The sequence below is a fragment of the Lepisma saccharinum genome, chromosome 1 (genome assembly GCF_977018435.1).
Source record: "Lepisma saccharinum chromosome 1, izLepSacc3.1, whole genome shotgun sequence".
NCBI lineage: Eukaryota > Metazoa > Arthropoda > Insecta > Zygentoma > Lepismatidae > Lepisma > Lepisma saccharinum.
Window position 1 is genome coordinate 131,444,713 of NC_139229.1, and position 72,089 is coordinate 131,516,801.

The window sequence follows — 72,089 nt, forward strand, 5'->3', positions numbered from 1 at the left end:
TTGAATTGAGATATTTCTAAATATAGGTGATCTGTAGTCTACATAGGTAGATTGCTGTTTATTTGGGCTGGACTGACATGAAATTTTTTGCCAATACCAAAAAACTACCATGTAAAATTAGCCCATGTCCTACTATCTATTATAAAATTGCAAATGTTCTTGAAGAACCTTTTCGATGTCTGTCACCAGGTCACGGGAGTGTGTTTTGTATTGAAATACAAGAGTAGATCATTAAGTACCGCACAACAATTTTTTAAAAAAGAAGTTTAATAGGTAAGACAACATAAATTATTCACAATGATACCACATCTTTTAGCTATTTTTCTACATAGCAGCCAAGTCTTTGAACACATTTTTACCCATCGTGCCACTAGTTTCAGTATACCCTGTTCATGGAACTCCGTCATTTGGGAATACAGCCCATCTGAGTAAAACCGATTCCACTTCTTCATCGGAATTGAAGCGTTGGCCACCTAGGAATATCTCCTATTGTACCATAAGAAATGTTAACCGCTCTGACAAGGTTCTCAGATCGATCCACCGGTCTCTCCACATTCTGTTCCGTTGGAGCTGTTACTGGTTGCCCAGAACGTAACAAGTCAACAAGGTTCACACGGCCTCCTTGAAAGAATGTGCACCACCTGGAGATGTTGCTATGGTCTAAACAGTCTTCCCCATACATGGCCAACATTTCCCTGTGAATTTCACTAGGGTTTTGTCCTGTCGCCCACAAAAAACGAACTACAGCTCTTTGCTCTTCACACATTGACAACAATAACATGCACGCCACCTTTGCTAAGAAGTTCACGCTTCTGCCATATGAGTTTTACCTGATCGAACAAATGATGTCCCTAGCACGAACTTCAAACTATACGTCTGTAAAATATCAATGTTCCAGCCACAATAACATCGAGGGAAATAATTGTTGTGCGATACTTATTGATCCACCCTCGTATAAACTGGATATTAAGACACTTACGAAAGTGGGGCATATAAATTATACATTTATATTCATTAAATTAACAATGAGGCAAAATTTTGCACTAAATTTCAGGCTATATTTACAGACTAAATCAGTAAAATTATTGTTGATTTTAAAAATATGCCTTTATCAGATGATATCAAGCACTGATTTACCAGGGTGGTGACAAACCTGGAAAACTGGGAAAAGTTAGGGAATTTCAGAGGTCAAAAAAAAGTCTGAGAATTTTGCCTTGATAAGTATTTCTTTGTTGCAGTGTGATGCAATGAATCTGCGAGTCTTTTGCCTTTAAAGAAGTCATTGTGAAGCACTGCATGGGAACACAAAATCTAATCTCAAATTTATAATAATAATTGAAGGGCTCTGGTGTAAAACATGGTAACCAACATTTTGGTTATTTCTGAGTTCATTAAGAAAAAATCTTATTAGAAGCTATACTGTAGATAAATTGTTTTCGTGTTGTGTTTACCAATTTCAGAAGACTTCACAGAGTCCAATTCAAATTGTATGACATGGCAATTTCACTCAAAAATTGAAGGATGACACATTTTACTTTGTAACTCAAAAATGACCAAAATGTCACTTACCATGTTTTACACCTGAGCCCTTCAATTGTTGTTATATCCTTTGAGAGATTTTTCGACTTGCTTTACCAAATGAGTGAATATCCAGCACAACATCTTTTCATTATTTTTTTTAAATTTCGCACAGTGTACTAAAATGGATAGTTATTCTGGTTTGTTATTAACTTTTACATACCTTGTTCAAGAATAAGCTTAAAACTTGGTAAATTTTAGTCATAAATTTCATGCTGTTTAACATCTCACATAAAACTCTTATGTTTTTGGAATTTGGAAAACTGTGGAACCATTTATTATACGAATTAATTTTAAATGGTAGAATATGATAAAACTTAACCTGATTCCTGTATTTTACACTCAGTTTTTTCAATCTAAGGCAGTTTTTACGTCTGAATTTGAGTACAAACTAAGGAAACTTTATTTCTGGTATTAACAATAAAAATAACAAGTTTTCTTCTTTTTGTAACTTGAAATAAACTGTCCAACTTCCTGGGGAGGGGTTAGTTCCAGTTTTCTTCAACCTCCAGAAGGCCTATGACATGACATGGTGATTCCTTATAATGAAGCAGCTCCACTCGTGGGGAATTCGTGGCCACATGGTGTACTTCATCGAGAACTTCTTATGCCATCTTTATTTCTGCGTACATGTTGGGAACTCCTTTTCAGATCTACATCCATAAGAGAACGAGGCCTCCCGATGGCACAGTGGTAGCGTCTAGAGGCACATTGTTCCCCCTGTACATGGTCTCTTCTAAGGGAACGACCTTACAATCTTTTGTTGCTCACAGAATATCTCGTCAGGTCCAACTGACGATAAACTGTTTGGAGATGGTTTCACCTCATCTGGGAAATCTGTGTGCGTCTGCTTTTGTTGTCTGCTTTTGTCGTCAAACGTACATGCCATGTTGACCCTGACTTGTACATGAGGAGATCTTCCGTGCGCTTCATGAATGAGGTTCGATTTCTCAGCCTCATTTTTGATAAGAAATTGACCTGGCAACCTCACCTTCGCCAGCTAAACTTCTCTTGTCTAAGGGTTCTTAATCTTCTTCACGTTTTAAGTCATACATCTTTGAATGCTGACCGAACTATACTGCTCCGCCTGTACAGTTCCACTTATCAGGTTGAAGCTCGATTACGGATGTGTGTCTATATGTCCACCCATCCCACCCATCCGTCTCAGTTTTGAATTCTTGACACTGTTCATCATACTGGTATTCAGGTATGTACCAGTGCTTTCCGTACCAGTCCCGTCAAAAGTTAGTATGTGGAGGTATCTGAGCCATTGCTGTCTGTGCAAAGACAGTGGCTTATACTAAATTATTTCCTTCATCTTCGCATCTTCGCTCAATGCTCTTCCATCCATCTTATCATACTGTCTCCGACGAGAGAAGGCTGGCTTTGTACTGGCTACATCCTCGTGCCATTCATTGTCCGTGCAGACTAGATCCTGTCAGCACTTGGTGCCGACAGTGATCTGCCTGGCGTTTCTCCACTCATTTTGCCTCTCCCCACTTGGGAATTTCCTTTCCCCGTCATTAACATGTCTGACTGCTCTCCAAAAGGTGGAAACACTGATGGTCGTATACCAGCAGAGGTTTTTATAGTTTTGATATCAGTACTCCAATTTTAACATGTTTTATACGGATGGATCCAAGTCAGCCAAATCAGTTAGTTGTGACTTCATCCTAGACTCTCGGAAGTTCCAGTTACTCCTTACATCCTGCCTGTACCGTCTATATGGCAGAGCTGTACGCCATCCTCAAGGTACTGTACTTTGCTGACATCAATGGCCTGAAGAAAGTCCTTGTCTGCAGTGATTCGACCAGTGTGTTGCAGACTCTGGATACGCCGAATTCCCGGCATCCAGTAGTGCAGTGCATCTTTCGATGGTTCATGTCCTTATCTGCCAATGCTGATGTCCGCTTCTGTTGAGTCCCTAGCCACATGGGCGTAAAAGAAAACGAAGCTGCCGATGCTACCGCTAAGCCTGCTGATTAAGATGGCGACGTTCTCGTCCACCTTATTCCAACTAGGGATCTGCAGAAGGTTTTTCATTGTTCTGTTCTTGAAACATGGCAGGCAGAGTGGGATGAGATAAGGGGGAACAAGCTTCGAGCTATCAAGCCCATCATTGGTGTTTGGCATTCCTTGTCTCATCCCTCCCGCAGAGAAGAAAACATCTTGATGTGACTCCAACTAGGGCACAGCCGACTCACACATCGTCACTTGCTGCAAGGACTGGACACTCCATTGTGTCCTACTTGTAACGTTGTTTTAAATGTCCAGCACATTCTTCTTGAATGTACCGATTTTAATGACCTCAGACAGAGTTTTAAACTTCCCAACACTTTGTCATCTATCTTGGAAGACGATGACATTGTTTTACCCAATGTTTTTGGATTTTTGAAAAGACCAGGCCTCTTGCACTGTTTCTGAGGTAGGTTTTCAATATCCTTACCTTTTTAATGTGTTGTGTTTGTCCTATGCAGGTCCATTTACAACCTGTATTTTTAACCTTTTAAAGGGGCCTTTTAAACCACTCTTTTATTTTTTTTAAAATTTTGAGGTAAGGGCTTTAGACAATTGGATCCTTCCCCGCATAATTGAAGGGTGCAAAATGGCCTAATGTGCCGACACACCCAAAATTTCAGTTCAATCAATCAATCCAGGGACAGACCTGTTCGATCCACCCCTCCCAATACCCATGGCAATGGGTGAGATGGCTGTATGATGACTTCTTGATGGGAGGGGTGGTATGGGTAACGTTGTGCACCAATGGTGGGCTTAATAGCATGAAACATGTTTCCCTTTATCTCATCCCACTCTTCCTGCCAAGTGTAGAGAATGAGAGCAACGCTGGCTGGCAGAAGATGAACAAGAACATTGTCGTCTGCATCAGCAGACTTGTGGCAGCATCAGCTGCTTTGTTTCCCTTTATGCCAATGTGACTGAGGACCCAGCAGAAGCAGACCAGTACTGGCAGATAATACAATTCATACCTTGAAGCAGTATGAGTTTATTATTTCCATCTAAAAAAAAGAACGTGTTGTATTTAAATATGGAGAAAATGCAAAATATGTCTTGGAAAACTCTGGGAATAATTTTTCTGCTTGTCTGTAACCACTCTGTTTATGTCCTATCTGTAATAATTACTGTTTACAGAGGTTATTTTTTAATGCATAACATTCAGTTTTGACCATAAAAACTGAACATGCAACCTATGCATATTTTACATACAAATGTGGGCCTAAAATACAATGTCTTGCATTCTTCTTTTGACTGCTTTTCAAGTACAAAGAAGGGGCCTCCCCGATGGCGCAGTGGTAGGGTCGTAGTTGTTCGGATCCCACTTTAAACTGTGGGTTCAGCCCCGATTAGCCTTTCTGTGCATAAAGTGGACTTAAAACAATAATTCAATCAACCATTACAATGAAATAGAGAAGTTCTAATAACGGATGCAATTGTGCCATACTTCTAGATATTAGATCAGAGTAGTTACACTGTGAAAACAAGGGGAATACAGGATCTATTACTCGATGGCAAAATAGTTACATAAATTTATGCAAAAATTCAAAGGATCTAATTTATAGACCTATCATCGATCATTCACAAAATTACTAAATTACAAATTAACCTTATATATAATGCTGAGGAGCATTCTTTGGTATCTGTTCTCCCTTTATAAAATAATTACATGTTAATGAAAGTAATTAGGCATTCTAGAATTTCTTAATGTATTCAGAGAGTGCAATAGTTAATTTAAGCCCCTCATATCATGTGGAAATGTATGGTGTAGGTGTGAGCTGCATGGTGAATACACTACATGCACAGTGAGTACACTACATGCATGGTGAATACACTACATGCACGATGAATACACTACAGCAAGTGCACATTTGACTCAAGCAATCTATTCGAAGATAACAGTTGCAGCTAATCTTGTGAGTGCAGTGTTATTGAGGCTATTTAGAAGAGGTTAAGGAAATGTAGAATAGGAAGTCTGGTAAAAAAATACGCACGTCTAAAGGTGCATATTTGGTTTCCAAGTCTTGTATAAAAATGGATAAGTTAACTGTATTTCCATGTAGAGTGCAGTAGATACGAGGGGCGATCAGGTTGCTCTGACCCTAACATAGAAAGAGCGGCAATAGGGTATCAACTTTTTTTTTATTTTTCAACATACTCCCCTGCAACTCCAATGCACTTATCCCATCGGTGCTCCAACGCCTGGATACCTTGCAAAAAAAAATCTTCCGACTGGTCCTCCAACCATGAGTCCACAGCCCTTATCACCTCAGAATCATCAGAAAATTTTTGCCCACGAATGTCATTCTTCAAATGTTTGAACAAATGGAAATCACTGGGGTCCAAATCTGAGGAATAGGGTGGATGGGGCAACAATTCGAACTATGCATCTGCGATAGCGGCCCTCGCAATGCGTGAGGTGTGGACAGGAGCATTGTCCTGGTGAAGGAGCACACCACGGGTCAACATCCCACGCCTCTCTTTCTTGATGGAATCCCGTAATTTCTTGATTAGGTCACTGGAGTATGTGCCAGTGATGGTTTGGCCTCTTTGTAGATAGTCCACAAGAAGGACACCCTTGCAGTCCCAGTAATTGAGGCCATCACCTTCTTGACTGACGTTTGCACCTTGAACTTCTTCGTTGGTGGAGAATGTGGGTGTTTCCACTCCATGCTTTGCGATTTTGTTTCTGGGTCGAAGTGATGGACCCATGTTTCATCCATAGTTACAAATCGGGCAAGGAAATCGTCTATATCAGCACGAAAGTTGTCAAGAAGTTCTTGACTGATAAATACTCGGATGCGCTTCTAATCCGGGGTGAGGTTTCAAGGGACCCATCTTGCAGCATTTTTTTTCATTTGCAATTCCTGGGTAATTATGTTTTGCATAGTGCCATATGAGAGGCCACACATCTCAGCAACATGACGGATAGTGACTCGACGATCCTTCAGCACGATATGTGGACTTTGTGAATGTTTTCGGTCGTCATGACAGTTTTTGGTGCTCCACCTGCATGTTCATCCTCACAGGACTCTCTCCCACAATTAAACTCACGACACCATCTCTTCACCATACTGTATGAAGGAGCAGGGTCCCCTAGTGTATCCACCAAGTCCTCATGAATTTTGGATACCATCCACTTTTTCTTCACAAAATATTTGATCACCGCTCTCACCTCTGTTTTCTCCATTCTGGCACATTGACACAACTTCACTCAGTTAAACCCCTGTAAAAAGAAAACTGTATGTTACTCAGACTTGCAATTCAGAATGAAAGCATATAAAGGATCACTAAACAATAACAAAATAAAAAATCAATCGTAACGTCATTCCTTCTATGTTAGGGTCGGAGCAACCTGATCGCCCCTCGTAGATGTGTGTGTGCTCCCCAGGTGATGCTTCAAGACAGAGGATGCTTGTGCTTTCCATGGTGTTCTCAAGTTGTCAACCAGAGTGAAATATCTGTGTCACACACTGTGAGCAGAACTTATTAAAAATATTCACTGACACCTTACCCAACTTTTTGTTTGAGAGTAGTGGCTTACAAACTGTAAATCCCTATGTGCTGTATCATATGTTTTAAAATACATTTTTGAGTCTAAAGTTTACATCATTTTCGTTTTGTACTTTGCAGCTCAGGACAATGGATGTGTTGCATATGTTCTACGCACAGGATTCAATACGTCACAAGGAAAGCTTCTGAGAACCATTTTGTTTGGAGTTAAGAGAGTAACTGCAAATAATTTGGAGACTTTCTGCTTCATATTGTTCTTGCTTGTATTTGCTATTGCTGCTGCAAGTTATGTATGGATAAAAGGTAAAGTTTAATTTCAAGATTATATTACAATAAAATTGTATTTATTTTTAATTTATGAATGTGGTGTTTATCAATACTAGGATTTAATTAACGTGAAATTTTTACTGATTATCTGCGGATCCAATATAAATTTAACAAATGTTCCTTAAAGACTTTGAATGGACCATGTATCTCCTAAAGTGATCAGTTTTTGACATAGAAAATATATTTGAATGGCTTATTGCAGAAAGGGACCTGAGTCACTTTTGCACAATTCTGAGAAAAACAAGAAAAATCGTATAATATTGAGAGTGTAAGAAAGAAATGTGCTGTTGTTGGCTCAAATTTTTAGCATAATGAATAGTTAATTTTGCAACCCTCAATGTGCCCTCCTGCAGTATGCTGCTAGAGTTTTTCTTGTATGTACGCATTGCTTGCATTATAGAATTATTTTCTTGTAGTTTACGGTTATTACAAGCATAAGAAAACAGTTTTTCTTTGTGACGTTTCAGGAGAACACACGCTCCTTTCAGAGAAAGAAAGAAAACTGTTTTCTTATGCTTGTAATAACCGTAAACTACAAGAAAATAATGCTGCTAGAGACAGAGGAGATGAAAAAGTTGTGACTCCGATACCTCAAAAATGTGACTCAGGTCCCTTTCTGCAATAAGCCATTCATTTATAAAACCAGGGTGTATGAATTATAACTTTTTATTGAGAAAAATAGATTGGTGAAATTATCTGCACTGGAGAGTTACACCGACCGATAACAATTAACATTCCGATAACAATTAACTGATTAATGTGACCAGAATTACTAATCAGTATATTATAATTTTTTTTTTTTTTTTTGCATTATAAGTCTATTTTAATTTTTTCTTGTTTGTAGTGTTGTTAATATCAGAATTTCAAGCCATCCCATTGAGGAACTTTTCTCTGGTTTGCTTAAAATTTGAAATTGAAATTATTTTCCTATCACTGATATTTTATCCTTTTTATCCTGAAATATTCACCACCTCAAGTAAGAACATTTTATTTTCTAAATATTTCAATATTGAATTTTTCATATTAAGTAATTTTGTGTGGATCTTAATCTTTCTTTGAATTAGCATTTGCTAATTTTCTGCTGTAACAAATAATTTTTGTTTCTCGGTTGCAGTAATTTTTATAGAAATGTCATTAACAGAACCACACTTCAGTGCAATAAAATGTATTATTGTTCTTTTATTTCTTAGGTTCAGAAGATCCAAACCGTAACCGCTATAAACTATTTTTGGAGTGTGCTTTGATTCTAACATCTGTGGTTCCTCCAGAACTTCCTATTGAATTATCATTAGCGGTGAACACTTCACTTCTTTCATTATCCAAATTAGGTAAGTTTTTGTGTTTGTTTCCTTTGTGTGGGATAATCAGTTAATTTGCAAAAGGCACTATTTTCATTCGAATGAGTTCACATTTCATTTCCCTGTGTACTTTTTCTTCACAATCAATTTTGCCACCTATCTGGTGACTTCGTCAGGCATGTACTATTTTCATCATTAGCCAGATGTTTGTGGTGAAAATACAAGGTTGACAGTAAAAACTGTGAATTTGTCATGGTGAAATGGTATGTACCTCATCAAAGAATATCATTACTGTTGCCTCAAAGTATTTTCCTTGGAAGCTATGTTCTGATGGCAGCACCTACCAATCTTCAAAGGAGTTTTGAAAATAGTTTTGTGCAATTACCATCATCACTCCTAGAGTTTCCAGATATTTGAGGGGAAAATACTCATCCTTGTGCATGCAAATTATTTTTCAAAATTCCATTTTTAAAGGTCCAACAAATGTTTACCACAAAAAACACATTGAAAAATATTTGATTTCCAAAATGTTAAAAGAAATAAAAATATGAATTTTCTTAATTCCTTTAAGTGTGGAATTTTCGGAACAAGTCATTGCTGAAAAACTGATTTTTTAATTCAGTTTCACTCTTCCTTCTGCTTCATTTTCCAATTCAGATTCACTGTCATTGCAATTGAAACTCGGGCTTCCCAAAAGTGTAGTGGAAACGTCATCCTTGGAATCAAGGGGTGTCGGATTCGATACCCAGTGGAGGCACGTTGCACAATGGTTCATATCCCACCTTAAACAAAGTCCAGTTTCGATTAGCTTATATGCTCATAAAGTGGACTTGTGCAACTCAATGGTCACATCATATAAGCTTTGTTTTTGAGCCATATTTTGGTTTTCTATTATGCACGATCTACACTGCACAACAGCAGACAACTTTCCTTACATCTAACTTATATTATCTTTCTTCTTTTTTTTCATCTTCTTCCTCTTCTGCTACTGTTTTTGTTTTTACTACAGCTAGCATAATATCACCTGACGTGATTGCTTTGTTCTCATGTCTGAGTGGATATATGTGCCAATCGTATTATATATTGTGGATATATACACCTGCAATCGAATCTATTCGAAGCAGATGCAAAACGTATATGTATACCTATCACACTTATATACATCATCCACACTTAGGGGTTAAATACAGTGTTAGGTACTAGGAGGAAGGAACCTTCTTTTCAACAACTTCATTTGAATTAACCAATTATGAGAGGAAATACGTTTATACACTCAAACGTACTTAGTACTATACAGCAAGACAGGTGATAAAGGGGGTTCTCTAATTAGACCAGTGGCATGGCCATCAGATTTAGTAGAATGCATTGTTGGGTGAAGCAAGACTGTAATGTGATGTTCTTTATATGGGTCATAATTTCCAACTGCTCGTACCTGTATCAGAATTGCAAGTGGATATACATTATGTTCAGCATGCAGATTCTCTTGAAGCATATAAGATCCAATATGTATTTGAGATCAGTACACAATTTTAAATTTTGCAGCTAATATGATGCTGTGGAAACCAGCCTCTGCATCTAAGATTGAAACTTGCCCCCCCCCCCCTTTTTTTTAAAGAAAAAGTTCTGGCTTTATTGAGAGAACTAGTCTTTGTTGACCCATGTTAACAGATTTGTCGTCTTGCACCTGGATGTAAGAGTTCTTGTGCAAAAATTAGCTAGGACTTTTTGGCACATCCTATTATTCCTTCTTTACATTATGCAGTGTAGAATTATAAAATTCATAAAATATGTAATTATTTTTTTTTTCAGCTGTTTTCTGTACTGAGCCATTCAGAATTCCATTTGCTGGTAAAGTGGAAATATGTTGTTTTGATAAGACAGGGACATTAACAAGTGATAACCTTGTGGTGGAAGGCATAGTGGGCTTGAAGTAAGTAGTAGTCTTTTTTTCACCTCATTTGCTTCAGATTATGCATTGTATAGAATGAAATTGATAGTGCTTCGTAATTTTGCAGGTCTGTTAAGTTGAAATTTCACAAACTGTATATTTTGTTGTGAAATTGATTTTGAACTGTTGCATGAAAGATAATGTGGATCTAGTGAAAGAAACCATTTGGAAATGCATTAACTTCTATACATTTCAAAAGAAAATATGTGCTACCTTTTTATATTTGTCTTTGTCTTCGATAACATGTAAAAGCATAAAAGAGAAATGCTTCAAAGAAATGTTTATTTTCAGGAACCAGAGTAAGATAGTTTCTTTATCAGAAGCCCCACTTGAGAGTGTTCAAGTCTTGGCCACCTGTCACGCTTTAGCACAATTAGAAGATGGCTTAGTTGGTGATCCACTTGAGAAAGCTACTCTCACAGCAGTGGACTGGAATCTTACCAAAGGTACAGTTTCAGTAAAGAAATACACATTCTCTCTCTCTCTCTCTCTCTCTCTCTCTCTTTTTCCCTCCCCTCCCCCTTCTTCATTTCGTTCAGTGTGTGCTCACATATGAGCCTTGATGTCAATCATGCCCTCCTGCTCTGAATATGTAAAACATATCGGTACAAAAAATGGTGGTTGAAGTTAACCCATTCATATTGCATAATTTATTTCTGAGAAAGACTTTGACATTTTCAAAATTCAGTTGTTAAAAATAGTAACAATAAATATATTGCTTTGTCATTCCAGTATGTCATACCTTAATATGAATAGAAATTCTTTGCATGCACTTTATATTTTAACACTTTTACATTTTGCAAAAAAATTATGCAAATTAATTATGCAAAACATGTTTGAGTAGATGAAAATGCCTACGCCATTACTCTACCGTTATAAGTGAGAGAATAAGTCAACTTTGCTTTTAAGTGCCACATGTATAAAACTATTGTGTATTCAGTAAAATTATTTAGTGCAAAGAATGTAACCATTTCTTCCCTGTTTTCAGGTGATGCTGTTATACCCAAGAAAGGTAAAGCTCCAGGCATGAAAATATTTCACAGGCATCACTTCTCGTCAGCTTTGAAAAGGATGTCAGTTCTTGCTGGCTATACTTTGCCTGGGAGTACAGATACCACATATGTAGCAACAGTCAAAGGTGCTCCAGAGACTCTAAAATCTATGGTGAGCCATCAAAAACTATGTTGAACAAATACAATTTTAAGGAGTTGTATTTTCTGTGAACTGATATTTTTTTCAACTTGTAGAAAATACTTCTTTTTTGTGTTGATGATAATGTTTTAAATATCTAGTTTTCTAATTTTCATTGCAAATTACAAACATTCCTGGAACATTGATTAATTGTATGGTGAAATGTTACAATGAAAAAAACTTCTTTAAAAAAAAAAGAACAAACTTTAAAATCATTTCAGGTAGTCGATGAATAATAGGATGAAAATTTTTGTTTTTTATAAACAAAGTTTCAAAATCATATTTGAGATTTTATACATTATTATACCAAAATACTATTTTATATACTGAATTTGAGTCTAAAATTTAAGTTCGCCTGTGTATTGAATTTTTGTATTTTTGTTTATTATATTTTTCTTTTTATGTTTGTGAGGATGTCTTGATGTTTTATTTATCACAAATATATGAGGGGTTCAGAGCACAAGTGGTGTAACTTCACTTAAGATAGTTTTGATAAAGGTACATTTAGATAACTTTGTATTATGTTTAGATGTTGGAGCCCAAAATAGTGGTGCCTCTGTGAGCAAGAATTTGAAACTTAGCAGGTACTTACTTCTAGCAGTGAAATGTTCATAGTTCATGGTTCTAAGTTGTACATGAAAAGTGGAGTTACGCCACTTGTGCTCTGAACCCCTCATTTATGGATGTATCTTATGAGGAGTCAGGGTTAAGAGAAATCTGGAGATAATAGAAAATCAAGGTACATTTTTTTATGTTTGTTTCTTAATTTCCCCTCGCAGTTCTCTACGGTCCCAAGTAACTACGACCCTGTGTATCTGGAAATGTCTCGACGGGGAGCCCGTGTCCTAGCTCTGGGATGGAAGGAACTTGGCCGCTTAACTCCACAGCAGGCAAGAGATTTGAACAGAGACCAGCTGGAGTGCGACCTGAAGTTTGCCGGATTTGTTGTAATTTCTTGTCCTTTGAAGACTGATTCCAAAAGTGTTATTAAAGAAATACTTACTGCATCACATCAGGTGAGTTTTCCATATTAAAATCTTTGCAAATGGTCTGTGTAGTAGCGTTCATTGTATTATTAATTTTAATAATAATTGTTGGTAACATTCATTTTTAATCCTAATTTTTCAATGTACTGAGCATACTTGTTTTTCAAGAAACAATAATACAGTCAAATTAAATGTCAATCACAAAAGATAGTGTCAAGAAAATTACAATTAAATGTAGAAATTTTAGCAAAAAATGCAGGCACCACTAGGACTTGAACCCAGGTCTCAGGCATACCGTGCCATTGATTTTTTTGCTGTTTTACCTTCATGGAATTGTCTCTTGTCAGTGCTACCACAACCAGATCTGTTGCCTTTGAAACACTAGATGTTGACGTTGCCGGTTTCCTCCCAGAGTAGGGTTGGTTGTAAATTACATTATGTAAATTACAATTAAAGTACAAGACTTTCTACGTATATACCTGTAACAGTACTGTACTGATTAATCTGACCTACCCCAAAATAAAAAAAATCCTGTTTATTTGGAATTTCATAGTGATTAATGCCAAATTAAAAACTAAGATGGTTGTAGAGTATCACAAGCTCCCACTTACCCTAATGGCTAGTCCTTTTATTTTTGGTGCAAGTTGTCTTGGAATGGGAGTTCCAAAAATTTGGTTTTAACCCCGCTTTATGAGAAAATTACGGAGCTATTTGTAGATGTAGATGTAGCAGGCCTCAATCTTGAAAGTCAAAAAATACTGGAGATGGCACACAATGCTCTGATCACTCATGACAAGGCTGTGTGTTGTGTTCTTTCATCTTGTATTAGGTGGGAAAAGTTCACACTTGCCAATATTTTACTTCGACAACATAAAGGTGCACCTCTTTAATATATTTGCATGTTGTCGTTAGTATGTAATTGTGTATTTCTGATGTTTGCATCAGATTTCCAACAAACTTAGAAATCATGAAAAAGTTGGAGAATTTCATTAAAGTTTTTGAAAACTCAGAATAGTCAAGATGAAGAAAAATTAAGTATGAATCTTTCACTTGCAGAGAATTTGTAAACCCTAATTTGATACAAGTAGTTTCTCCCCGATGGCATAGCAGTAAAGGTATCACTTCATCATCGAGATATCTCAAGTTCGATCCCTGGTGGAGGAATCTTGCAAAGTGGTTTGGTTCCCACTTTAAACTGTAGATCCAGTCCCGATTATCCTATCTGAGCATAAAAGTGGACTCAAAACAAACTTTGGAAGAAGAAAGAAAGAAGGTGGGGGGGGGGGGGTTTCTAGCACAGGAACCAACACTTTCATCTTTCCATTCAAGAAATCTGTGAAACAAGAAGGCAAAGAGTGACAAGTTTTTCGCCAGGTGTGCATTTATTTCAATGTCGTCAGAATGGACACTGCTACTAAAAAAACCCGGTGATTAAGAGTGAGAGAGTATGAATTTATCCCTATGTTGCAAGTGGAAGGACTTTTTTAAGTTGATTAGTAATCTAGATACAATGTTTGAGAAATATGATAATTTTTAGAATCCTATGTATTCCTTATGGAGAAAAAATGAAACTACTTCAACTTCAAATTACGGCTAATCAAATGGAAATTCAGACTTTTCTGCATGCCAGTCAAATCTTTAACGTGTCCTCTTTCCATTCATTTGTTTTTCTGTGCCATCCAAAGTTTGATATTCTCAAGAGAACAAGTAAAATAATACGTAAGCGTAATTCTAAGTTTTTTCTCCTCCTATGACCATCCAGTGCAGACCTCTTTCCCCAGTTCACCGTGGGGAAAGGTCGGTGGGTAAAGAGCAGTTTAGGGTTGTCGCCTCTGGCTACACACAAACTGTTCCTCCTGTCCTTAACATAATAATCTGGAAAAGTCATGTAATTTGTTCTTGGCCAAGTAAGTGCAGCCTTGATAATCCTTCACAGCACTTCTAATAGAATTAGGGAACATTCTTTTGCAAAATCATCAAAGAACAACACTAGTTTACGCATGTATGTAAATGCAGGTATTTATCCACCATTTTCTTCTTTTCTACACCAGGTTGTGATGATAACAGGGGACAACCCATTAACTGCTTGTCACGTAGCACGGGAACTTCGATTTACACAGAAGAACACGACTTTGATTTTGACAGAGTTCTCCAAGGATAAATGGGGATGGGAGAGCATAGACCAAAAAGAGAGACAGAATCTAATACCAGAAAAAGGTTACAAAGAACTTGTAACCGAATTTGATCTCTGTGTCACAGGAGAGGTACGAAATTTACTATTACATTTATTTTGGTATTTACTAGAGCCTGACCAATACAAAATTTTAACTGGAAATTAATTTAAAATCTAAACTTTGTGTTACGAATAACAAATTTACAATAGTTTTTCTCAGTTTTTTTAAAATTCTAATTCATACTAGTTGTTCTATCCCAAATTTTATTTTATCCTTGGGAGTAGAATATAGAGAACAACATAGCTTACAATGGTCACATGTCAGTAGGTCTTTCTTGCTAGGAGAGGATGTGTCCAAGTCAAATCATAAAAGCTGGTCACATGTAAAGATTATGTGTAAAAAATATTGTTAGGCAACTAGATAATTGAATTTTTTTACAATATTTATTGTGCCCATGTATGCTTACTAAGTATTTAAAATTGAATCATTAATATTTTTATAATATAATGCTCAATAAATATATATATTTTTTTACTCTCTTCATTTGTAGGGTTTGACTTTTCTTAGTACAAATGAAAAAAAGTTCCTATGCAGTATTCTTCCTCACATTCGCGTGTTTGCACGTGTGGCTCCAAAGCAGAAAGAGTTTGTGATAGTTACACTGAAGTCAATAGGCTACACAACGCTCATGTGTGGTGATGGGACCAATGATGTGGGAGCTCTGAAACATGCTCATGTTGGTGAGTAAGAGATTTTCATTTGCTTGTACAGCTTGATATTAAGGATCAAGGCCATACCATGGAGAACTTTTGGGATAGCATAGCACAATCCTCAGTTTCTTTCTGGTGCATATCTAATGTGAATGAAGAACTTCCATCGTTGGGTCATAGATGGCAAAGAAAAAGTTAGGAGCATGCAGATTTCTTATGAGAAATGTTGCTTCAGGAATTCTTGTGGACTGGGGTGGGAAAAGGTGAGAAAACCTCTACCATTACTCTCTTACCTGTTTCAAGAGGGAGATGGGGGGGGGGGGGGGTGTAACTTTGGACTCTGTTTCCACCATTGCCACATAATAAGTCACTGCAGAAAACAGTTGGAATAATCTGTGCAGAATCAATGAAAAGACATTTACCATGCTATGGGGCACCCTGTTTAGAAGAATAGGCAACATTGGTGTCTGGAATGGTGGATGTCCCACTTCCCCACTTCACACTTAGGCAAGGATTGAGTATCTTTCATCATGTGGCAGGCTCTCGGATCTCTTTCACAATGGAGTTTAGTCTTAGTGTAGTGTTGTCGGGGGGGGGGGGGGGGGGGGAGAATAACATAATATCTTGGAAAGTATGGTATTTATTGCCTTGAAGTTTATAATTGGAGATTGTGTACGTGGAAAGAGGGTAGTGGTGAATGTGGATGCAGTTGTTTGAAAAGGCTCAACCAGTGGAGGAGAAGGTGCAGTGTGTTTTGTATCTGGCTGAAATGCAGTTGAGAGCACTGGTAATATTGGGTTGGCAACTAAGTTCCCGCCGTTTTTTAAGGAAGGTGTTAAAAGGTTAGTTTTCAATAAACAGATACAAGTAGTTAATCAATAATGTATTCTCCTGTGTTGTTTACAACGTTTTGCCAACGTTCAACAAGGTTTTCAATACCTCGTCGGTAGAAATCACGTGGTTTAGACTCGAAAAAGTCATCCAACCAAGCTCTCAATTCTGCATCAGTATTGAACGAAACTCCCTGCATAGCATTTGAAAGAGATCGAAAGAGGTGAAAATCCGTTGATGCCAAATCGGGAGAGTATGGTGGGTGTGGCAGCACTTCCCAACCATGAGCTTGAATGGCGTCCTTGGTCATATTGGCAATATGAGGGCGGGCGTTGTCGTGCAGCAAAAGAACACCATGCTGCCGATTCGGTCTTTTCTCTTGAATAGCCGTGTTGAGTCGTTCCATTTGTTGCACATAGAGTTCCGCATTGATCGTTTGGTTCCTTTCAAGCAATTCGAAATGGAGAATCCCTTCCCAGTCCCACCATACACACAACATCGTTGAAGTTCCTGTTTCACGCGTAGGGTCGCTTGTTTCCCGGGGCTCAGCCATTCCGTACGCCGCTTCATATTCATGTAAAGGCACCATTTTTCATCGCCAGTAATGATTCGGTGAAGAAATCGTTCCTTGTGTCCATGGGTTGCACGGTGCCGAGCAAGCAAACCAGCGGAGATTGTGGCTCATTGATTTTTGTTGGTGACACTTAAAGTGTGAGGCACCCATGCTCCACACTTCTGAACCTTTCCCATCGAGTGAAGATGCTTCTCTACAGTAGTGTGGGAGCAACCCATTGTCTCTGCCAGTTCCCTTGTTGTTTGACGTGGATTTTCATGCAACAGGTGGTTCAATCGCTCTTCATCGAACTCAACTGGACGGCCAGAACGAGATGCGTTTTTGAGGTCAAAATTTCCTTTTTTGAACTACGCATACCAATCACGGGCGGTTCTTTCAGCTATAGCACCCACTCCATACACAGCACAAATGTTGCGAGCAGCTTCTGCGGCCTTAGAACCTTGATTAAAGGCAAAAAGGAGGAGGTGTCAAAAATGCTCATTCTTCTCAACTTGACATTCCATTTTAATGATCTGTAAATAACAAAAAAATGTGTCTTAGTAACAAAGAAAGATAAATTTAGGTAGAACAATATATTCTCTTTCGCATGATGTACACCTTCGTGCCAAACGTATTTAATGTCATAGAGATTTTTCCAATTAAAAAAAACGGCGGGAACTTAGTTGCCAACCCAATAGTTGCATGGAACAGGGAGTGTTGTTCCAAGTTGCCTTGTAATCAAAGTGTCCTGGTTTCAATCTCCGATGGAGGTAATTGGCACAGCACTCTAGATTTTACTTGAAATCTTTAAGTCCAGTCACAGCTAGCCTGAGTGGAACATGGACTTAAAGACAAACTTGTTTAGACAAAAAAAAATAATATTAATAATTTCCTTACATGAACTCTTAAAAACTTTTCTCTTTCCTATTATGTAAATTTAGAGGCAATACCGTATCATGCCGAAGGGGGACCCCGGGCGCCATATTCCGATAGTCTAATCATTTCATAAAAAGGGCCCGAGTATGAAAGAAGCTGGAAAGAGCTTCTTTCAAGCAAACGCCACCTGCGATCTTCAGCGGATGTAAAAATCTGCTGATACGAATTCTTCCGGAATCGCAGGAAAGATACTGCAAACACAGCTTTATGCTGAAAGCACCGTTATTGAGAGACGCGGTCTCTCAACGGCCGAAGTTTGAATTTCGTTTAAATAGCTTGAGAGAATATTTCTCCCCCCAGTCGGTATCTGAAATCTATCGCGTGCACAGTTAGTGCCTCGGTATTATACAAGTTGTTGAACTAAGAAAGTTATGGCGTGAATAGTTGTTACCGAACATTACAAAAGGAGTTACAGCGAGGAGTAGTACAATATTGGAAAGGAGTTTTATTTCAGGAGAGTTTCATCAACGAACCAGCAAGTCAATCGTCACTTCGAGATCTAAAGGTAACAAACGTTCCTCTATCCTTGTCTTTCATTTTCTCACACCCTTGCCAGACCAGTCAATTGTAGTGTTTAAAGTTAATCGTGAGTGTAGTTCTTATTTCACGGGGCTAGCCCCCTTGCTTGGTTAAGTGTAGACGTAGCTCTTACGATACACCTCTCGCAGCCAAATAACTTCGAATATCAGGCTACACATAGCCTATCTACGATCCCTTAATATAAACAATTGGGTGATTATACGTGGTGGAGGTGCGGGGCAAGATACATTTCCCAATTAGTGTGGGACGAATTTACATAGTTCTTAAGAATCTGTTGCAAGGAAAAATGGCCTTTCTCCTGAATACCCAAGGAATTATGACACACCGTGGGCGCGAACTTGAGGTTTACTACTAGCTTTTCATTCAACTCCTGGAAAAGCTTAGCAGTAAATGCGCTTCCTCTATCCGCATGGACGGTCTCCGGGATCCCCCAATGGATAATAATCTCTTCATATAGAAAGTCGGCTGCCGTTTGAGCCGACACGTCGGGAGTCGAACGTGCGACCATATACCGGGTTGAAAAGTCAGTCGCCGCGAGTATATATTTATGTCTGAGTGGTCCTGAAGTGGGATAAGGGCCACTGAAGTCAATCGCGATGGATTGGAATGGTTTTTGCGGCGGGTAAGTTAATAACTCGCCGGCCGGATAACCGGGCGGCTTCTTATTCGCTTGGCACACTGCGCATTCCCTGATTTTCCGTTGTATGAAGTTCTTCATAAAGGGAAAATAAATTTCTTCGAGGGCTCGATTGTAAGTTTTGGAAAAACCCATGTGGCCGCCTCCGGTCGGCAATGAATAGAGAGATTCAATCACCATGTCACGGAGGACGGTCGGTATGCACAAAAGCTTCTGTGCACCCGAGGCCATTCGATGGAGCAAATAGAGCAACCCATTTTCGATGGAATGGTAACTTGCCTGCCGTTGGAAGGGGGGCGGGGGCTTGGCTGCCGTCCCCCTGTGGATCCTCCAAAACGCGAATGTTACTGCCAAGGGTTTCATCCACGCGCTGATGAGAGGCAATATCAATGGTTTTATCCTGCATGAATAAAACCTTGGTCTCTTCCAGTTCTGGCACGTCGTCGGTCGGTTCGATACCAGTATCCAGGGACAAGGGGTCCGCTGGATTTTGAGTACCGCGGCAATGGGAAACCGTAAAAATATATTCATCTATCGATAAGGACCAACGTAAGAGTTTAGGGGGGAGAGATTTAGCGGTGCGCAGATACGTTATACTTTTGTTATCGGTCAACAAAAAGAAGTGGCATCCTAAAAGATAGAACCTGAAGCTCTTTAACGTATAAAGAATGGCCAGCAGTTCAAGTTCAATGATCCCGAGCCTAGTCTCGTGATCTTTCAATTTTCGTGAGCAGTACGCACAAGGGAGCCACGCCCCTTCAGAGTTTTGTTGCATCAATATCCCGGAAATCGCGGTAGTCGATGCATCAGTATAAACCCGAACTTCTTTGTCAGGCTTATACGGCAAGAGAACGGGGGCCGTAATAAGAGCCTTTTTTAATGCTTCAAAGGCGTCTTGTTGTTCCTTTTCCCATTGAAAACGCTTATTCTTTCCTACCAAAGCCTGAAGCGGTGCGGCAATGTCCGAGTAGTTTTTAATATACCATCGGACATAGGAAGTAAGACCCAAAAAGCGGCACACCTGACGCACGGTTTTGGGCTGGATGTAGTGTGTAATAGAGTCAATAATCTTATCCGAGATAGAATAACCGAAACGGCCAACCCTGTTCCCGAGGGCGATAATCTGGCTATAACCGAAGGAACATTTAGAAGGGGTAAGTTTCAAACCGGCCGCCTCTAAACACTTGAACAGTTGTTCGAGGGTGGTCAATAAGACTGAGAACTCGTCGGCAAAACAGTATAGATCATCCATGTAGGAGGCGAACGTGGAAAGATCCATTTGTGCACAAGCCAGGTGAATCGACCTTGTTAATCTGGCAGGACTGGCGCCCATTGCCGCAAAATTAAGTTCAAAATGGCCTTTTCCTGGCACTGTAAATGCCGTATACGGCTTGCTGTCTTCCGACAGGGGTAACTGAAAATACGACTGGTGCAAATCAAGATTACAATAGAAACGTTTGCCACCCATTTGATATAGAGTCTCATTGAGATCGTTCATACCAATCGCATCAAAGATGGTGTTAGAATTCAGTGCACGAAGATCCTGCACCATGCGGTATTTCCCGTTATTTTTGCGCACGAGAAAAACAGGCGAATTGTAAGGGGACGTAGATTCCCGGATGACCCCTTGCCGTAACAGGGAGTCGATTTGCTCATTCATTTCTTTTCTCAAATGAATGGGCACCGGGTACGGCCTTGATCGGAAAACAACATCGTCTTTAAGGCGAATGCAGTGTACGTAATTTGTAGCTCGACCAACGTCAGTTTCGGACCAAGAAAAAACGTGGCAATATTTATTCAAGAGCTGCAACAATTGTTGTTGTTGTACGGGCGTAAGGTCCGGATTAATGTTGAATTGCTTGTCAACCGGAGATGCGTGACTTGCATCTTTAGTTTCTGTCGTGACATTCACCTGAGCCGGGGTGGGAAATATTCCGGCGGTGTCACATACCCTGTCCCTGTTCGGGTCGGCCGGGGCAACCGGGATTTCCCAAGCGTCAGCCGAACCAAGACGCTGGCCTTTGGGAATGGTAATCTTGTGCGTCAATGGATTGCTAATCCAGAGAAGGTTGGTCTGTGCATTTAAAATAGCCCGGGGTATTAATAAACCAGATTTCTGTTGAAACGGCACGTCAGGTTCCAATAATGTGTCGGAATCGGCAATACCATTCACCAAGCGCACGGGAATACAAAGGTGAGAGCGAGGTTTCACTATTATCTTCCTCGCCGCGACAAATTCGGGAGTGAGATTAGCCTTTATCATGTGCGCAAGCTTGATAGACACGTTGAATGCCCTGTGGGTAGTGGCCCTAAGAGTAGATTTTACTGGAGATCCAAAACGATATAGGGTGAGACGATTTGTGCGGAAGTCCAAAGTAGCCCGCTGATTACTTAAAAAGTCGTTCCCCAGAATTGCACCCTGTTCAAACGTCGGAAGAAAGCGAAAGGGGTGGATGAATGTAAAGCCATCTACGGAAATCGTTAAAAGCGCAATCTCCTTTACCGCAAGGGGTGTGGTGGACCATTAGTGCCTGTTTTTCGTAATAAAGACCGAGGGATTTGAAGAAGAGGTCACTATCCTCGGAAGTATGTAGAGCCGAAAGCGAGGGAGAGACAAACAGGAAGAGAAGGGACATGAAAAATAATATGGGGGTCGATCCCATGATCGCGAGCCTGAAACGAAGCAGAAAAAAAAAATGCATCAGTCAGTGAAAATCATAGCAAAATCGTGCGAACTGTTGCTCGCTGAGCGAAGAGTCCTGGAGATGTAAATGAACACCTAGAGTTATGATTGGCTCGAAATTAAAACATCAGCAACATTATGCAGGGGGGGGGGGGGGGGGGAACGTATGCGCCATCGCCTGATCAAGGCTAGAAATTGTGAACCTAATCAGACAGCAAAAGACAGCGGTGAAACATGGACCCCCTTGGTCCTTTATCGTCCTTCTTCCCCAAGCTGACTTCCTGAAGCCATATACGGGCCCTATGTGCCATGGCGGAGGCGTCGCCTGCCATGTTACAGGCGGTGCAAACTGTATTAGGGGACCTAATACAGGGAGGGGGTCACCACCCCATTCGTGCAGTGACGGAACTCGAGCGGGAGCAAGCGCTCATACGTGGAGAAATCCGGGGGCTGTGTTATCCCCCCTTCCGAGTGGGCCGACGAGGGCTCCAGAGGTGGAGGCGGACACGACGCTATATCATGAAGCGGCTAGTGCGGTGGCTCCTTGTCCTGAATGGGATTAGGCTTTTCTGCCGGCAGTGGGGAATCTCAGAGGTCGGACGTCCCCGTCCCAATTAGCCGAGAAGGATGCCTAAGTTCGGGCAAAACGGCCCTTTTCAGGGCCACCAATACTATTTGGAAAGGACTATTGTCACTCTAAAACCAAAGGCAAGAAGTATTGGTACTCTGGAGACTGAGTACCGGGGCGACAAGGGAAACAATTAAACTATAAAAAGGGGGGGGAGTAATTCCTTTAGTGTACAATGGGTAATAAATTGACTAAAAAAAACAAAGATGGCGTAAATACGAATAAAAGGAGGGTTCGAAAATGAATCAAAAACAGAAGGGCAGTAAGGTATTGCATATGTTCCTTCACGACAGCGTGAATGCTATGGTAATAAGATGTGTTGCGATTAGGCAAAGGTATCGGTTCAAGCGACGATTTATTTCGAGAATGTAACCGATTGTAGGTCCCAGTACGGGCGAGCGTACGCAATAAACGAAGGAAAATGTAATTAATGTTCATAAGATGATTATAAGATGTTCATAAGATGATTATAAGATGTTCATAAGGTGATTATACGATACTAACTTCAGAGATGTTATGATAACTTTTTTACTAGCTTCTTCCAAGGCTACCTGTACAGGAACTTGTGCTTTATATGGATTTTCACACAAGAATCGTCAGCTTCATAAGGTGTAAGGAGGTGACCCTTCCAGAAGACACTAAAGTGTCAACACCTTTTCCACTGTGCATCTTTGCAGCCTCATTTTTGATGTCAAGTATGGAATTTTGTGGCCTTGAATATATTTACTTTATTGTTGAATAGGAATGTTATCTCCAAATACATTTCTTTGTTCATGAACCATGACCTGTTTTTTCATTGTTCAATTCTTGTATTTTAATTGAAACAACATTATGATGTTTGCCTGTACACTGCATTAAATGCTTTCTTTTGCAGGAGTTGCTATATTGTCAAATGCACCTGAAAGACTGCCAGAGAGGAGAAGGCCTGAGCGCCCAGAACGTTCGGAAGCAGAAGGCAGAGGAAGATACAGGCCACCAATTGGCAATGGTCCAAGCAACTTACGGAGGCCCAATGATCTTCCGGTGTGTTCAATTGTCCTTCACTTGCCGAAAACCTTAAAGTGTCACATTTCTCAAGTGTGTCTGTGTCGGCAGAAATCTGAAAAAGCATCAGGATTGATTCATAGTGATATCTTGTGATAATTTGAATTATATTATATGTTTGTGTTAGAAGTGATACATTTAATTTGTTTAGCTTAAAAAAGCACATGTTTGTTTTATCTTTTGTTGGATTCATTTGGTTGAGCCAGTGTAATTTGTGTACTGGGTAACCCAAGTGTGAAATTGAGTGAATCCCTGAGGTTGTTTTTTATTGGACGGGAGGCAGGATTTTTGGGGGAGAGTATTAATTTTCCTTAATATGTATTTTAAGTTTTTATTGTGTTAAAGTTTGCTGAGATGATGCATCAAAATAAACACACATTTTTTTTCATGGCCGTAATGTGCAACGTTCGTTGCATTCATGTGCATGCACGGGGTATGGTATTTACCCTTTGTTCTACCTTTCAGGTACACGGAGGACCAAATAAGGTCAGGGGAAGGCATCTGAATGAAGATAAGGTATGATGGGTATAGTTCTTGCCTTTCTTCCCTCTGTGTGCCAAAACAAATTTCAATTAAACATTCACTTATGAATACATCACCATTACTATTAACCACAATGTCCTTGGTTACAGGACCAATCTATGTTAATTTGAAAACAGATTTGATTCAACCAGTTGGTCACATCTGGAGTTCTTTCAGAATGCTTTTTCCCCCTTCTAATTGGTGATGGATATTCTCTGGCCTTATAATTAAAACATTCTGGGTTCGATTCAAGTGCTTAAGAGCTTTCCTTAAAGTTCAGGTCAAGTTGATTGGCCTTACAGTGCCTAAATGGGTTTAAAACAAATTTACTAATTCTGGATGGCGAATAATAGGTTTGTAAATATGAAAACTTGATAATAGACCTTGGTGTTCATTTAATGACACCAGCTATATGATTGACATATTAGCAAAAGTAAATTATTATTGTGTGGTTTTAAAAAATTGTGCTTTATGATTAAAATTGTGATTGTGATTAAAACAACAATTTTTGCATCCCTACAGTGCACTATTTTGTGAGAAAAGCACAGCATGAGATTTTAATTATAATATAGTGTTCTTCAAAAAGGAGGAGCAGATTACATTTTTTTATTGTAGACACATGGTAAAAGAAACAAACATGTGTTGTGTCACTGGAGAGAGTAAGAATCAAAGTTTTAATGACCCACGTAGAATTTCCATTGGATCCTGCATGTCTGGAGGTGCTGAAAGCAATATGACGACTCCCCAAGAGAAGTCCTGAGTTCTTGGATGCTGGATTGAAAGAGGTGGTCAGTGACATGCCCAGGATTTTCAAAAAGGAGGTTTGTCTTATTTTTTTGGTAGTCTGCCATATGATTTTGCCATATTTTCCAGCATTGTGCATTGTTGATAGCTGCCCATATCTCCTGACATCACCCTCTGCAATTTTATCTATGGGGTACATAAAATACACTGTTTATGCCTTATCTCTACATGGCTAATAGTTGAGGCTGTGGAGTCTGTAACTGTAGACCAGTTGAAGCACGTGCAGAATGAAATGGATTATTGTTTTGACATTTGTCGCCTCACACGTGGTGCTCATATTGAGTGCATAAAACTGATTCTTACTCTCTCCCTTGATTCATAGCACATGTTTGTATTGTTAACCGTGTGCCCACAATAAAGATTTGTAATCTGCTCCTTCTTTTTGAATAACCCTGTGCATCCTTTCAGAATTTCCCCAACCAGACTCATTCTCACATTCAGAGGATTTTGCGGGAAATAGAAGAACAGGATCAAGCCCAAATAGTAAAACTTGGAGATGCCAGCATAGCAGCACCATTTACATCCAAACTTTCATCTATCCAATGTAGTAAGTACTCCAGAGAAAGTGTCAAATTCACTACTTACCAGTGTTTGAAATTGTCAGTCGTAAAATGGGACTTCAATTTTTTGTTTTGTGCCTATTTAGATTTTTCATTCCCACTTTTGGTGACTAGGCAGTGGCTGCATTCAATGGACCAAGCAATTCATATTTTCATACTCTACCATTTGTTGTGTCCACAGTCAGAAGTTGAGCCAGAACTTTTTGTGTCTTTATTTTTTGAAATAGGTAGCAAAATTTTTAAAATTACTCAAATATGAAACTTCTAAAAAGCGTAATATTAGTTGCAAATTTCCAGGAATATTATATGTGTATTTAGTAAATTGTAATTGCCAAACACTGAATGAATACAATTCAATAGTGATTCAAATGTTCTAGATTCAGCAAATAGTCAGTTTTTTAGACGACAATATGACATTGTATTGCTCATTTTTATGAACACCAACAGAGGAGAATTGGAGATAGTTTCGTTGGCAAAGTGCTAGGGGTTTATAATAAATGCTGTTAATTTTATTTTTTATAATTCTTAATCATTGCCAAAGTAAGAAATAATGTGTGCACATAATGGTTTGAATCCCACTTTAAACTGTATGTCCAGCCCCCATTAACCTTTCTGTGCATAAAGTGTTTTTATTTCAAAAATTCAAATTGGAACATAAGTAGCTAATGACTTACTTGAAATTTTGAAAATTCCGCACTTCCGCATTGCACAATTTAATGGTTAAATCCTATTAATTTCCAAGGTCCACTGTTTGGGGGGCTGGTTTCCTGGGTGTAACAACTTTACCTGAGATTTCATCCTTTTATGGGACTGGTGGCCACCCATATATTGGGGAGCTGCAAACGAGTAGCATAACCCAGTCATGAAAACCTACAACAACGATTTTGGGGGGGGGGGGGGGTCATCATGCCGATCACACATCACCCTGCAACTGGTTGGATGATCTTCCACCAGTTGGTAGGTAGAGACACGGGCTGTTGAACCACAGGCAGGGGGAGCAAGGGGGGCAGTCGCCACTTTTGCCCATGCACAATGCTAAATCTTATGTACAAAGTTAAATATACTGTCTTTGCCCCGATTTTGGAACCCAATTGCCGCCATTGACCACAGGTTATTATTCTATGGTACATAATTATTTCCACCAAGCATGAAACTATGTATCGTTTGTATAAGTATATTGTTGTTGTGACATCATTAAGATGCATGCTTGAATTGTTTTGATTTATATCTCTTACTAGTACATTGCCTAACTGAAACAACAGTAAAATTCCAAGGGTAACGTACAGTAGCAAAATTAATGCATTAAATGCTATAAATTATATAAATTTCAGCATGTTTCAATAATTGTATAGAATAGTAAATTTCTTGAGAATGTACCAGACCATACCTACAGAGATTACCATAAATTTAAGAAACCAATGAATTTATCTTTTTGAAGTAATAAATTGGAAGATGGTTTGATAACATATATTATTAATTGCTTCATTAGTGACTGAGTGTCTGTTTCGATGCATTACACATTCATTTGATAATTAAATTTATGATTACTCTCTTTTCAGTTTGTCATGTAGTGAAGCAAGGACGATGCACCCTTGTAACAACTCTTCAAATGTTCAAGATATTAGCATTAAATGCCTTAATCCTTGCCTACAGTCAGTCAGTATTGTACTTAGATGGGATTAAATTTAGTGATATGCAAGCTACGCTACAAGGTCTTCTTTTAGCAGCCTGTTTTCTTTTCATATCACGGTCAAAGGTAAGTGATAATATCTCGATACCTTTTCTTGGTTTGAAATATTAAGCAAGAAGAAGTCAGTGTATGTGTGTGTGTCTCCCCCCCTCTCTCTCTCCCTCTCTTTCTTGCTCTCCCTCTCTCTCTCCTCCCTCTCTCTCTCCCCCCTCTCCCTCTCTCTCTCCCCCCTCTCCCTCTCTCTCTCTCCCCTCTCCCTCTCTCTCTCCCTCCCTCCCTCCCTTTCCTCTGCACTTTGCAAGAGACCAATGGAGTCTCGTAGGGGCCCCACATATTTACAATCTCAGCAATTGTGGAGGTGATGTGATCAGCCACATGCTCCAAATGCTCATGTGCCAATACGAAAGTTTCATATTAAATGCGCACAGCTGCAGAGCAATTAGATTTGCAGTGGGATAAGAAATAAAGACAGTGTCATGTAGTTCATAACTATGGTTCCTAACAATATGCACTAATTACTAGGGGTGAGATAGATTAATTGGTATTCTATCATTATTGGCTGATAGTGTGTATCAGTGTTAGTAAAATTGTAAAATTTACTAATGCAATATTTCTGTAAATTAGTCTGTAAATTAGTTTAAAAAATACAACCATTTTATTATTTTTATAAATATGAACGTTTTATTATACGTTGTTTTAGTATTTCATACATGAAGTTTGGGTCCTCCTCCGTAGTCGAGCGGGTTAAGGCGTTCACTCGTCTTGAGATCGTTCGCTGCGGGACGGCGTAGGTTCGAATCCGGCTCTGGTCGGAATTTATTCGGCCTGCGTATAGGGCCGGTGGCAACCCACCATCGTGAGGAAATTGGGGAGCTCCGAGTGAGTGAGCGTAATCCGGTCGAGAAGACCTACTATAACGGCTGGGGATACGTCGGGCTGACCCCCCGACTATTCCAATACTGGTTGAAGATCTCCACGCTTAGAGGTGACGAAGGAAAGCGTGGGAGGGAGATCGGCAGTCGGTAGGTATGCCTAGGCCCTTCATGGGCTGTTGCGCAACGGATTATTATTATTACATGAAGTTTGGTGTTTCTGCATCATCCAAACCAAAATTGCAACATGAAAACACGTAACTTCGCGTATGAAATAAAGGTTTTAATTCATATACAGTGATTTTGTAAAGTAAAGGTTGATTTTTTTTTCTTTCTATTTTCAAAGTAAAAACTATTGCATTCACCTGGCTACATACATTAAGTGTGCAAATGATATATTCAGGATCCTTTGGTAACATTTGCGATATATCTGATCTGTACAATATTGGTTATTAGTATCAGTAAATTTTATATTCCATCCCTACTAATTACCATATTGCTGCGAGTCAAGATTTAATTTTTAATGCTCTTATTCTTTGTCTTTGCAGCCTCTCAAAACCTTGTCGAGGCAACGACCGCTGCCAAATATATTTAATTTGTATACAATATTAACAGTGATGTTGCAGTTTCTAGTTCATTTTGCTTGCCTCATATTCCTTGTTCAGCAGGCAAGCTCAAGGTCACCAAAAAGGTAAGCAGCACAGCAGTTGCCTAGTTACCAGAAATTCTGGAAATTTTCAATCCAAAGGCAATTAATATTTACTGCATCCCTGTAAACTGCACATGTATTCATGTTGTATACCTTGATATTGATGCATAAAATGTAGGGCTGAACCAATACTGGTGCAAAGCAGAGTCCTACCAATACCAGTACTTGAAAATTGTTCACAACATTTATTATTATTATGTAAGTAAGTATTCCACTGAAATTATATGCATCAATGTACTAGAGTTGTGCTTGGGGATATTCAGGAATTACATTGGAATATTAAAATAGCTTTAATTTAATCCCTAAATTTTCGATAATTTTCAGGATATTTATATCTGTGTTTTGCAGCATTTTTTTTTTTTTTTGGACTACACTAAATTGCCAAACCCAAAAAAGTATCAGGTGGTATTGTTGAATAAATTCGAACCAATATTTTCTGATACAGATAACACTGGTATCTTCTGATACATTGGTATCTGAATGTTTTTTTCATGTCGCAAGTTGTGGACCCTGTGAGATCATGGACTCAGAAAGTGTATTTACTAGTACTGGCGATGAAATTTGAACTGATAACTTTTTGATGTTGATGCAATCATTTCAGGTAAGCTCTACTTGCATCCTCTACTTTGATGCCAGAAGGAGATGCAGTAAACAATAGTGTCACGTGTAACAGATTTGATATAATATCAAGTGTATGAGCTTGTAAGGATCAATATAGTCAGCGTCTCATTGTATTACATGCTGTGTAGTTCTCACTTGACTAGTAGAAGTGTGGTCAGATTTAGGTTTAGTGGGTCATTTCTGACAAAGATCATCATCCTTTGTCATTTCCTGCCTCTTGCTGGGTCGTTACAGAAGTCAAGCCTCCCCATTTTTTTCTGGTCTTCCACCATTCCTCTCTTTCCACGGTGTTTCAATCTTGTCCTCTTCTCCTAACACTCCTCACTATCTGCTCTCTCCACTGACATCTTGGTCTCCTCCTTGGCCTTATTCCCACTCCTTCTGCATGTAAGCCCTTACTGGTATTCTTTCTGTGCCTATCGTCTTCATGTGTCCGAACAATCTCATCTGTGCCTGATCTATCCTATCCTGTTCTGAAGCTTCACCACGACCACTGTTTGTCGGATCTCATCATTCCTTATCCCTTCTAGTCTTCCCCAATACATTCCTTAAAAGTTTCATCTGTACTGCCTGCATCTTTCTTTTGTGTCTGTCATTGTCCAAGTCTCTGCTCCATACATAATTATTGGCACATAGGCACTTGCATTTCCACTACCTATTTGTCGTCTTCTGTTTACCTCATCCATTCTTCCACTTCTCTCAGTTATGCTTCCTAGATATTTGAAATCTCCACTACCCTCAACTCTTTCGTGCTCACCTTTATTCTTGGTGCATTTCTGGATCTGTTTCTTGTTAATAGCACATCTCCCTTTTCTGCACTGAATTTCATTCCTGCTCTTCTGATTTCCTCATTCCAACTACCAAACATTTAGTTTCTGAGCTATAGTCATTTCAAGGTACCGCTGCATTTTGAAGCTTGAATCAGTGGCATGCCCACCATTCATTTTGGGGTTACAACTCAAGTTACATTGGTCATACGACAATGATGCAAATATTTTTCTGTTTCCTACATGCCAGCGATAATTTCTATGTGCATTTTGAACTTTTCATATCCTTTTTTTCAGGGGGGCAGCAGGGGGCGAAACCCCATTTTTTTAAAAAAAAAGTATTTTCAGGGGATTTCCCCCCTTTCCCCCTCCATATATACGCCAAATGTGCATAAATTATATATCGTCTGAATCTGTGATTCATTCTGCGTACAACGGTATATAGGTCATATCTCCAGGGCAAATAGTCTCTGAGCTATAGTCATTTCAAGGTACCGCTGCATTCTGAAGCTTGAATCAGTGGCGTGCCCACCATTCCTTTTGGGGTATACAACTCAAGTTACATTGGTCATATGATAATAATGCAAATATTTTTGTGTTCCTTACATGTCAGCGATCATTTCCATATGCATGTCGACACTGTCATGTACTTTTTTTCAGGGGGGTGGGAGGGGGCGAAACCCCATTTTTTTAAAAAAAGTATTTTCAGGGGATTTCCCCCCTTTCCCCCTCCATATATACGCCGAATTTGCATAAATTTCATATAGTCTGAATCTCTGGTTCATTCCGCGTACAATGGTATATCACTCATCTCTCTAGGGCAATTAGTCTCTGATCTACACTCATTGAATTGAGACTCTGCATTTTGCTCAAAATCGGCTCGGGACCGTGAAGCTTACTTGTGAAAATGGCCTTGGGGACTCAAAGGTTAACCCGCTCGGCTACGGAGGAGGACTTCTCAAAAATAAGCTGAAGGAATTGTTTATGCCCTAAAAAAATACACACAACACATTCCCTTGTGGGTGTTATTATCTAGCGAGTTTACAGTTCAATGGTGCAGATTGTGGGTCCCAGTTATCCTATTCAAGCATAAAAGTGGACAAATATTTTCTCTCCTCCCCTTCCTCCAAAAAAGCCTTTTAAATTTGGTAATTTAACCAGCATCATTTTTTAAGTTTTTTTCTAAACCATATTTATGTAAGACTTAAATAAAGGGATTATTGCAATTGATGTAAAAAAAAATAGCAGGAAATAAGAGAAATGCAATGCAATCTTATACTTGTAATCGAGAAAATTGTCATTGTTAAGGACTTAATGAAAACAGCCTAAAATTACTGAAGCTTATGCCCTGTCCTTGTAAACAATTTAGCTCCATGTATTCCTTTTCAATTTTTACCATTTCCTGTCTTTTCTGGTGAAATGAATATAAATGTATGGATTTTAGGGTGTTTTTAATGATTCCATATCAACAATTTTCTTCTGAGTGTATGATAAATTTTATTTGGCACAGCCAAGAACTATCACTACACTAGAAACTCATTTGTATCCTATTCCTATCCACTTTATCCAGAAGTGTGTGTGTGATATATGTATTGTATACTGCAACTCTATTGATAACATCATTCACTGCAGGGTATCAATATTGAAAAGTGTTATTGTCTAGACACCATATTTAAATATTTCCTCAAATTCAAGCTCGCCGTTCATCTGCAGGTAAGGGAAGAGGATTAAATGCACCTTCCCTTCCTGGACGAATAACCAAAATGGGTTTGAAAATTTGAAGATATTTGAGTTTGGTTTATTTATAGCCCATGTACATTTTTATGATGTTTACAGCATGCGTAAGGTCTCAACTTTTTAACCCATTAGTGCATAAAGTTTACTAATAATGTTTTTTTGTATTTTTTCATAATTTTGGTACTCATGGGGTGCAAATATGAAACAAATACCATAATTTCAGTTTTGTTGTTGGTAACAATGGATCTACGGGGTGTGCAATATATTGCACGCTATGCATAGTTAACATGTGTATTGTTTATTCACATCACAGTTAAGAACTTGGTTTCAACTCAGAACATTTTTTCACTGAAGCCTATGGCTTTACTTAATACTACAAATTGTTACAAGCTTTAACCATTTGCACACTTTAACATTTTTTGAATAATAACAATAATTATAATCATATATTATAACTGGTTATCAGTTTTCACGTGGCATTGTAGGAAACACTCATTATGGAGTCCCACGTTACATTTGTTACATATGTACTTAGCTCTCCCTGAACACTTTTCATTTGCACATCTCCTGACTTTAGGTATTTTCACTGGCCAGTGATTCATCCTGTCATACCACTCATCGACTAATGGAGTTGCTGCTTACTTTCCCTGGTGTGTAGCTGTTCCAGACATTTTTAACAAAGCAAGAGCTATGTATCTTCAAAAAGAGAGAAGGGATTCTGTACTGTTTCTTGAATTCACCTTTTTAGTCAAAATCCAAGCGTTGGAAACAGAAACATCCAAAAAATATGCAAATATGGGCCACCACCACTTTTTCTGCCTAATTCGTGTGTGGTAGGCAGCAACATTTTGGTCCATTTGGTCCACTCCTCCAATCCCTTTATTGTAGCGAGATATAAGAATCGGTTGTGTGACTGTAATTTTTGCTCTTTGAGACCAAGGATTGGCTTGGCCAATTGAGAGTTCCTCAAAGTTTGTAGCTAGGGTAACGACGCTATTGTCGTTCCACCGTACAAGAAGTACATCATCACACGGACAATAATCATGCTCTCCTCTATCCTTCTTCCTCATGTCCTTCTTTTCCACTAGAGTGCATTTCATTGTTCTTCCATCCTGTATTGTCCCTGTAGCGCATATGCCATATGCAGATAGCTGTTTCATAAGAGCTACAGAGTTATCAAAAAAAAACTTTATGCCCTGCATTTGGAGGAATATCAGCTGATTTTATAAAATATAACACAATATGTATAGGCCACAGACTTCAGAAATCCCCAGAGGAAATAGTCCGGCGGAGTGAGATCTGGAGACCTGGGCGGCCATAGTGGCTTCGTAATGATGCACCCTGGTAACACAGAATCAAACAAATGTTACATGGGTTGCGTGATTTTTTGATCACTCCGTAGAATTTTGTGCACATTCAACCTGAAAAATGGAAAAATTTTATTGAGATAAAAGAACATATGCACGTATTGATAAAAGTAAAAAACGAGAACAGTATATGGCCTCTATGGCCTCTTTGTGAATAAATTTCATTATTTTCTAACGAAAAACAATAACAAGCTACATACATTGTTGTATAACAAGGCTCAACAATTACATAAAGAAATCATGAAGAAAAAGCTAGTGCAACATTTCAAGCAGAATGCAAGTCACAATCATGAAACAATGGCTTTCAAAGAGGTTGCTATGCATAGCGTACAATATATTGTACACCTAATTTTTATTGTTTTCAGATATCTATGTAAACCGATTCTTTGTGCAAATATTGACTGTACACAAACATGCAATACACAGCTTCCTGGTAAACAAAAAATAGTTACGTGAAATGTAAAATAAAATTTATAATTTGAAATTTGCTTACCCAGTGCGTGTTACTTGAAAATCTCTTTGAGCCATTTTTAAAACTTCTTCTTCTTCTTCAGCTTCAACAATCACAATTGCCAGGACATTATTAAAAATGTGATTCTTGATGTTCCGAAAACCGTCTTATACAAATACAGAATCATTTTAAGAATTTGATAGAAGAATAGAAGAATATTAATGAATGTACAATATATTGCACACTATGCCCTAATGGGTTAATAGTTTGTCATATTCACTAGGTTTGTAATGTAATGTAATGTACATGTTTCATCCAATTCAATATTCTGGATTATACAAAATGAGCATGGTCCTCAAAAATTCAGATAAACAATTTTCTGGTGTGTCTTTACAACAAATACATATTTACTAACTTACTTTGACCTTTTCAGAGAATCAAAACCTTTAGATGTTGAAGAGGAAGAGTTTGAACCCAGCTTGTTAAACAGTACAGTGTACATAATATCTATGGCCCTCCAAGTTTCAACATTCGCCATCAACTACAGGGTATGTTCTCTCTCTAGTCTTTGTATATTATTCAAACCAGAGTTCAAATTGGAAAATCTTATATTTGGCCAAAAGAAGTGACAATCTTGATAAATTCTCCAAAATATGGGACTTTGTATGCAAATACAACCAAATATGTATTCATGATAAAAATTGCTGAAATGTGCAACAACAAAAACACATTTTTTTTCTTTTACATATTAAGCCATGCAAAGGTGAGTGGATGTGAGCTTGAAAAAGTTTTAGAGAACAATATCTTGCTAAAACAGGGTTGCTACTCACCGGGAATTATGCATGAATTTTTCTCCGTAAACTTTATTAATCCATATCCCGTTGATTTTATACATATTTATAAATGTCCTGAGGCATTTTTCCCAGTTTAGCTTTTGTTTTTATCAACGAAGAAAAACGAAGCTGCGTGGAAAATAAAACAATCCTCTCAATCTAAATTTAATTTGTTAGTGTCCTTTGCAGAACAATCTATCTGACAGATGAAAGATTATTGAAGTATATCTTAAGGTTGATCAGGTAAATTTGAATTTTAAATTCTTATACAATTAACAATTTTTCGTAGATTAGTAACATTTGTGACGTGTGTTTGTAGACGTATTTGGAGTCTAAATGTGTAAAATGGCGAATTTAAACTTCCCACCTTAACTTAAATATTTTAAATATATATACCGTTTATTTTGAATTGACTGAGAATTTTTGGATACATTGGAATATTGTTAATATATTTGTGAGTGCATATGTGTGTGTGTGTAAATTGTGATAGCCTGTGTAAGGTTGAACTAGAGAAAACTTCTGCTTTGGAAAGTTAACCTTGAAAACCAGGAATTAACTTGAATTTGATCATGGTTCTAGAGTGGCCACTCTGTAGAAGGATGAAAACAGTATTAAAGAATTAAGTTTATTATATTATTTTGTAATATCCACACTGATTATGTGACCTTTAAGAATTTTTTGAGGTTACATATTTCAAAAATATGAGAAGTCTGAAATTCTAGTGAGAGAAAGATAAGTGAGTGAGTCAGTTACATTCCTCACAGTTACAATTACCTTATACGTAGTTAGTTAATTCTAAACAGAACTTGTAGAACATTTTGCTCACATGAAAGCTAAATTCATATTTCATATCTATCACATTTTCCAATATGCCTCAGTATCAGTATGTTTATTCTGTTCTTTATATTTTCAGGGGCACCCATTTATGGAGTCGTTAACAGAGAACCGAGCACTTCTGTACAGTATATTTGGCTCTGCAGGAGCCATCCTGGCTCTTGCCATGGGATTACTTCCTGATATGGCCAATCATTTTGAAATTGTTGAATTTCCATCAGAAGTAAGTAACAATGTTGCTGTATGCCATGTAAAATGCACATTAATGTTGTTTGTTGAGTTACACTTATTTCACACACATCTCTCATTCTCTCCCTCCCTCGTATGTATGAGGAAATTGGTAGGCTATATGTCACAAAAATGTTTATGAAAAGTAAGTAGAGATACTGATGGAACCACTATCAGAAAGTATGCATTTGGAATTTACTCGCTGATAGCGGTCGGTCCTGTGGAGTCAAAATATTCTGGAAAGTATGCAAAAATCCACATTATTTTTATTTTTGTAGCTACATTGTGGGAGAAATTGATGTTAATGTTTAATAGAAACTGGTAGATTGCTATGGTATAGTTTCAAAAGAGTATATTAAAATTTATAAATAGTCTGAACTGTTATGAATTGTTACAGTTTTTAAGTATTGGTGTCTGTTGGAATATGTATAAGTGTATCAGCTCAGTCCTAAAATGAAATATGTTTGTGTGTAGTGAATTTTAAATCGGCCCTTCATATTCTTTTTGCCACGAATAGGCATTCTCCTGCCAGAAGCACAGCACGTTAAAGAGTTGAGTCGAAAGTGTTGGCACATCTTTTCCAGCTTCTTGGCTGTCAGCGACCTGCCTTCCTCTGGGTATGGTCACTCCATTGCTCAACAGCATGGTACTGGTATTTCATCTGGAAGGGACTGAAGTGAATCTTTCGCCATCTTTAAAAAAAAAAGTCCCCCCTCCCCTTATGTGAGACAATTGTCTTCCTATTACTGACTTAATATATTTAAGTGTAAGGTTATATCCAGATTGTTTACACCAGTCAAAGTTATTCAAGTCAGTCTGCAGACTTAATTGAGTATGAAAACTTTGTCATCTGCATATATTAAAAGTTTAGCTTTTTGTATTTTCAGAGATGTGTAGTTTACAAACAGTAGAAACAAATATGGGCCTAAGTTTTGGGCTTCCTGTCTGTTGGGACTGGAGTCTGCAAGTTTTTTCCCCCCACGGTGCTGGTTCAGCACCAAATTTGATTTGAAGCTCTCACCAGGAATCACATGTGACAGTGCTAAATATTAGTCTGTGTGGTAAAATTGTCAGTAATTTTATAGATCAACAACAAATATATTCACTGATCAATAGAGCACCAATTAATCTATCCATTCCTAGTATGTACTAATAAGTCTGACCTGACACGAATTATCAGTGGTGGCGAGGGGGGCAGTTGCCCCCTCCCCACACTTTTAGTCACTTTTGATCCCACACTATTCTAGATCTTATATACAAAGGGAAATATATTGCCTTTGCCCCCTCAGTTTTGGAACCAAATCGTTGCCACTGTGAATTACATTAAGACATTGCTGGAGGTGTGCAATATATAAAGTATCGGTAGAAATTAGATTAGCTAATTTGAAAGCTGTGTAAAACATATGTAATTACATGCATGTTATTTTTCTCATTCTTTCAGTTTCGTGTGATTTTGGTGCAAGTGCTGATTGCAGACTTTGTCCTATCATTCCTTGTAGACAGAACATGTTTATATCTGTTTGGTGAAGGGAAGCTTAACATTGAGTGAGCTCTCATAAGAGTGGAGAACTGAACAGATGAGCAGCATAATTACATATTGTTCATGGAGAAAGGATTTTGAGGTACTTGGCATATGCAAGTTGTCCAAGCTACGAGCCACTAAATCTTTGCAACCAGTGAGTTCAGAGGAAGTGTTAAGTGAAAACTGTTTACTGTGGGAACAAGTCACTGATATTGTGGTTGAGGGTGCTTCACTGGATTTTTTTTTTTTTTAAATTTTGCTGCTGCCGTGAATGTGTAGTTTTGTGTAGCACAGATGAGGAAGAAACTCGTTAACAATCATCACTGAAGGAAAACATGCCAATTGCATGCTCTCGTGCGTGTTTTTGGGATATCTGTATATAAATATGTGAAATGAAGAAATTCACTTATTGTGATGTTGAAGAATTGTATGTGGTTTTTTTTCCTCACCAACTTTGCTCAGTTTCATTTTTTAAGTTATTTTGTGGAGCTTGATTTCACAAGGTCTATATATTTTATATATTACGTTGCGACTTTAACATGTTCACTTTTGTTTTTCCATGCTGCTCTTTGTACCTGCCCTGGGTATTCTCTCTCAGATTATATGGTTTTGAAGAATTTTATTGTTATGCTTTTCTGGCAGCATGTCCACAACTGTAGAAGTTTACTCTGTTTCAGATAGTTGGAAATCCAATCTGGACAGATCTCCAACATTTTGACACATATGTGAGCCTTGAGTAAGATCAGGGTGAGGAGATGGGGTTTTGTTTGTTTTTGCAATCACGAGTTACCTTCAGACATAGAAACAAAGATGGCGGAAACAAAAGAGTATTTGGCCTGCAAAGTTGGCAGGCTTGTGGATAACTCCAAGTTGTAGGGTGTTGTCAGGGGCGATTCATCCATGTAGGAAGTGAGGAACTTTCTACAGTTCATGTATACTTATTTCCAGTTGTCTACCTTTTAAGAGTTTAATACATGTTATAAAATTATGAGTGCAATGTACATACAATTGCCTAGGTTAGCAACTGTCAAGAGTTGATGACTGCTCTCTCTACCTCTCTCACACTCTCTCTCTCTCCCTCCCTCCACCGCAGCACAAAGGCGACGGACAGACAAGCTTTGCTGCTTGAGGTAACATTACAGTCAGATGGGTGAGGAGTGGAAGGGGCAGTGCAGGGGGTGGCAGAAGGTTCCGTAGTTAAAAGATTCACTGAGGAACCAGGAAGAGTTTCCTTAATTAGCGATGCCAATCCTAGCAATGTAGTACTAAATCTAACACAACTTAATCTTTGTTGGCACCTAGCACCCTGCTTTTGAGATAATGGCAAAATCTACCATACTCTGCAAACATGAGTCTCGGGGAGAGGGAAATTGAATTCAAAGGAATATGTTTTCAGGAAATATAAATAAAATTGTCCAAATCTTATTTCTACTTCACCAGCGGATATGTTTCAAACAAAAGGGAGTATGTTGACCAAGCGACAAGCTTTATACAATGATTCCTCTCTATCCATCCTCTATCTTTTCTTCGTCCTGTCTGATTTAGTTTGTGAGGAATTTTTATGTCAGGAAATCGGTATATAGTTTGGGGTAAACAAGCAATTTTCTCAAACCTTTTTAAGTGTGTGCAGAACCAAATTTGTTTGTTTAGCCATTGTAAATAATTTTGTGTGAAAATTAACATTATTACATAACTCTGCTGAATAATAAGTAACCCAAGTTCGAAACTCTAAAAGTAGATGTATGATTACATTTATCTGAAAAAAAAAAAAATAATAAAAAATCCTAGTACAATTTAGAAGCATCTAGCATAATTTCAGAGTTCAAGCAGCACTTTTTATTCTCAATCTACAGGATGACAGGAAGGGGACAAAATCGAAAGTCTTGCAAAATCTGAAATACAGTAAAACCTCGTTAATCCGGACCCCGATAAGCTGGACTTCGCTTAATCCGGACAGGCAAAAGGAAAAAAAAAAATAGAATATGGGTATCGGGTAGGTACTGCATTGTATGCACAGTATTGCTTTACAGTTTACTGTACTGTATAGTGTATTTAGGCCTATGCCCTTTAAATACACCATAATCCCGGGTTTGATCCCCGGCCGATTCAAATCGGTGAACTTTTCTAACGATGGAAGGTGCCCCCGGCGCCCACCCAGCGTCGAATAACATGGGTACCTGGGGGAAACCCTGGGGGGTAAAGGTGGTCAGGGGCGTGATGCTGATCACATCACCTCCACTCACGACCGGATCAAGAAAGTGTGGGGCGTTACCCCCACACCCCCTATATGCCTTCATGGCGTGGTGCTAAGCACAGGGGAACACTTTACCTTTTACCTTTACTTATAATAAATGTGTTTTGTTGCTATAAACTGAGTTTTAATGCACTTTCTACTGTTCTTTTAGGTTATTTCAGTTAATCTGGACTTTCGTTAAACCGGTCAATTTATCCCCCGATTAGTCTGGGTTAACGAAGTTTTACTGTATTGTCAATGTTACTTTCGTAGGTTTTTATAGGTTCAATTTTGTTTTTATAGGTTCACATTTAAATATTTTATAGTTCAAGTGTGACAAGGGACCCTTGCTCTACCTTGTGCATGGGCTAACATTGTAAATGCAATGGATAGTACAAGCGATATGTGTAACTGAAATTGATTGCATTTTTTCAAACCTTCCTCTCTTTACTATAACTTCTTCCTTCACCCTAAGAAAGCCACAACTCGCCACTAGGTGTTGTGTGAGGGAATGGGATGAGGGGTGGAATTGGGGTTGGTTGGGAAAGGTAAGGAGTGGCCTTGTTCATGTTAAGGGGAGTCATTGCACTCATAGCTGATATGTAAACCCTCTCCCCTCTTTTCCGTACTTAGGTATTGGTGGATTGGGGCAAGGATAGATGATTGCTACGTGAAAGCAGTCCCTGAAAAGGATATTGTGATTGTTGGTATGGATGGCAACAGTGAAGTTGGTTTTGGATGGAAGAATGGTGGCTTTTGAGGGATGTGGATGTTTCCCTAGGTAAAAGGCACCACATTTGTTGTAGGTAAATGATATAGATGGCATTTGAGGTGTGGCAGGTTCCCTTGTGTTGGAGGGTAAATTTGCCAGTAGCAGTGGCATCTGGGGCACATTTTGCACCTAGGATGGCTACATTTATGGGGGAAGATTGTTTCCTAGCACATGTTGACCTATCTTCCTATCTGAAGAAGATATCTTCTCCATAAGTTTCCCTGAATTCCACAGTATGCACCCTTATTCCTGACCAGCCTCGCTCTAAAACCTTCGATATACTCCCAAGGATCCATAAACCAAAGAACCCAGGCAAACCCCCAATGTCTGGCTGCATTCACCCACTGAATGTATCAGCATCATAGGCATGTGCACAGGGGAGGGGGTGTGTGGCAAATCCCCCCCCTAATCTGCAGATTTTTTACACGGAGGGACAAGCAAGGTATTTTTCCATGGGGCATATTACCCCAATAATAGTGTTGCCCCCTCAAAAAACACCACTTGAATTTGAAATTATCGCATTAATGTAAATTACTATGACTGAAATCAAATTATACGTGTGAAATATATACTTTTAGGTTGACATTCGATTTCTAACGGGGCCATCCTTGCCCACCCCCTCCTCTTCCAGACGTCTATGTCCCTACATTATTATACCTGTACCTAGAAATTTAGTGTAGGGAATCTTATCGCCGTTATTAAAGAATATTATACTCTTATTGCCCCTCCACAACCTTGGATTGAAATCAATTCTAGGGGGGCAAGGGGACCAAAAACTGAGGTAAAAGAAAGCAAGACTAGTAGAATTTTAAGAGTAGCAAAACAAAAATATACTTAAGATGGAATTTGTTTTCACGTTTTTCTTGCATTATTTCTTCCAGATGGCCAAGAGTACCTGCAGGGGTCACATAGGGGCAATTGCCCCCTCGATATCAAATTTTGTACAAATAAAAATACATTTCTTAAAATTTTCTTGCTCACTTAGCTCGCAATATCTGCTTTTCTTACAGTTTTCCCAAGTTCAGAGCCGTAGCTAGGGGCAGCGGGAGTTTTCCCTGGGTGCCGAAATGAAAAATGTGTAAGAGAATCCCATGGCATGCAGTTCTTTGTGTCATATTAAATCAATATTCTTTTCATTTTTCTTGTGTTCTGTAATGTATTATATGCTACAAGAGAGAGAAGTTATAACTAGACCTCAGATTTTAGGTTTTGAACATATTTTTTCCTTTACAAGTATGTAAGAAATAATAAGTTATATCAGTGTTATGTTAAACACAACAACTGGTGAATTTTTATAGTGCCTAAAAAAAACTATTTTGCTTGTTAGAACCTATTTTAGGTTTTTGCACCTAAATCAAGCCTTTTTTTTAGGTTTTTATATATTTTTGAAGGGTTTACAGGATTTTTGTCACACAGAGGCATTTGCTTTGTTCGGTCAGGAAAAATTTCAGTGACGAACATGTTTGGAACATACTCTCTGTCAATTTCTCTTCCTCCAAGTGGATGGTGATTTTTCAAAGTTCTAAACAAAGCAAAATATCTGGTGCCACTGGTACCTGTACAATCCAAACTGGTCTGATCTGTGTGGTCTTGCTCACTTTCACATAACTTTGGTGCTTTGTGGCATTCGCGCCTTGCAAACTAACATTTCAGCATTGAAGTTTGCACCACTGACTATGTTTTTGTTAAAAGATTATTTTCAGCATATAAGATGATCCTCACAGACAAAATTGCGGAGTTTCGCTGTGGATAACATGGAAAAAGATTGTTGCCTAACAATTGATTGGGTTGGTGTTTTAAGTTCACTTAAGGCTAATCGGAGACTGGACCTACAGTTTAAAGTGGGATCCGAACCACTATGTGCCTCCACAGAGTATCGAACCCGGGACTCCTTGATTGCAAGGCGACGACACTACCACTGCGCATCCCAGCGGGGCGGCTACGTTGTTGCCTAACTGTACGGCAAAGAGTGGATATGAATAGCAAATTTCCAATGGTAAGTTCTGCCATCGCTGTAGGGTTAGGCAACACACAACATTATGCACGGTAGTGCATATTTCAGGATATAGGTGTCCTGTTTTCATTGTCTGCGACTATACCTAATCAAATTTTCCAAGAATTTGAAACTATTTTAAGTTTTTTTTTAACCTACTTCAGGATTTTTCGAGCCTAACTAGATTTTTAGGACTTATTTGAGGATTTTTAGAACCTATTTAAACATTTTTAGGACCTATTTTAGGATTTTTAGGACCTATTTTAGGATTTTTAGAGCCTATTTTAGGAACCTAAAAGCACTTTTTAGAACGTAAAAATCAGAGGTCTAGTTATAACTAGTAAGTACTTCAGAGACTTGCTGCTAAACAGTTTTGTCTTAAATGCATGAACACAATTGTTTAGAGAAAAAAAGAGGGCAACACATTTAAGAGACACATCATTTATTCGTTATGGTGCCTCTGTGTTGCTGCATAAGATCATATATATATACCGTGCGTCCATTTCGATCTTCAGCCGAGAGATCGGGAGAAGCGTGGCGGGCGGCGCTGACGGAGATGCCGACATTTGCGGCCTGTAATGACCGCTTATTTTTATGGACATATGCAGACATTTATATAAATATTGCAAAACGAGCACTAACCTGTGTTATAAGAGTTGTTCAAACTGATATTCACCAAATGCCAGGTGTGTAGACTTTCGGGGAGAATACGTTGAATAGCCTGAAATTTTCGTGCCTGTAGCTAAAGTCCTTCTGGGTCGGGCGAGAACTTATCAGCCCTCCTCGTAACGTGAACCTTGCGGCTGGCATTCCAATCCTCTCACTGACACAACACACATACACACTGCAGTAACAAACAAGTAACGGCAAGTAACCAATAATAACACTCTTGCGCACAGTACGAAATTAACATGCTCTTGGTTTACATCTGCTCACCACTATATTTACAGCTCTGTCGCGAAGGAACAAAAAACTCGAGCTCAGAGATTTCGGATTGCAAGGAAGCTCACGAACACCATTGACTTTTAACGGTTTTGTCTACAACGTAATCTTGATACAGTGTTGCACATTCGAAACCTCCAAACGATCCCCATCGGCACAAAACTCTTTCAAGGATATAAACTTAAGCAGGACGTTACTGGTCAAAACTATGATTAAAATGTTTTATTATCTGTGGTTCTTAACATCGTTTCTAAAGCATATTTGTTTGTGTATATAAGGGCAGAACTTGGATGAATTACAGATAATAAATTATAATACAGGTTAGTGCTCGTTTTGCATTATTTATATAAATGTATGCATATGTCCATAAAAATAAGCGGGCATTACAGGCCGCAAATGTCGGCATCTCCGCCAGCGCCGCCCGCCACGCTTCTCCCGATCTCTCGGCTGAAGATCGAAATGGACGCACTGTATAATGTATACAGGGTGTACTGGGGAGGAAGTGGCAATACTCTGGGAAATGGTAGTATGGGTGATTGTAAACAAAAAAGTTCATATGAACATGGGTCCAATTTTGAACGAGAACTGAGATATGAAATTGTCCCAAAAGGTCGAGGAAATTAAAAATATCTCACTTTGTGAAATTGTAAGGGAACGTGTGGTTTACTAAGAGGCCGCGGTAGCTCAGTCGGTAAGGTGTCTGCCTACCATGCTAAGGATCCTGGGTTCGACTCCCAGCCAGGGAGACAAGTATTTTTCTAACGGTGGAAGCGGCTCCAGCATCGAATTACATGGGTACCTGGTGGTGGGGGGGGGGGTAAATGCAGTCAGGGGCATGTTGCTGACCACATCACCCCCACTCACGACCAGGTCAAGAAAGTGTGGGGCATTACCACACACCCCCTATACGAGAGTGCATTGATGTTGGTGGCAACATTTTTATTTCTGTTCATATCTCAGTTTTTGTTCAAAATCGGACCCATGTTCATATGAACTTTTTTGCTTAGAATCACCCATACTACCATTTCCCAAAGTATTGCCACTTCCTCCCGGGACACCCTTTATACATACACCCATCAATGCAAAAAAACAGTGAGATAAATATGTGTTTTTTCTTTCCCGACTGAACTTTCATCAAGGCTTTGCCCACCCTAATCAAAGGGTCTGTGCATGCCTATGATCAGCATTTGTTTACTTCCATTTACAACCTCTTGTAAAATCAATGCCCCCCTTTCTATGCCAACAATTTCCTAGACATAATAACTTACCACCACTGCCATTCAACACTATCCTTGCTTCCACTTTGAAGACAGACGCTTCCTTCCAACACAGCACAAATATGGGTGCCAAACTGGTCTCCTCATGTGCCAACCATTTTATGAACAGAAGAAGAGTTTCTGGACTTCCAATCCTTAAAACCACTCCTCTAGCTTGGATTCATAGATGTCATCTTTATGCCTTGGATGCATTAGGAATCATTCCTCCCACCTTCTTGAATCAACTTATTCAGTTCAGCTCCCTTAAAATCGCTTAGTTCTATTTCAACAGTCAAGTCACCTGGCAACCTACATCCTCCACATAAAACTTACCAACCACCTCCACTTCTCCAGCACCCATCCTTATCATACCAAAAAAGTTTAGTTCTGAGGAAGACCCCTGATATAGGGTGGAAACGTTGCATGTAAAGTGTTTCCCCCACAATCGGTGTGGCAAGTTAATTTTCTCATTACGGTTTTTACGTAAATTACACCTAATTTACTTCACATAGAAAACTAGTTTTTTACGCTGATGTAAGAAACTAATTTTCTTCCGTAAATTAGTAATATAAAAACTACTTTAATTATATTACATTTTAAACTTTAATTTTCTTCCATATTTCAGCACAAAATCGTTATTTTCTGAAGATCGTTTACAATGCCACCTCACCTTCAACCATACTAACAGATTTTATAAAATAGAACTGTTCTTTCACATATTTTTAAAAATTGAGAAACCTGTTCATATGATTGGATTTCAAAGTTTTAGTAACAGCTTCAAATTACTTTCTCATGCATATTATGCACTTGCATAGGCTAATTATGATGTGAATGTGAATATGGCAGTTTGTAAAATTCCAATACAAGACCATGTACCAGAAGGAAAGGTTTTTAAAGCCTTTTTTTTTTAGTTTTCCACCACTGCCAACTGCCATACATAACAGTAACCATCACAAAAACCAAGTTTTCTGTTAATTTTTGTTTGATTCTAGTCTTTTATGTACTTTACTTATTTTATGCATAATTTACGTATCATGTGGAAACTTTTTTTTCACTTATAATTGACCTACCCTGCCCACAATGCTTCGACTCCTCCACCACATCCTAGCACAACTACAGTCAAGCTTTAGTCAGAGTCGCTACTACTCATCTCTTGTAAACAACCAGAGCTACTTTGATCCTCCCACATCCATCCACATAAAAAAAACTTGACAACATTCCTGTGCTAGTAAGCCACTCTCGCCCAGACCTCACCAAAATCAAACACACCACCTTCCCTTCTTCCCATTCTCCATGGTGATCCTGACACAAGAGATGTCTTCCTGGACAAACCTAGAGTCTTTTTCTGTTACCACCAACTTCGGAAACATCTTGGTCCAAAAAACACCCTCATGCTCACACTGCGGCAGACAACTTCACTCTGAAAAAAACACTTTCCATTCCTCTAACCTGATAATATATATTCTCATCTGCCAGATCCATGGTGTTTTTTACCTGCGTGCAACAACACTTGTGAACTTCGGAATCAGCAATAACTGCTAGGGCTGAGCCAATGCCGATGTATTTGTATCGGCCGATACCAGTGGTACTGGTATTCGAAAGTATTGGTTGGAATTTATTTACTGTTACGGACAGAGACCTTTCCAGGATTTTGGTCCTTCGCAGGCTCTGCAAAAATGCCTCTTGACACTATCGTAGAATCTTATTATCCCGGAAATTATACAAAAATTGAAGTTTCTTATTACTTTGCACCAGTTTTGTGAAAAAATTAAATTTGTGATGACTAACATGTAATTTAATATTCTAATGTAAACTTTTGGTCAATTGATGCATATAATTAGAATGGAATTCTAACACACTATTGTTAATGAATATTTTTATTATATTTTATTACAGTTTTGAAGTATCAGCGAGCTGCGGTAGCTCAGTCGTTAGGGTGTCTGAGTACCATGAGACCCAGGGTCGAGCCCCAGTGGGGGGAGAACTGAAATTTTTTACACCTGTTCAAGCAGCTCCAGAGTAATATAAAGTGGGTACCTGGAGGAAACTCTGGGGGGTAAAGACAGCCAGGGGCATGGTGCTGATCACATCATCCCCACCTTGGCGGTGGTCAAGAGAGTGTGGGGCCCTAACTCCACACCCCCTATACTATACGCCTTCATGGTGTGGTGCAAAGCACAGGGGAGCTCTTTGCTTTTGCTTTTACTTTCAAGTATCGGTGGGAATCAGTGAGAGTATTGGCATCTTTTCTAAGTGGTATTGGCTCAGCCCTAATAACTGACCAACAGCCACATTACAAATTTAGACTGCTTCAGAGTAGCCATTATACAACTATTTCCCCGTCAACCAACATATAATTTTGGAAATGCTGGGAAAGGTGCTACATATCAGTTATGCATGCAACCATTGCCACTGGACTGAAGCTATCTGCTCGGTAACCATCCCTTACTTGTAACTACTATTTCAATCTGAACCACATATTTCCAGCATGTTCTATCCCACCCACCATCTAACAAATAATGAAACGCGTGAAAGCACCATGTCTTTTTGTCTATTGCCTGTTGCTATCTTCTCCTTTGTTCATCCAGTGAACATACAGCCAGCCCGTGAAATATAGAAATGTTTGTTTTGTGTGTTTGGTAAGTGTTGACTTCTACTTTCCATTTGAATTTATCTGCTCTTTCGGCACTTTCCACACACACACACACAAACATACCCATCCATAGTATACATAGCACAAGTTGTTATACGCTGCTCCTGCAGTTTGAGCAAAAAAACAACTTTGATATTTCTATAAGAGCCCAAAAAATATGGTACTGAAGAAGATAATTCACAACTTTGTCCATTCAATTTGGACCTTTTAGCACAAGAAAATAGCATCCAGGGGAATTTGATTCCACCGCAGTCTCATTTTCAAGATGTCATTCAGAAGCAATAGCACAAACGAACTGTAAGGTTAAAAAGTAATCTAGGAGAAGCCAAAAGGTCTCTTTGAACATGGATCGTCCAATGAACACTTCGTGAGATAATCATGAATACATGAGGTCTTGTTTAAGTTGCCTCGGACATGTTTCTTGATGTGCCCAAGTTTGACTCTTTCTATACAACACATCAAGAGAGGGGCATAGCAGGGTGTCTACAATTTTGTAAAAACAAAATTCCCTGACTTTTCCAGATTTTCCATACCAAGAACAAAAATTTCCAGACCAAACCATTAGGGCAATTAGTGTACATGTCTGGAAGAAAGTCACTATATTTAAGCTAAATGCCTGCTTAGAATCTCGCTAAACCTAATACTTCAATATATACTTCACTTGTCAAGGTAATAACGAGAAGGGAAACTCAACAGTAATTGACTGTTGGATATGGGGAGAGAAGCAAGTATCAGGGGTGAGTTTTTATGTGATACTTGACTTGATCATTGACTAATGATTAACAAAGAATTATTTTTAAAAAAATAATCAAATTACTGCATAAATAATACATAATTATAGTACAATTGAATAGCACGCGTATTGTTCCCAATAACTATCAAAACTGACACTAATCAAGCAGCAAGAAATGCTAAATTCTCATAGATGCCTATTGTATTAGATTTCTACATGAAAATATTTCAATTTTTTCTGTAATATTTGGTAATGGTCAGTGTCAGTGGCGTAGCGGCTAATATAAGAAAAGCAGAAAGTTGTTTCAATTCCGCTAAGAATGCGTTTTTTCAACATGTATAGTCTTCCACAGATGGAGTTTTTTTTGAGTTGGTGTTTTTATGTCCACTTTATGCACAGTAAGGTTAATCGGGACTGGACCTACAGTTTAAAGTGGGATCCGAACCACTATGTGCCTCCACCGGGTCCCCTTGATTACAAGGTGACGACCACTGCGCCATCGGGAAGGCCCTCCACAGATGGAATAAACAGCAGAGGATTTCAGCTTAACGGGGCACATTACATAGCACAGCAACACTCACAATGGAGTACATTGACTGAACACAAGAGTGTAAGCAATAGAGTACTGCATGGGACCACTTTTGCTCAGTCGAGCTTGTTCGAGTCTCCCATGGTCAAGCATGGTACGCTCGAGCGTTTACAATAGAATATCATTTTAATGTGACAATAATTGTATGTAAAATATCAGCCTTGGCAGTTGCAGCCTATAGTCATATATTTCAACACTGTATTAGTAAGATATACTAAACTACATTCCAACATGGAGATAATGACTACACCGATGAACCATTACATTATGACCACCTACCTAATGAGCTATCACATTATGTTCGCAGTCCCATGTGCAGCAGTGTACGATGAACCATGTGCTGTGGAACATTGTCCTGGTCACCACTGTTGTACCTGTGGGCGATTTCTCACATTGTGGCCCTGCGGTCACTCCGAACAATGCATGACAGTCTCCGCTGGCCTCTGGCATCAATGAGCCACTGTCGAGACATTGACTAGATGACATGTTGTTGTTTTGCCCATCGTTGCACCACTTTAGATATGTGCTCACAGCAGCGGCACGAGAGCAGTCAACAAGCAGCGCTGTTTCAGAGATGCTGGTACCAAGGCACTGTTCCATCACAATTTGACCTCTTTTCAAACTGGGAGAGATTGACTGTTCTTCCTTTCTGGTACCAGAGACACTACTTACAGAAAGCTTATATATAGTATATACAATGGCACATGTTACTCTCTGCACTCCCGGCATGCTAAATGTTCCCGGGTTGGGGTGGTCATAATGTAATGGTTCGTCAGTGCATGTTCACTTAAGTTTCAATTTCACTGCATGTTTCCATAATTGACGGCCCACTACCAAATATAAATTATGATTATACATGTACTACTGGGCATCGAGCAAATACTGCTCATCTTGCCTGTTTTGCTCAAGCGAAGCAACTCTGATTTCCATACGCTATCTAGAGTAATCTGTGTGCACTATTTGACGCTCTATCGAAACCCTCTCACTGCAGTGCTCTAGTAGGCAATCAATACCAAGGGAAGGTTGCCAGTATTTAGAGGCCCTTGTTACAGGGAAACAGGAGCGGAAAAACAGCTGAAATCCATCCCCCTTTGATGAGGGCTTCAGCAAGTGTCATGTCTTCTGCTGCATGATGTGCACTTCTACTTAAAAGTATAGGAGTTTACGCACCATGGATTCAACTACAACCCTTTGGAATTAATAGGTATACATCATGGTCACACATTTCTTATACTTTGCTTTTCTTGTTTCTCAAATTAACCCTGGCGATGGCAACTGAAGAAATGCATGGTAGAGTCAACACATGTGTTGTTGTATGTATTTTCATTCATTCATAGTCATCCAACAGAGATCAGTTTTATTGTGCATATATTTTGTTAGCAACAGTTATAATGGAAAAAACTCTATTACGAGCTAATGTATTAGAAATAACTGACCCAGAATAAATTCCGTGTTCTGAAATTTCGTTGTCTGTATTTAAATTCAGTCATATTGTTTGTTTGAGTAGGTTTTTTTAGGTCCACTTTATGCACAGTAAGGCTAACTGAGACTGGACCTACAGTTTAAAGTAGGTGTCTCCACCAGGTATCGAACCTGGGACCCCTTGATTACAAGGCGACAACGCTACCACTATGCAAGCAGGGAGGACAGTCACATTGTTGATATTTATTGAGTCTAAAGTCATAATAATGCTAGATTGCCAAACACACTAAATTAGTTTTATGTTCAAATAACAATAATAATAATAATCGACCAGTGAAACTTCCATGAAATCCATACCAATGATGGAACTTGGCGTACAGTTTAAAGTTCAGAGTACAGTGTACCATGGATATCAACAAACACGTCTATGGCAGATTGTAACAATACACCTGCCACTTTTTGCTAATGGTTTATTTGCAGACCTATGTTCACAGACCTTTTTTTTTTGCTTCTAGCGTGTACGTTTTCACCCTTACACTTCATAATAATCACTCTGAATTGCTCTGTATTTGTGGATGTTATTACAGAATATTTACAAAAATATATTGAGAGGGACTTTACTGTCACATGTGCTAGTGCCAGCCCTTGTTTTTTTGTATAAGTTTTGTGGGAGAAATCAAAGTAGTGTCAGCTGACTGGAATATTCATTTGGAATGGATGCGTAGAAATCTTGGGGAAAAGTGGACTTTTACTGCATCATAGACCTGCAGAAAATAGGAATATGGAATTAAGAATGAACAAATAGGCAAGGACAAGGACTGAAGAAATCGTAATTCACCATTGACAGCAGGAGGAAGAATATAAGAGGAATTTGCAGACAATCAACTTTGAAAGAGCCTTGTCATCACTACAGCGCATGTGGAGTGTAACAAATTATATGAACATTAAACTCTGAGCATGGAGTATACATAGATTATAAGTAAATTTCTCTAACTTTGCACTATTATTCTTGTATGCATTTTGTTACTGCATTATAAACATAGTTTTGAAACTATTAATTGAAGTGTAGGCTGCTGAGTAGGTGTTTGAGCAAGGCACTCGCGACCGTTTGTCAGCATCTAGTGTGTCGATGAAAAAAGCGCACAACAGTTTCCATAATTATTTGTAAAAAGTTATTTACTTACCAGAGTTATAAAAGAAGGTGTTCAAACTAGCTGCCTTGGATGCGCACACATTTTGATACATCTTTATTAAGACACCCACTAACATAAGCTGGCGAGGGGGGCTAGAAACCAGTTTTTACCGAGGTCCTGAAACTAGAAACAAGACTTTCAAGTGATGAGGGTCCTTGTTTTATATTGTATGGCCTGTTCATTATTCTGTGAAGTGATAGAGTGCTTGCTATGCATTGTGTTTTCTACTTCTCGTGTATTTATTTATGAATCATGTGTGTTAAGTCAATCGGCACGTGAAGTTCGAAGACAATTTAAAACAAGATTCCCGAGTCGAGTGTAAAAGTTTCATGTCGTGAAACAATCCACTCTCCGTATACTAAATTTGAGGAGATGGAAAGTGTTCAACCTAAGAAAACAAACCCCCAGTGACTTTTATTTCTGGGATAGATTAAAAAATGCCATTTACAAGTGAAATTCACACACACTGGATAACATCCACCAAGAAATTAGCAACATTAATCAATGGGAACTGCAGCAAGTTATGGGTAACTTCATCAAGAGGTGTCAAAAATGCATGGACAACGAAGGCAGGCAGTTTCAGAACCTTCCTTCATAAGTTGGAAAGTAAATAAATCACTCTTTAAACTACGGAAAGTTGTTTCCCATCGATGGTAACGATTTCGATCACCAGGGAGCAGCACGTAGGCACAGCACAGAGCAGCCAGAGCCAGTAGGATGAAAGTACTGTGTGTTGACTTGCAAAGACGATAGTTGGTGTGTGAGTGAGTGTTTATATGGCACCAAAAATTCCAGTCTTTTGGGAGGGGTACATCTGTGCACTTTCCGATGTTGGTTATAGTTATAGCCAGATAATTAAACAGTGTCACATGAAAGCATTCCATGTGTCAAAGAAGGGCATCAATGCAGTGTTGAATCGCCATAAAGCTTGCACCGTACCTGTTGCTGGAACCAGTCAAAGTGGGCCTCGGACATACCGGAAGCCCAAGCATTCCTCCGATGTTGTGCGGAAAGTGAGATCCTTGGTGCGATGTGAAAACCCTGCAACGCAAAGAGTGATTGCACAGGCAGTGCAAGGTTTCCCTGCAACTGTAAACCGCATCATAGCCTAAAATTTACAACTTGTGCGGAAGCACAAAACTCAAGTTCATAAGTTGCGTGCCTCACATGTCCAGGAGAGGAAGACCAACAGTCGGAAGTTCTACGAACGCCATCTGGCAGGGGACCGCTGGAAGTATGTGGTGTCCCTGGATGAAGCATGGGTGTATCTGTTGGGATGTGGTAAACCACGTGATGCAAGAGGTCGATCTGAGAGGGTACGTGAATGTGCTGAAAGTTTTCCATGCGGGTTCATGGTTGTTGGTGGTTACTGCCATAACAGCAAACTATCACTGCGCAGAGTGGAAAAAAAGGCTAAAATAAATGCAGCCTATTACCAGACTAATATTTTGGAGCCACTTTACAGACATGATATTCCTTCTCTCTATGGCAGCAATACATCTCGTGTTGTCATTCACCAGGACAAGGCTTCCTGTCATACGGCAAAGTCCACGCAGGCATACATGGATCAGATGGCACGTGAAATGGGCATTCATGTAATCCCCTTTACAGACATCCCTCTGAAATCCCCCGATGCCTCTTCCATGGATTTTTGTGGGTTTCCGTTGTTGAAACGAGCCTTGGGAAGCAGACGGCCCCGCACAATTGAGGGTCTTTGGAAAGCTTGTCAGGAGGAATATGATCGTTTGGACCAATGTGTTCTTCAATGCAGTCTCCTCCAATGGAAACTCCGCTGCAGGGCCATTGCTGCAAGACAGGGGTATCATGTGGAGCACCACCGCTCGTGGTGTCACAGTTTTTCTTAAGGTGAGGTGGGTTCTAACTTTGTTACCATGGACGTGAAATGACCTTCTATAGTTACGAAAACTTTCACACTTGATTCACGGACAGTCTACGATGCTGTCATACGGTGCAAACACCGACGTGTGTTTGTCTTGATATTTTCAGTTCAAAATATGTTTTAAATCAGAAACTACTAAACTCCAAATATTTATTCACAACACTGTTACAAGAATTGACAATATTATCTCTACCAATTAAATGTAAACTACAGGCAATGACATGTATACATACTCACTAAACAGAACTGCATTCCTGCCACTACTTAAAAAGTTCACAACGAATTGAACAAAGTAAAACATTCTTACAATTTTTGCCTCTTCTTGACTGTTGTGCACATCGGAATGAACCATGGCTGATACAGGAGTAGCAGCCACCATCGCAGCAGGAAGGTAAAAAAAAAAAGAAGGTAAAGTTCTCCCCTGTGCATAGCACCATGCCATGAAGGCGTATAGGGGGTGTGGGGGTAACGCCCCACACTTTCTTGATCCGGTCAGTCAAGCAGAAAATGAGACATCACTTGGAAACTTCTTCAAATATCCATCAGTAGCTTCAATGAGCAAAAAAACTCCCACTAGAATTGTCACCTGAAAATTAAAACAGTTAGTAGTCTACTTAAAAATTAACTCCTGGTGATTATATATAAAATTAAATGTTCAATGTTTTAAATATGCAGAGTGTTTACACTCTTTCTATAAAGAAATTAGACCATAAATGTATGTAAAATTTGTTATCCAACGTCATCATTCTTGAAGTACACAATCAAAACAGACAGGGACCTCCCCGAAGGGTAGTGTTGTGGGTAACACGATCGCCTTGAAATAAAAGGTGCCATTAGGTTCGATTCTGGTATAAACTATATACATGAGATAGCTACCCAGCAGAGGATTTATTGGAATTATATTCCCATATTACAGATCCATCGCCGCATTTGAAACCCTAGCATGGAAGTGCCAGGGTGAAAGAAAGAGGAAGGGAAGTTTGTAGTTCCGATGATTCAGTTATCTTGACACTAGTATACACCGCTCAAGGCTTATGTCGACGTCTATGTACATTATGCATCCTGAAATAACAGGCAACATCCATTTCTAGCTAAATTCTACTCTCAAAACCAACATGATTATTAATATTGCGTATTGATTACTTATTGTTCCACACACAGATGTGCGCTTGCTGTATCACAGTAAACCACCAATATTATTTATAATAGGGAGTGGTGTTTACGGAGGGCGCTCAAGTATCAACCTTTCTTCCATGTAGTACACCGTGGACTGCATTGCTGCAGATTAATGAGACTCCGGTATGTGGACCCACGGCCAGTGTAATCCTATGACTGGTTCTGTTTTGTTTTGTCCATGTTCCTTCGTGATTGTCTTTTCATGTTATCACCATTCGTCCTCAACGCCGCGATTAAAGTCAGAGTTCTTGAGAACTAGATATTTTCATAGGAATAAACAATGAAGCAAAAGCAGTAAATGTATCCACAATTTACAAGTTCTTCCCTGCAACATGCATAAATTCACATTTCTTCTTCTTATAATTATTATATTTATTTTTTGAATAAAGCATTTTCCCTATAATCAATTTCATCTAGCTACTATTCATCATATTCGTTGCGATTAACTGAATGTAAATAAAGTGATGCTAAAATAAGAAAAAATCAATAAAATACCAAAACAATCAAGTCAATACTTGTGCCATCAAGTGTCTACGTGTATTTTCATCATTTTGGGTGCCTATTTCCTGCCGTTTTAAAAGATTTTAGAGTCTTGTAACGGTGATGACGTAAATCTGTAATTGTAAGTCCCGCTTTGCGTCATCCCATTACATTGAGTGAAAATTTCCCACCCGGGAAATTTCATTCCATAAAAATCCCCATGAGGTTATTTTTCCTCACTACCATTTTATACCGATAGATGTCTCTCCTGTCATTCAAAAACTGGGGCAAGTTTTATTGTATTGTGTGCAACCACTATCGTAAGTTGGGAAATAGATACGTACATGTGCGTGAACCAAGTAATAATGTAAAACATCGCCGCAACAGTAACCCAAATGTGCAACCGATACGTGTGTGATCCAAGAACGTAATTTTTTATAGATAATCATTCAACCTCAAATACGTCATAACGAAAGTCCCTTTACAACTAATAACAAAACGAGACAAATCTTAACCGACTGAGTATTTGGAATTAATGAGCATCTAGTTCTCTTAAAAAGAAAGAAATAGACAGAAGTTTTTAAATAATTATAATTTTAGGTATTCTATAAATTAGTAGAATTTATCCGTTAAATGTTGAAATGGTACAAACTTTTATAATGAAGTAAATTTTATCTGTAATTGTTGCCGAAAAAGACGTACCTTTTATTTCCATTGTTATTTTTTATTGTAAATTATTCTGATCAAAAGAAATACTAAAAATGAGAATTGTCGGTCGTACACAAACTGGAATTTGTTGTGAAGCTTATGAAAAGAAATAGAAGGAAATATTGAAAGAAAGTTGCCGCAAATTTAAATTTGTTAAATAAACGTCTATAGTGAATTGTACTACCTTTTTTATTGGTGTGAGTTGCGATTGGTGATGTAATTGAGGTAATGCTTGTTGTATAACTTGCTGAATTTTTGGAAAGGGTAAAGAAGGGTGCGGAATTTACACACACACATTATTCAAACTGTTGTTATTGTGGGAATTATTTCCGTATATGTATTCGGTTAACCCCATAACAAGTAAAAATTGTAATTGTGGTTCCTCGATTTATATTATCCACGCTCAATATACCTCTGCAGGTATTGGTCACCTTGTTCATGCTTCCCATTTTTACCGACATCGAGGAACGGCGTTACAGTCTATAAATCTGCACCCCCCTGCTCATTACTCTAAGAAACAGCACTATGTGCTTTGTAATACTGAAGTATGAGATACTCGTTTGATCTTGACGTAAGAGAAACCCTCTCGCGGTTGTAAACACAAGAGGGTGAAGTGCAGAAAAGAGCCCAGTGGACCTTCAAGCCCTGAATACCGAAGGTCTGTCTTTTCATCTTTCCTAACTTCGGCTACATCCTAAATGCAAGTGCGCGGGACGATAAACCCTCAAATTTGTCTCTGTCAGCTTCAAGAAAAGAATCATGAATGTACTTTCTCCAGAAATAGTTTATGACCGAAAATCAGTAGAAACATTGTTTCACAGATACAATCAATATGGCCCTTTTCGGTGTCGGACAGTTCGGCGAATGTGAACTGGTAAGAAAGAAACAAAACTGGCAAATGCAAACCCCCATTATCTGCCCCCCGTGATGGAGTGGTTAGCACATCGTCCCACGACGCCAGGAGTCCCGGTCTGAGCATGGATGTTTCTGAGTGTCCATTCATCAATTTCATCACTCATCCTCATCTTCGCAATTAGCCCAAACCCAAAAGTGGCAGAATAGCAAAGTTAAATAAATAAAATCAATCAAACCCCCGTTACTGGCCTTTCTGATGGCGCAGTGGTAGCGTCGTCGCTCGAATCAAGGGTTCTCGGGTTCGATACGTAGCGGAGGCACATAGTTTTTCGGATCCTAATATAAACTGTAGGACCAGTCCCGATTAATATTCCTGTGCATAAAGTGGACTTATAACGCCAACTCAATAAAGCAAACTCCCATTAAAATTAGCCACGATTGCAATTATTTCCGAGGACAATTTAACCCCTAGAGGGCAGCTAATTATCCAGTTTTACAATTCTACCCCCCCCCCCTCCCCAAGAAAGAAACATCCTGCGTACGCTGGTGAGTGGTGCGCGTGTGTATATGAATTGTTTGTAATTTAATATCTGTCCGTCTCTCAATATATTATATATATATATATATATAATGTTGTTAATTTTTCTTAATGGTTTCATATATAAATTTCTGACATTTGCCCCCCCCCCCCCAAACTGATCAACCTAGCTACGTCCCTGGACGTATGTCTTGTAGATTAACTTTGCAATTATTGACACTTGTCCCTTATGGTTGGGAAAACTAGGCTATTCAGGATTGATAATTCCACAACAAAATCTTTGATAAAGGTTTAAAGTCAATATTCATAATTTAAATATACACAGTAGCACAGAACTTAGGACTGAACATTTTATAGACCTATATTTAAAAGTTGCTTTATTGTTGTCTACCACCAAATGTGCGCAGCTGGTTTATAAATTTAAGACTGAATAATTCAGCATTCCCTATTGTCCCTGATCTCTGAATTATTAAGGGGAGACAGGTTTAGAGCATCAGGATATTTGCTATGATTTTGGTAAGCTTACTCTGTCAAGTACTGTAGCACCAAAAGTCAGTTACGTTTATTATGGAACCATCATGAATTTGTTTGATGGATGGGTAGACGAATTTTCGGGTTCCCGCCTTGGCCACCTGTTAAAATGCTTGAAAACAAGCTTGTCTATACAACTATGGAGAGGTATAACCATAATGGACGTAAAACAGGCCTCTATATATAATTATTTTACACGAAAAAGAAAATAGGATGGATTTCATACTTCAGAAAGGTCGGCCACACTAAATAGACGACCATCGGAGGAGCTAAGTTTGGCGAAAAAAAATATTTTTCCACAAGATTGATTTTCGCGTTTAGTGCCTCTTGGCTAATTTGCGAAAGTGGGGATGAGTGATGAAATTGATGAATGGACAGTCACAAACAACGAAGCCCGAGCGGGATTCGAACCCGGGACCCTTGGCGTCGCAGCGCGATGTGCTAACTACTCCGCCACAGGGTCCACAAAAAACTTATAATAATAATGAAGTGACATTGGTTGTTCTTACCCATCATCCTAAAGTGCGGTCAAGATAACAACCAGCGCGAGAAACGCCTTTCTGGCGGTGACACACTGTTGCCGTGTTTACCTGCGAAGAAACTTGTGGTCAAATAGCCTAGCGATTAGCTTAAATTGGCAGAGAAAGTGAAGTCAAATAAACCAACTGGCCTATTTCTCGACGTTCAAACACAAAAATGTTTAATAGAGATTTGACAAAGAACGAATAGCTATTAACTTTAATTGATACATACATATATATTTTATCACCGTTTACATTTATATGCATTCTGTTAATTTCGAAATTTCGTAAATACATAAAAAAAAATCATGGGCACAGTCATGGGTGTTCTTTGCGAATGTTCATTCATCAATTTCATCTATCACCACTCATCCTCTTCGTCGCAATTAACCAATAGTGGCACAAAAGCGACGCTAAATAATAAAAATACAAATACAGATAATAAAAAAGACATTTGTTTCTCGAGTGACTGCAGGTTGACTTCATGTTGCTGCTACTGGCGAAGCCAAGTTACTGACGTGATATGATATTAAATAAATGTGCTATATATGCTCGCAGAAATATACGTATTACTTTGTAGTTTTTCCGTTTACTTCACAATATTTCATGAATCGTACAATTTCATTATATATTCATTTTTATTTCTTTAACAAAATGAAGTTGTCACCAAGGCTCTTGTTCACAATGATATTCCGCTTAATATTTGGTTTGCAATTGTATCTATCGTATTTTTAAAAAGGGAATAAATAAGTTATAAACAGCTGCAGCTCCGAATAACATCTGACGTTATCAACTTATCATTTTAACCAATATCAACAGTCAGTTTCTATGTTGAACCGCTTGGGATTTCTCAGAACATGCATTGTGCCACATTTCTTCACATACCTCCTGCAGTGCTGTGTGTTCCTGTTCGTACAATCTCTGGAAGGGCCCCTCAAAATGATGTGCCCCGCCCATCGAGTGACTTATATTTTTTATAATCCCGTGGCATTTAGTTTTTAAGTCGTCGCGAAGGTGTAATACTGAACGGCGATTGGTTACTGCGACTCGCATTTAAGTATGATGTAGGGTTACGGCCAAAAGTGCCACAGCAAGGTCAAAAGCTGTCATGAACTGAAGACTGGATGAATACATTTCCTCTGTGTAGTGTTGCAATGTTACTACTTTTCTTACTGAAAATTGTTCCTTTTTGTAACATGTTAACGAAACCAGGATAATTCCCTATTCAGACCGAAAATTCGGCACGTGCCGATTGTTCTGTATCTCTTACTTCTTCTTAAACATGAAATATATTTTCTTGAACAACTAATAAAGTAGAAAAACTTTGTGCAAATAGGCTAATCGGAACTAGAACTACGTAATTATCTCTGTATTTTCCAAAATGTAAGACGCATTTTCAATATAAATATATGATGTTAAAAATGCAGGACATATCCGGGAAATCGACCTAAGGTCGACACATCAACAGGAGTTCGATTCCCGGTGGAGGCACATAGTGGTTCGAATCCCACTTTAAACTGTAGGCCCAGTCCCGATTAGCCTTACTGTGCATAAAGTGGACTTAAAACATCAAATTAATCAACAGGAGTTCGACTCTTCCTCTCTCACATGAGAGGCGGGGGTGGGGGGGGGGAAGGGGAGTCAAGCAGTTGGTTTCTATTGAAAAGATCTCACGTGCTACTGTTGTTGCCAGGTGTTGGAAGTGAGGGGGCGCCATGGTCATTTGTGAGTATCCCCTCCCCGAAATATCTGGTCACGTAATTCGAATGGAGAAGGTGCAATGATATTGTTTTACTGACAGTTACAGCAATTATTGCCATGTCCAACAAAAGACTAGTGAACTTTTCACCAGAAACATTATTACTAAACAGAATTATTGAACATGAGAGACAGCAAGCAGATGGATACTTTCAAGAAGTCACAGCACCATTTTGACTCAACTAGCCCAGAAGTATATCGTGGTGCTTTTCCCATTTCCATTTTGCATCCGAAAATCATGAGGGAATAGAGCTTGCCTCGAATGATTATAAAATCATCATTATCAACATTTACGGCATTTTTCTAGAAAACTTTGAGGATGAGTGAATGACATGGGCTCTGGAAGCATCGAGCCCCTGGATCACACTACGTTCCTGCCATCTGAAGAGAAGGCAATTCAAAGTGGACTCACAATACGGAGCAACAACATGCACGCACTATGGAAAGAACCTTCAGGTAATTAACTGCTTACAGTGTTCATTATAATTATCGTCATTACTTGATTGATTTGGTTTGTTTTTACTTCACTTTTCTTCTACTTTTGGTAATCGCGAAGATGAAGATGAGCGATGATGCTATGATGAAATCGATGAAGGAACACTCATAAAGAACATTCATGCCCAGGTCGGTATTCGGACTCGGGTTATTATTATTACTTGTATCAGGCCCGTACCCAGGATTTTTTTGATTTTTGTGTTTATATATATACACATATGTACACACACACACACACACACATATATATATATTTCCACTTTTGACCCGTACTATTGCCTGCTTGTCTAGCAAGAGAAATAACAGTCGTTGCCCCCCCCCCTTCCCTTCCCCAGTTTTGGTATCCAATCGCCGATACTGGTTAGAAGTATTTGGATAGTTCTGCGTTTCGCAAATTAAAATGTTTTCAAATTTCCTTTACTTTCTTATACCAGAACCATTGAGCAGTCACGATAATTCTATGTTTAGAAAATAGAATATATTTATAAATTAAATTATACGCATTAGCAATTATTATTACAATAAATAATTCTAATTATGAGTTAACCAATATCCGCTACGAAGGATCGTAGCGGGTTATGGTTAATCCCCCCAAAAAGAAGAGAGATACATTTTCACCTGTATCTAGTATCTGCGATTGGTTACCAAAGATGGAGGAAAGGACAATTTACTTTCTCTTAGTAGACAAGTTTGAGTTTTTGTTTTAGGTCCATTTTTATGCACAGATTGACAAATTCATAGCTTTTTATAGTTTAAAAATTTCATGGCCTCCTCTGGGTACGGGCCTGACTTGTATTACACAATACAAGTAGATTTATCAAATCTATTAAGAAAGAATTCTAAGTTATAAAAATAATATAGTAACAGTAGGATGTACGCGTAGGTCTAGCTTAGGCAATTTCCTATTAAAAAGGCCACTTGTCTACGAAGTTTTGTGTTAGGAAATACAACTGACTGCAATTAATTAATAAAATTTAAATTTATTTATTTTCTTGCTCATATTTGCGCATTTCTTCTCACGTACTTTAAGACATGTCTGAGAAACGTCGACTTTAAATTGTTGCGACAGTGAAACTGTCACAACCACAATATTGATTTTAAGAACAGTAACGAGTAACTTTATTTTATATTATATTATTACAAAAGTAATGAATAGTTACGTTTTCTACAGTGCCCTTCGGCGCATTAAAATATGGATCGGAGGTGCCACCAAGGACAGCAGATTAAGGGGCCTGTATGATATCTGTGCAGTGAGTATCACTACCTAGGGATATCACGCGCCACACCCCTTTAGGAGATGGGAGGTATGCTGGTGAGTCAAGCATCCAACGCACACGCCACTGAAAGGTTGTGGAAAATTAAAGGGGGCTGTCTTCTATCTTCCGCTACCACTCTTTGAAACGCACTGTTCGCCACTGTATCTGTGCATCGTGAAAAAGACAAAACTGTTCATAAACAAAGTGATAGGTGTTCATGGAAAGGAAGCAAGGTGAATTCAGTTTCTATTTCAATAGTGTTCTCAAGTCTGAACTTGACAACTACGCAAGGTACTTGGTGATTTGTAAAATAATAAAAGGTAACCTTCAAGTTTCTATGACTGAAGGGCAAGATATGAAATCTTAATCTGCCCTCTCGGGAGAGAAAAGTCCTGCGGGCCCATTTGAGGACAACCAACCTTAGTGACCCTCCACGAGGGAGTGGATGGGGAAAAAAAGAAGCCACTAATAAAAAAAATGAGAAAAATGAAAGTGTTTCGGTTCATGCAGAAGAACGTAGAAATTCTGAATAAACTGACAGAACTTTTAAGTTCATTTCATCAGATTTATTGCAACTCTGAAAACAGAACAGCATTCATTCTTTTGACGTCAAAATATCTGGTAACTTCTAAAAGCTGTGATGTGTCTACACTGCATTTTCTTTTGCATTCCCAGAAGGAATTGCTTCGCTCGCACTAACAAGTACAGATTGCTAGCCTAGAAATTGCATCAATTTCTAACACTGTTGGCTGTAGGGTTACATACATTAAGAGGTGAGGTTGCATTATTGTGGCTGCTTGGTAAGCACAATTCGGTTGTATTCGCAGAGACCGCGAAACTACAGGGTCTAAAACTCACCCGGAACGTTCGTTCATCGCGGTGCGGTAACTTGCAAGGTTCGTCCTTCGCTGGATGGACGAATGTGCCCGCCATCTATTAGGAACGCAGAGAAGCGTAGGAGGTAGCAGCTTCAGTGCGTGTAGCTTGATCAGGTTAAATTCGGAATTGGTATTATTTTCTGACGACGAAGCTGTGTAAATCAGTTTGAAAACGACGTGTGCGTAGAAATCTCAGCTGCAGTTTAAAATAAACGTGAATCAATTAGTTATTTATCGGGTACTAACAAACAGACAAGAAAAGTAGTGAATTGAAGCAGACATCGATTATGCTATCAGTGTTTCCAACTGCTGGAACCCAAATTCTCTTAACTCTCGCACGATCACCCACCCATTTTAGGATGAATGAGAATGTATGTTCTGAATTCGAGTCCCAGCCTGGGCAATTGTGAGGCGTACCTTCGTCATTGTCACGAACAACCTAATCAGCTAAAAGCACAAGTAAAATAAGAAAAACACAAACAAAAATATAATTATCTACTTACTGCAAACGGGCCCTGGTTGGAGGTGGACAGTGATTTGTCCACACACCCCCAATACCCTCTAAATGTCAACTCTCCTTAAAATTTTTCAGAATTGTCAATTTATGGTTATTTGGGTTCAAAATTTACCCTTAATAATAATAATACGAATTTACACCCCCTAGATGGAAAAACCCCTGGAGGAAGATCTCCTGGGAGGAGAAATGACCTTGAACAGACCCACAAGAAAGGAGAAAAGAACCAACCATTAGAAAAAAAACCAACCCCTAACACTTCCCCCTTCTCGTTTTTATGGTGATTTTAGAAGATGCAATTGGATGAAACTGGTGAAGGTAGGGTGACCAGACGTCCTCTTTTATCCGGACATGTCCTCCTTTTTAGGTGTCTGTCCGGCGTCCGGGCGGATTTTTTAGAAATCGGTAAATGTCCTTTTTTGGAAAGAGTATAGCATTGACCATAGCAAATGTGCTGCATACAGAATGCTTCATTTGGTGCGCGTTAAATATTTGAGCAATGCTCACCTAGCATCTGGGAGCTCAATACGATCACTTTCCCGACTGAGTCATTAGTAGGGCGCGTATTTAAGGCACTAAAAACCTCTGAAATAGGCAATCAAATAGGCACCAAAATGATTAAAAAGCACCATAAACTAAGAAAAGGCACGAAAATAGGCACTTAAAAGGCACCCTAAAATTTAAAAAAATATATTAATAAAATTGGTACACATCCATTGCCAAAAATTTTAATAAGAAAGCGATTAACATATTATAATACTCTTTTGATCGAAATTCACATTTGCGGGGAATCGTCTGTTAAAGTAATTCTCACAAAAATAGCTTGTGCTAACGACTGCGAATTTGAACAAATGATGAATAAACAATTTGCACCATTGTAACAAAAAAAATATTTAAAACAATGTTCCAATTCAGACCATCAAATCTGGCGAATTCCAGATTTCAGTCAGTACAACATCAACAAAGCCTTACATCTTTCAATATAGGGAAAGCCAAATGCACGTAAGAAAAAGCTGAAGTATGCAAAAATTGCAGAATATCCATTTTTTGGCACGATTAAGCAAAGTATACACTAACCATCAAAATAGGAATTTATATTCACTATAAAAATATGTTTTCGGAATAGAAACTCCATGAAATGAACTTTAAAGTTTAAACATGAAAGCCTATGGTTTACTACAAAGGAATAAAAAAGGCAAATAGGCAAATTTCCGCACCACAGTCATTAGTATTAAGCGCTGAGACTGCTGGGACGCATGTAGTCTGTGCAGTTCCTTTTCGGTTGATTCATTTGGTTTATTTTACTTCGCTTTTCTGCCACTTTTGGCTAATCGCGAAGATGAGTATGAGCGATGATATGATGATCTTGATGAAGGACCCAAATGCCCAAGCCGGGATTCGAAACCGAGGCCTCTGGCGTTGTGGCGCGGTGTGCTAACCACTCCAACACAGAGGTAATACATACGCGATACAGAAATGCGTAGTGAGAATTTTGAATATGAAGTAATATTTACTTTCATGAAATAACGAAGCGAAAAAAAAATATCCAGTTTTAAAGGATGGAAGAAACGAATATGGGGTAAAGTGTAAGGTGGTTGCCACTTTTCCCTGCTGTTGAAAGAGTGCTAGAAATGTTCGTGGCATTGAAATCATATTTCTCTACCCAATCTAAACTACCTAAAATTTTAATTTGGCTTTTCGAAATAAGTAAAGCGAGTCTTACTTGTTACATTTGCATTCACTTGTGGAGATATTTCAGTCTAATATCCAAAAATTAGAAAAGGAGTAAAATTCTGTGCTTCAAATTATAGATATTCTTTGTAATTTGTTAAAAAAAGCAGATTAGGAGATTGCTTTCTTTGCTTAAAGGTAAGATGAAGTTCTTGAAAGAGATCTTCTGAAAAGCATCTGTGAGCAAAATGTTGGTAAGATTTTTGTATATTGATTCATAATGGCAAATGTATAGCCATTTTGTGCGGTGTCCTCTATTTTATGACTTTGTCCTCCTTTTTCGCCATGCTCTGTCCTCTTTTTTAATGTATGTGTCTGGTCACCTTAGGTGAAGAAGGTATGCTTCCAGGTCTCAAACCTGGACCGTAAGTCGACCACATAACGTATTTTGTTTTCTTAAACAAAAAATAATCAGTACCGACATCCCTTTGTATTATTTCAATTACATTTCTTTTTCTACATATAAGTATATCTATTTCTCCAATTTCTTACACTTCCCTGTAGATTCTCAACATCACAAACAACCAAGTTTTACACGAGACAACGTGACCACCACAACAAAGAGGTCAATTTTTAAAAATCACCAACCAACCAACAACCACCAGATCACCAACTCTGGGAATCGAACCCGTGTTTCTCGTAGTCAGAAGCGCAGGCGACTGGCTGTGCCACAAACTGACCCTCATCTATTAGCTTTAAATGCATCACTGTACTAAAGACACTATCAGCTTTTTCTTCATTTTTTGTAATTTGAAACGAACGATTCTAATTTCCAAAGGGGGAATCGAACGAACTCCTCGCTACACCCATCCCACCACCAATGAGACGGGGCACTTCGTTATTTCGAACCGTAATTGCGTGTAACAATATTTCCCGGCAAGATTGGTATACCTCACTTCAAAGGAATTTTGAAGTTCCAAAGACATACACGCCCCTACATTCAATATAGCTATTGCTTTTTCTGCGAAGCATTTTATCAGTATTTGCACAGCTCTTATCGTCCTGCTATTTGTCTGGACTTTCATCACTCGGCCTTTCTTTAGCTACGTGGTGACTGATACATTGCACTTCGTCGAGATTTTTGTAAAAAGAAACCTTCACCAATCCCGTTCTGACAAAAAAAAAAAGGTATCGCACACTTGCGTACGCAGGGGAATCTTTCCACCATGGGGGGAGCTGATGAGGTTACAGCCTTTTACCGAAATTTTAAAAAATCAACATTTTCAACTGAAAGCAGCAAATAACCAGGGGGAAAACCAAGGTGGTAAATACAAAAACCCAGCTTAAAATAACCTCGATTACGATTTTTGTCTTTGAACAACTTTTCAAACGAAAGTTACAAATAGTAATCACGAAATATTTTATAGTGCGTAACGCATACCCCCTAGAACGCTGCTATGCAATATTTACCTTTATAATTCCAGCCCGTTCCTAAATATATATATATCCTGCGTACGCTAGTGGTCCAGCATGTTCCTGGATAACATGACTAATGTTAGCCCCAGTTACCCCCTCCCCCAATAGACAAACGAAACTCCGCCTATGCTCCCATATATTTAAATATACTTATTAATAATGAAGCTATTTGTGATGCCTGATGATTCGTTCAATACAGCTAGCTCTGATCGTTGATACATATTAAGTTCATGGACGAAAGAAAAAGATCTTCTATTCGAATTGTCTCATTGTTGCACCACATCCGTTTTGTAAATCGAATGTTTTCCATAGGCGACACCATCTGTTGAATTTCTGGGATTACGAACTTTCAGGACCACAGAGGGAACATTGCACCATTCCCCTGCATTGCGGGGGCAGCTGCTAACTCACTGTACACCACGTATACGCCAAAAATTACACTAAATGTACCCAGGTTATGGTATTCCGAGAGTACCGGACCCGCCCTGGATATCGTATCAATACAGAGTTTGCAAAACAGTGAGATGGAACGTAGTTTTTATTTCCCCGAGACTTTTGCCCTGATCGAAGTGTGCACCCTCTTTTGCAGAAAGAGATGGAAATAAACATTTCTGCGATCACCCACCCCGGGAATAGAACCTGAATCTCCCCTGTGGTAGTCAGACGTTCTTCCGTCGCACTATCGTATAATATTTATGGTGCATTTCATGCGGATATATCCCACAATAATACGTCAATTTCTCCCTCTGCCTCGACCCTTACTTGTTTTGACGCTCCCATCAACAAGTTTGCCCGACCCTGTGGCCGAGTGGTTAGCACATCGCGCTGCGACGCCAAGGGTCCCGGGTTCGAATCCCGGTCGGGCTTGGTTGTTTGTGAATGTCCATTCATCAATTTCATCACTCATCCCTATCTTCGCAAATTAGCCAAGAGGCACAAAACGCGAAGTAAAATAAACTAAATCAAATCAAATCAAACCATCAACAAGTTTAATTTCGTAAGTCTTTTTAATCAGTGTTCAACCAAAAAAATTAAAATGTTACAAATTTTGAGTTTTCAATTTAATTGTATTTGATCATTTTTTTAACCGATCTTTTGTTAATAGTCAGCGCTAGGAATTAAATAAAATCTTAAGAGTATAGGAGGAAGAATACTCTTTAAGAATAAAATACACCAGCTGAAGGAAAATTATATCCTACTATTGTGGCAACACTGGCTGCAGTATTGTCATATCAGTTGCCGGCTCACTCGTCGCACGAGACTCAAGCACCTTTTGGTTACGCAGAAGACGAAGGACAGGGCTTGACGAAATGTGTTTGAGTCTCGTGTGATAAATGAGAACCTGTTGTGCTCCTGGCTCGTTATGACGAATTATCTTTTGTTTTATCGGTGAATCACGTTCACGTTGAAGGCTCGCAAATCACTTTGCTTTACTTACGTCTCTTTCCAGCGGAAGTTTGTCGGCTGGGTGGCTGAAAGTTTTATCACAAAATAATTCTTGCTTCACTCGTCGATAAAGAATTGACATTTAAGATGCCAAACTTAGGTGACAAATTTCCAAACTTCAAAGCTGATACAACGATTGGACCTATTCAGTTCCACGACTGGCTTGGAGATTCGTAAGTTTTAATTCATTTACCCTGTATAACTGTATAGCGAGTATACAGACGAGTTTTCAATAGCATTTTAATTGTAGCTGAAAAAAGTTTTCTGTTAATCAGTCACATACAGCATGAATATATCCACTGCACTCCGGAGGTACAAGGAGTAATTACACATATACAATTTCACTATGTTACGTGATGGGATACAAGATATATCTCATGTATAATAGTATTAGGAGCAGTTTCTGCCCTGTACTTAAATTTATTACGCCATCGCGTAGAAATTCCAAGTTATTGTACACATCAAATTTGGAGTTAAATATGTATGTGATGAAAAAATCGGGTCGGGTACCCTATTCTACACCCTCGAATTTTGAAATTTTTTCTTTTTCATTATGAACATTATTTGATCCTATTTGTGAATAAAAAAAAATTGGAGCGCGGAAAGAAGTATTTACGACTGTACAGCCGTTTAAAGTTGAAATTTTGTCGTTTGAAATGGTTCGCAATTATTTCCAATTTCTAGATCGTGATACTAACACGACACCAAATTTTAACTATCGATCTCAACCTAACTGAACTAACCTATCCACGCGCCAATGGTTCGTGGGGCTAGCGTCAATGGTTCGTGGGGCTAGCGCCAATGGTTCGTGGGGCTAGCGCCAATGGTTCGTGGGGCTAGCGCCAATGGTTCGTGGGGCTAACGCCAATGGTTCGTGAGGCTAGCGCCAATGGTTCGTGGGGCTAGCGCCAATGGTTCGTGGGCCTAGCGCCAATGGTTCGTGGGGCTAGCGCCAATGGTTCGTGGGCCTAGCGCCAATGATTCGTGGGGCTAGGTTCCCTGTAAGTCAATTACACAATTGCAATGTCTCAAATATCCAATCCGCCAATAAATTACATAAATAATATATTGAAATCGCAAATTATCCCATTGCACAAGTCGTTCATAACAAGAAAAAATTGCAAATTATCCCATTGCACAAGTCAAAGATAAGAAGAAAAAGAAAATGTTCAGACGTGCGCCTGTGACATGAATCCAAGATGCGCCATGATCAAATCCCTGCAAAACCGTTTCGACGTTACATAAGGAATCTAAATATTGAAAAACGTAAGTTTCCTAGCACGTAGATCTAAAAAAATTACTTTCCGCGCTATTTAGAAACATCGTTTCTTATGAAGAACTAATTTTCGTAACAAGAATATTTGAAATGTGCGAAAAATCGAGGGTGTAGAAAAGGGTACCCGAGCCAAAAAATCATTCTACACAAAAGATGCAATAAGTAATAATTATGCCCCTTTGATATGTGCTAATAGTCATGGGTAGAATTAAATTTGCTGAAAATAGTCATGATCATTGAATTACACAATCGGAACTTGAGCCATACATATGATGCAGTTCCTTTTGCTTATTTTACATCGGTTTTCTACCAATTGGGTTAATCATGGCGCTGAAGATTGATGAAATGGATAATGGGAGAAACAAAATGAGGGATCTATACCTTCCTTACTCAGGGTTCAAACCTAGCTTCATGTTACTCTGACCACTCTGCCATAAGGGCCAGCACATACTATGTAATATTTCCCCATTATTACAGTTCATAATTCTTGATTTTGAACTTTGTAGTGACAGAATTGTAATGCTTATGCTATCTTGCAGATTAACAAGGATTATAAGCAACAAAATTAACAGAGGAAATAATGTTTTATTCTTGCACTTCAATTATTTTTTTACTGTGCCATATTTGGTAACAGTTTCATACATCGGAGACACATTTCTTCAATTTTACACAAGAAACTAACCGAAACTACTTACGGAAATTAGTTTCTCCAAGGTGTACAACATTCGTCAAGGTATTTTCTTTCACCGTGGAATATATTTGACCGGGAAATCATGTATTTTTCAAGAGAAATACCTCACCGATGCACAATTGCCATTGCTTTCATTTGCTTGCCCTGCGACAACCGGATGCTGCGTACGTTTTACGACGTAAGCCCCTGTCAGTGTTTCAATCCCCCCCTTTTTTTACTATGCTTGTCTAATGTAACCAAACCTAACATTATCGGAAATAGTTCGTGGGGCTATCCGTCAGCTGCCCATGCATAATGTATAATTTCCACCGGTGACGAACATGATAGTAGGTATTTTACGGTAAAGAATGTTGAAACAATGCATACCCACAACGTGAGTCAAGGTGTGCCTGCCACATTGTGTGTTCCAGAAGCGAATAAAGGAATAAAAAAAAGCACTCAGAATGTGAAAAATTGTGTTTGTTTTCGTGTAAAAAGCATGATGGCACCTTGAACTATGTTCCGCAATACAAAATTGGTAAGTACGAAACCATGCAAAACACAAAATATGCTATTTTAATGTGTCTCCGATCTATGAAACTGGTACCCCATATTTTAAGTAGGCTGTAAAAGTCTAGTATAGCACAAACATATTTCTTCACTTTTACAGGAGAAACTACTTACGGAAATTAATTTCTGTAGCATTGTTGAACTTTCTGAAGGTGTTTTCTATCATGTGGGAATCTATTATAGTGGTAATTCATGTTTTTTCCTGAAAAATATCTCTCCGACATGCAATTGCCTTTTGCTTCGATTTGCTTCCCCGGATGTTCCCTGCATATGATGACGTAACCCCCTGTTAGTGTTTCTAACCACGCCGTGATATTACTACGACCCCAAAATTTTTAACTATGCTTACCTACGTAACTTAACCTTACCGTGAATTGTTCGTGGGGCTATCCGTGAATGGTTTGTGGGGCTATCCGTGAATGGTTTTCTGGGGCTATCGTGAATGGTTTGCGATTACGAACCACAAGTTCAAAACCGGAAAAAAATACAAAGTTAGTAACACGGATGTAGGTATTTTTCTGTTAACAAGGTTGGAAACACTGCATACCCACTCCAAATCGACAAAACACAAGCACGACGCACGGTGATCACACAAGGTTTATGAAGCGAAAAAATGAAGAAAAAAACAAATTACTTGTTAATTTGAAAAATGGAAATTATTTTCGTGAAAAAAAATAATACCTTAAAAAGTACGAATGTTAAAAATCAAGGAATAAACTATACTAGACATTTAATAAGTAGTCCTAGGGACAGTGATTGAAACCCATAAAAATGTATTTTTTACAATGGCAGTTTTTTTCATTCTTTAGGTGGGGTATCTTGTTTTCACACCCAGCAGATTTCACTCCAGTTTGTACCACTGAGTTGGGCCGAATGGCAAAACTGGCTCCTGAATTTAACAAGAGAGGAGTAAAGATAATTGCCTTGTCATGTGATTCAGTGGATTCTCACAACATGTGGATTGAGGTAAGTACATCATCATGCTATGAACTCTGTTAATACAAAATACAGCTCTCAAGCTATTCAACTGAAAAATTATGCATGACCAATGATGTCATTTTGAGGCATAGAAATGTTACCTAATATTATGTGTTACTCAATTTTTTTCACCTAAGAGGTGTTACTTCGGTAACTTCCTGTACATGTAGAGTACTAGAGTACAGCATTTACCTGTGCCTTGATTTACATACTCCTGCAAAACATGAAAATAAGCAGGAGTTGGTCAACAATAATTGTCATTTTCGATTTTTTAGCACCCTAAAATCTACAAAACAGTGGAAACTTTTGTTTGTAAGAATTTTATTGTAGGGCAGTGGAACTTGGCAAAATTTTGGAAGGGGACCAGTAACCTATCTGTGGCTACACTAATGCCTCAGCAACCACTTTTGTGGTGTGATGAAGTTTTGGCAAACCATTTACCCATTTAAGATTACATTGTGGGGCTTATGGCAACATTGTTGCATCATGGTGTGCAGCAAGGTTCCACCACACACTGAACGTCTGCTGTAGCACACAGGGGCGCCGACTTGTCAAAATTATTGGGGGGGCTCTGATCACTGAAATAAATTAATGAATGACTCACTCCCATCCTTTTTTAAAAATAAAAATTACGTCTTCGTATAGCAGTTCTTAAGCAGCTATTACATTCCTCATGCAAATGAAATGTAACATGAAAAACGTGTGTCGGCTCATTTGTTTTTTTGATAACAATTAACATTTTTATTTAAAAGTAGGCTATGTATTTACATTAAGAGGCCAATATAACAGTTTTTTGCCGGCCTCGGTAGCCGAGCGTGTTGGGTGGTCGGCTCAACTCGATTTGATCCGGAGGTCTCGGGTTCGAGTCCCGGCGAGGGCATGGGTGTGTTTTAATGTCCGCAACAGACTTGTAAAGAAAGGACATGTGACGGGTGCAAAGAACCTTAGCGTTGACGTACCCATAAAAATAGCGAATATTTACAATATTTAACAGTTTTATTTAATTATTTACATAAATGCTAACACAAATCGCAGGCAAATAGTTTTACTTTTTTGTTCTTGCTACAATATTTTACTTTTTAAATTTAATTTTGCAATAATAAATAAACACCTAGCACGCCGTGCTTTAGCAATAATGCCTTTGATCATAGCCATTCCCGCTTTCGCAATACAGACTTTTCATAATCTTTCCTTGCGTATTTTACTGCAAGCCAGTGTTGAATAAACTCAAAAACCTTAGAATTATTTTCCCCTTATTCTTTGGACTAGAGGAAGAGATTTCGATGATAACTATATATCGTACATATCAATATTGCCTGAAAGTCGTGTTTTCGACCTTAAATTGTCTAGAATTCACTAAACAACATACTGGTATAATTGTCATATCACCTCGTTATTTAGAAAGTCTTTTTAGTAAAAATGTTAACAATACTCATAATTATATACTTAGTAATACATAGTAATAAGTCATGTGTTTTTCTGTCTCCGTTCATAGCCCC

At 38.7% G+C, this 72,089-nt stretch overlaps 2 protein-coding genes across 2 annotated transcripts in view; both read left to right on the plus strand.

Annotated features, from left to right (window-relative positions):
- The first annotated feature begins 3,303 nt into the window (after window positions 1-3,303).
- On the plus strand, window positions 3,304-37,537 carry LOC145985745 (endoplasmic reticulum transmembrane helix translocase). Its single transcript, XM_083119814.1, has 17 exons — window positions 3,304-3,391; window positions 7,225-7,407; window positions 8,622-8,759; window positions 10,539-10,659; window positions 10,969-11,123; window positions 11,666-11,841; window positions 12,648-12,884; window positions 14,906-15,118; window positions 15,579-15,768; window positions 23,421-23,569; window positions 24,056-24,106; window positions 25,325-25,463; window positions 27,036-27,232; window positions 28,587-28,729; window positions 34,124-34,238; window positions 35,437-35,580; window positions 37,027-37,537. Exons 1-17 carry the CDS (start codon window positions 3,304-3,306, stop codon window positions 37,132-37,134), a joined length of 2,547 nt encoding a protein of 848 aa, XP_082975940.1. The 3' UTR covers window positions 37,135-37,537.
- A 29,385-nt stretch (window positions 37,538-66,922) lies between these two features.
- Prx6a (Peroxiredoxin 6a) overlaps window positions 66,923-72,089 on the plus strand; it is a 17,482-nt gene continuing 12,315 nt past the window's right edge. Inside the window, exons 1-2 of the mRNA XM_083138737.1 lie at window positions 66,923-67,269; window positions 70,422-70,578. Coding sequence (XP_082994863.1) covers window positions 67,184-67,269; window positions 70,422-70,578 — 243 coding nt within the window. The 5' untranslated portion in view covers window positions 66,923-67,183. The remainder of the gene's footprint in view (window positions 67,270-70,421; window positions 70,579-72,089) is intronic.

Excerpts from the sequence above, each read along its gene's own strand:
- LOC145985745 (XM_083119814.1), top strand. The coding sequence starts at position 3,304 with ATGGCAGAGCTGTACGCCATCCTCAAGGTACTGTACTTTGCTGACATC. Across the intron at positions 15,769-23,420 it reads TCTGAAACATGCTCATGTTG|GAGTTGCTATATTGTCAAAT; the intron begins GTGAGTAAGAGA and ends TTTCTTTTGCAG. Across the intron at positions 35,581-37,026 it reads TTGTTGAATTTCCATCAGAA|TTTCGTGTGATTTTGGTGCA; the intron begins GTAAGTAACAAT and ends TCATTCTTTCAG.